Raw genomic sequence first — 72,089 nt, 5'->3', positions numbered from 1 at the left:
GCCTTGTAATAGGCTAGTTGGCATACTTTGATCTGCTGCCATCGTGCACTGATATATGACTTTGTTTGATCCGCCATGATATTTGTGGCGATGGCTTATATATCTTCATAATATTATGCAATCCTTGTGTTTGCATAAAAAAAGAATTGTCCGGGCGGTTTACCGCCGGACGGGTCATAATGCCCAATACACAACCTGGTAGGCAACCAAGGTTGTAAAAATAGCAAAAATAGATCATACCTGTGATATGAAAGTATGCTGTTGGTTTACCAACTTGATTGTAGTAAGGGTGAACACCCAACTATTTTAATGTTCATAACTTCCACCATGTAGTGCTGGTATGTATTAAGTCACACCGGGTTGTGTTGAACACCGGATGATCATACTGGCGACATGTTGTCAAAGCCAGACCGGATTGAAGGATGTCGGTTCGACATTGATTATATACTTAACAGATGATAACTGTAAGCCACACCGGGTTAAGAAACACCGGGTTGAGATGAAGACATATAGTCTGGCCGGGTCGAAAGACGCCGGCTTAAAAAGTTGATCAATAAATATAAAACTTCCAAAAACGAAAGCGAATAAAAACTTGTAGTCGAGGCTTTTCGAGGGCTGCCAGGCCCAAATTCGAGGCTTTTCGTGGGCTGCCAAGCCGCTGAGTTAAAACATTTGACAAAGCCTTTTAAGATGGGCCTCCAACTAACCAATCGTCGTTTTAACTTTGATAAGTTCAGGGTCTCAAATGAGAGTAACTTGTCAAACGTCCGGCGGGTCGTGCCAGGATTACCTGGATAGGAGTGGCTTACTTGATGAAGGCAGGTTAACCCGGGGTTTTAGGTGAATACACCAGGCTTCCAAGCCGTGGGTCGATACCCAATTACAAGGGTCCTTTCAAACTCTTTGTTAATTTACACAAAGAGCCCCCAAGTAACTTTGTGAGCTGTGCTCAATGGGTGCATATGTTTGAGTCGTGCTTTTAGCAACAGAACTCTCTTTGGCCCCTTGGGTGTGAAGCTCCCAAGCTGTATGATGGCATGATAGCCGGTAAAACGGGTCATCACTTTGGAAGCAGAAGCCCCCTTGAAACCAAGAAATATTGGAAGAACGGCAGAGGCCCTGCTTGTAGAAAGGATGCCGGTTTATTATATTGAGCATAATATATACATTGTCGAAATATGTACATAAGAAGGGCCTATAGCTCAGATGTAGTAAGGCCGAAGGATAGCTATGTTCCACGGCCGTGGGGTCTCCTCCTTAGAACTGCGTGAGTCTTCTCGAACGTCAATGAGGTAGTATGATCCATTGTGCAGATTCTTTCTGACCACAAAGGGCCCTTCGCAAGGTGGGGATACCTTGTGCATATCGGTGTGATCCTGGATGAGCCGGAGCACTAAATCGCCTTCTTGAAAGGTTCTTGTTTTAAACCGGCGGCTGTGATAACGCCGCAGGTCTTGCTGATAAACCGCCGAACGAGCCAAAGCCATGTCCCGCTTCTCATCTAACAGGTCTAGAGCCTCCTGGCGAGCTTGCTCATTGTCCGCTTCAACATAATTGGCAACCCGGGGCGAATCATGACGAATATCACTTGGGAGGACTGCCTCTGCCCCATAAACCATGAAAAAAGGTGTATAGCCCATAGATCGGTTTGGGGTGGTATTTATGCTCCATAACACAGATGGTAATTCTTCCACCCAACAACCCGGCGTCCGCTTCAAAGGAACCATGAGCCGGGGCTTTATACCCTTTAAAATTTCCTGATTAGCTCGCTCAGTTTGACCATTAGATTGGGGGTGAGCCACAGACGCTACATCAAGCCGGATGTGCTCTCGTTGACAGAAGTCCTCCATCTCGCCTTTAGAAAGGTTCGTGCCATTATCTCTGATAATGCTATGTGGAAAACCAAAATGGAAGATCACCTTTTTGATGAACTGAACCGTCGTGGCTGCGTCACATTTGCTCACTGGCTCCGCTTCAACCCATTTAGTAAATTTGTCAACCACCACCAAGAGGTGGGTCTTCTTATCCTTGGATCTCTTAAAAGGACCCACCATATCAAGCCCCCCAAGTAGAAAATGGCCAAGTTATTGTAATCATTCATAGCTCTTGAGCCGGAACATGAGCTCGGCGTGAAAACTTCTGACAAGCATCACACCGCTTTACTAGGTCCTTAGCATCGGCATGAGCCATCAACCAGTTAAAACCATGACGAAAAGCTTTAGCCACCAAAGATTTTGAACCGGCGTGATGACTACAGTCTCCTTCGTGGATCTTGCGCCCCTGAAACACTGCAATGATGCAACTCGCCATTGACAATTGTCATGGACTTGGATCGCCGGACTATCTGTCTGGCCAGAACTTCATCTTCTGGTAACTCGCCCCAGTTCATATACGCCAAGTATGGAACCGTCCAATCCGGAATGACATGTAAAGCTGCCACCAACTGTGCTTCCAGATCAGGAATGGCGAGATCTTCCTCTGTAGGTAGCTGAACCGACGGATTATGCAAGACATCCAAAAAGGTATTGGGTGGCACCGATTTACGCTGAGATCCTAGCCGGCTTAAAGCGTTGGCTGCCTCGTTTTTGCGCCGATCAATGTGCTCCACTTGATATCCCTTAAAGTTACCAGCAACAATATCCACCTCTCGTCGGTAAGCCGCCATGAGTGGATCCTTAGAATCCCAAGTACCTGAAACTTGCTGGGCTACCAGATCTGAGTCTCCAAAGCATCGTACGCGGCTTAAGTTCATCTCCTTAGCCACTCGAAGACCATGGAGTAAAGCTTCATACTCAGCTGCATTGTTAGTACAAGGGAACATTAAGTGAAGAACATAATGAATTTTATCACCTCGAGGGGAAGTAAGGACAACTCCAGTCCCCGAGCCCTCCAATTGCCTGGACCCGTCAAAGTGAATAGTCCAGTATGTACTATCCGATTTGTCTTCCGGTATCTGCAACTCTGTCCAATCATTGATGAAATCCACAAGGGCCTGGGATTTGATTGTTGTTCGAGGCATATACTTCAAACCGTGTGGTCCAAGTTCAATAGCCCACTTAGCAACCCGGCCAGTTGCTTCCCTGTTCTGGATTATATCCCCCAAAGGAGCAGAACTGACCACTATGATGGGTTGACCTTGAAAGTACTGTTTAAGCTTCCTACTTGCCATAAAAACCCCATACACCAGCTTCTGCCAATGCGGATATCTTTGCTTTGACTCAATGAGCAATTCGCTGATATAATAAACCGGTGAAAGCACAAGTGCTCCCTAGGTGGCTTTGGTAATTAATGTCAACATATCTCTTGTTGGACTAACACTTTTATCTAGCATGTTTCAGATAAGTTCAACAATTGAGTGGCATGGACTAAAGGATGTGGGAACTCCTTCAGGATGCTAAGGACAAAGGATTGGCTCAAGCTTCAAGCTCAAGACTCTTCATTTTACATTTTAGTGGTCCAAGATCACATTGAGTCTATAGGAAAAGCCAATACTATCAAGGAGGGATGAGGTGTTGCTTAATGAGCCTCTTGCTTCACGTGCTTTGTGATATGCTCCAAAACCCTCAGCTACTTTCCCACTTCCACAAATGACCTAAACCCAAAGCCAAAATCGCTCACACCGATTCTTCCTATCCGGCGCCATCGATTCCAAAAGTCATAGCCACTGCCACAAACCCTAAGCAAATCGGTCCTACCGATAGGGATCTCGGTCTCACCGAGATGGGATTGTAATCTCTCTGTGTATGTCCATTATCAAAATCGGTCTCACCGAGTTTGAGCAATCGGTACTACCGAGATTACAATGCAAACTCTCTGGAAAACTTATTACCAAAATCGGTCTCACCGAGTTTGAGTAATCGGTCCCACCGAGTTTGCCTGACCAACTCTCTGGAAAGCTTATTACCAAATCGGTCTCACCGAGTTTGTGTAATCGGTCTTACCGAGATTACGTTATGCCCTAACCCTAACCAAATCGGTCTCACCGATTTGCCTTTCGGTCCCACCAAAAACCCTAACGGTCACATTATTTGCTAAATCGGTCTGACCGAGTTTAAAGATTCGGTTCCACTGAGTTTGGTAGATTGTGTGTAACGGTTAGATTTTGTGTGGAGGCTATATATACCACTCCACCTCCTCTTCATTCATGGAGAGAGCCATCAGAGTGAACCTACACTTCCAGCATACATTTTCTGAGAGAGAACTACCTACTCATGTGTTGAGGCCAAGATATTCCGTTCCTACCATATGAATCTTGATCTCTAGCCTTCCCCAAGTTGCTTTCCACTCGAATCTTCTTTCCACCAGATCCAAAACCTATGAGAGAGAGTTGAGTGTTGGGGAGACTATCATTTGAAGCACAAGAGCAAGGAGTTCATCATCAATGCACCATTTGTTACTTCTTGGAGAGTGGTGTCTCCTAGATTAGCTAGGTGTCACTTGGGAGCCTCCGACAAGATTGTGGAGTTGACCCAAGGAGTTTGTAAGGGCAAGGAGATCGCCTACTTCGTGAAGATCTACCGCTAGTGAGGCAAGTCCTTCATGGGCGACGGCCATGGTGGGATAGACAAGGTTGCTTCTTCGTGGACCCTTCGTGGGTGGAGCCCTCCGTGGACTCGCGCAATCGTTACCCTTCATGGGTTGAAGTCTCCATCAACGTGTATGTACGATAGCCCCACCTATCGGAACCACGCCAAAAACATCCGTGTCTCCAATTGCGTTTGAATCCTCCAAACCCTTCCCTTTACTTTCTTGCAAGTTGCATGCTTTACTTTCCGCTGCTCATATACTTTTTGCATGCTTTCTTGACATGTATTGTGAATGTTAAACTTGTGCCTAAACTCCACTTAAACTTAAAGAATCTTAAAAACTGCAACTTTGGTACTTAGTGTCTAATCACCCCCCCCCCCTCTAGACACCTCTTCTCAAGGTCCTACAAGTGGTATCAGAGCATTGGTCTCCATTGCTTTGGTTCAATCACCATTGGAGGAAGATGGATGAGTCTACTATTGGGAGTCTTAGACATAGAGTGCCTATTCTTGATGGAGAGTATTTTCACGAGTGGAAAAATGAGATGCTTGCTATTTTCAATCAATATCATTTTAACAAGTACATTGCTAGCCCTTGTGCACCTTATGTTGATCCTATGCATCCTACACATGATGAGTCAATTGACATGATTAGGAATCTTAGAACTACCGAACTTATCATTAGAGGATTGCCTAGAAACTTGCTTGGATGTTTGCCTACTTTCAAGTGTGCCTACACTATATGGAAATTTCTTGAGGAACGATTTCCAGATTATTCCTTGAAAAATCTTGATGAAATTCTCCATAAGTCTATTGCTTTGAGTAAGATGAATACTAGTGATCCTATGTTTGGTGATCGTCTATTTTAGCTTACAAACCTTATGCGTGCCAAAGGAAATGTTGGTATCATTAGTGATATTATTTCCGAAGCTATAAAAATTCGTAAGCAAGATTATTGTCAAACTCATTCTAATGAATCACCCTCTCTAGGACTTGATCCACCACATGACGATGTTGAACATGGATACTATGATGAGGATGATGATAGTGACTTCGATCTTGATGATGCAATGAGACATTTTGGTCTTATGGCAAATCTTCGGGGATATATGTCAGGAGGAAAGGAATGGGTTCTTGATAGTGGATGTACCGATCACATGACCGGAGATAAAGACATGTTCCGTGAGCTTGCTGATAATGATAGTCCTCAAAAGTATGTCACTTTCGGTGACAACTCAAAGGGTAAGGTGGTTGGCCTCGGTAAGGTGGCCATATCACATGATAGCTCCATACAAAATGTCATGCTCGTTGAATCTCTTGGTTACAACTTACTTTCAGTATCTAGACTTGCTGATTTCGGTTTCAATGTTCTATTTACTGAAGTAGATTGCCAAGTGTTTCATCGAGATAATCATAAAATGGTCTTTACTGGTGTGCGTAGAGGTGATCTATACATTGTTGATTTCACTAAAAAGGCTCAACCTAAAACTTGCTTCATTGCTAAATCCTCAAAAGGTTGGTTATGGCATAGACGACTAGGTCATGTTGGTATGCGAAACCTTGACAAGCTTATTAAAGGAAATCATATCCTTGGAGTTAACGATGTCATATTTGATAAGGATAGACTTTGCAGCGCTTGTCAGACAGGTAAACAGGTTGGAGGAAGGCATCCCGTGAAGAACATCATGACTACAAGGAGGCCACTCGAGCTACTTCACATGGGTCTCTTTGGTCCCAACTCTTACAAGAGTCTCGGTGGAAATTCTTTTGGTCTAGTTATAGTTGATTATTTTTCAAGATTTACGTGGGTGTTCTTTCTCGACGATAAATCGCAGGTCCAAAAGATCTTCAAAAACTTCGCTAGGAAGGCCCAAAATCAATTTGAAGTGAAGATCAAGAAGGTTCGCAACGACAACGGAACGGAGTTCAAGAACGCAAATGTGGACACCTTTCTTGACAAAGAAGGGATTTCACACGAGTTCTCGGCTATGTACACACCTCAACAAAACGGAGTTGTTGAGAGGAAGAACCGGACACTCATCGAAATGGCGAGAATGATGCTTGATGAGTACAAGACGTCGAAGCACTTTTGGGCAGAAGCGGTTGAGACAGCTTGTCATGCAACAAATCGCTTGTATCTTCACAAGCTACTCGGCAAGACGGCATACGAGCTCCTCACCGGTAACAAACCCCAAGTTGGATACTTTCGAGTATTCGGCTCAAAGTGCTACATTCTTGATAAGCATCGTCGCTCTAAATTTGCTCCTAAGTCTCATGAAGGTTTCCTACTAGGTTATGGCTCAAACTCTCACACTTACCGTGTCTACAACAATTTCACCCGGAAGGTTGAAGAGACGGTAGATGTGAAGTTTGATTAATCTAACGGCTCGCAAGTAGAGAAATTGCCAATTGATGTAGGTGACAAAGATCCTTCGGAAGCAATTCAAGACTTGGCTATTGGCAAGGTTCGTCCAACGGAGGTGAAGGAGAGTACCTCGTCCGTCCAAGTGGAAGCTTCAACTTCACAACAAGGTGAACCAAGAGTTGATATGGAAGCATCCACAAGCGGGACACACCAAGATGAAGAAAATGAGGAAGTGCATCAAGATGAACGTCAACAACCTCCTTCTCCACCACGACAAGAGAACGACAACGCCAACAATGAAGAAGAAGAAGAAGAAGAAGAACAAGATGAAGAAGATGTTCAACGGAGACCCAAGCAAAAGCTTTCACAAGTTCGAGCAAGAATTGCTAAACATCATCCCGTCGAGCAAATCTACAATGACATTCAAACCGGGAGAATCACTCGCTCTAAAACTCGTTTATCTAACTTTTGTGAAAACTATTCTTTCATCTCTAGCATTGAACCTATGAAGGTTGAAGAAGCATTGGAAGATCCGGATTGGATAAATGCTATGCATGAAGAGCTACATAACTTTGAGAGGAATCAACATTGGACATTGGTTGAGAAGCCCGACAACAACCACAACGTCATCGGTACCAAATGGGTGTTTTGCAACAAGCAAGATGAAGATGGGCAAGTAGTTCGCAACAAAACACGTCTCGTCGCCCAAGGCTACACACAAGTCGAAGGTATGGACTATGGTGAGACTTACGCCCCCGTTGCTAGACTTGAGTCCATTCGCATCTTACTTGCCTATGTTAATCATCATGATATCACCTTGTACCAAATGGACATTAAAAGTGCTTTTCTAAATGGTGAAATAGAGGAGGAAGTTTATGTTAAGCAACCTCCCCGCTTTGTCAATCCTAAGAAGCCCAATCATGTTTACAAACTTCACAAAGCTCTTTATGGTCTTAAACAAGCTCCTAGAGCTTGGTATAAATGCTTGACCAAGTTCCTTATTGAAAAAGGCTTTGAAATTGGGAAAATTGATTCTACTCTTTTTACTAAAAGGGTTAATGGAGAACTATTTGTGTGCCAAATCTATGTTGATGATATTATATTTGGTTCGACTAACCCTCATTTTAGTGAAAAGTTCGGGAAGCTAATGTCGGAGAAGTTTGAGATGTCTATGATGAGTGAACTCAAATTCTTTCTTGGGTTGCAAATCAAGTAAACTAAGGAAGGTACCTTTGTTTCTCAAAAAAAGTACACCAAGGACTTATTCAAGAAGTTCAATATGCAAGAATGCAAAGGTATGTCTACACCCATGCCTACTAGTGGACATAATGACTTGACCAAAGATGGTGAACCGGTTGATCAAAAGGTTTATCGCTCTATGATTGGTTCATTGTTATATCTATGTGCTTCACGTCCCGATATCATGTTAAGTATGTGCATGTGTGCACGATATCAAGCTGCTCCTAAAGAATGGCATCTTAAGGCCATGAAAAGGATAGTGAGATACTTAATCCATACACCAAACTTTGGCATTTGGTATCCTAAGAGGGCTTCTTTTGATCTTGTTGGCTATTCTGACTCGGACTATGCCGGAGACAAGGTTGATAGAAAGTCCACCTCGGGTACTTGTCAATTTCTTGGTAGATCTCTTGTGTCTTGGTCCTCCAAGAAACAAAACTCGGTATCCTTATCCACTGCCGAAGCTGAATATATTGCCGCTGGTTCATGTTGTGCTCAATTACTTTGGATGGCCCAAACTCTTAAAGATTATGGGATATCTGTGAGACATGTTCCATTGCTTTGTGACAATGAAAGTGCTATCAAAATTGGTCATAATCATGTGCAACATTCTCGAACTAAGCATATTGAAGTTCGTCATCATGTTGCTAAGGGTGACATTGATCTTAAGCATGTTCGCACCAAAAAGCAATTAGCGGATATATTCACTAAACCTCTTGATGAGAAAGTGTTTTGCAGGTTAAGAGGAGAATTGAACATAATTGATGCTTCGAACTTGGAGTAGAAACTCCATCGGATACATGCATGACATGAGCTTATGACTAATCCTTGATACTTCTCTTATGATGAAAATCTTATGTCATGGATATATGTGTATCTTGCATGTTATCTAACCCATGTAGGTACTTGGTGGAATCAAATTCCATGAGATTGTAATCTACTCACATCTTGAACAATCTCTACATCACCAACTCTCTACACTATGGTGGTTGAAGACAAGGAAGTATGAAACCACTCAAACATATCCTTTGACAAATTCTATGTTGAGCTTCATGATTGTCATTTTTGGATACACAAGTGCTCTTCCTTGCAAGGACTAACCCATGTAGGTAGATGGACTCAAATTCCAAGTGGTGCTCCAAATTCTTGATGAGCTACATCAACCTTGAGCAACCCACACAAGTTCAACTACATGGACAACACCACCAATCAAGGTATGTCATTCCATCTTAGAGAAGCTTTACTCCAAGTCATGAGGTAAAGCAACTCGACAAGATGTGAATACATCAAGATGCTTAAACGAAAAATGGCAACCCCATTTTGAGCTTAAACGATGAGTATGACCTATGATCAGCTGATCTCACTTGACTCCTAAGTCAATATACTCTAACACAGGTGACTTTGTCACCGACCATCTCTAGATGAAGTTCTCTTGTGTTCTTTTCTGTGTTTTTGCATTTGTCTCATGCATATTTGTTTCCCCTTTCAAAAAAAACTTCATCCAGATTTCTTTCTTTCTGTTTGTTCTGCATTTTCTGCATTCCAATTCATTGCACATCTTTCAGTTAATTCCTTGAAAATTTTTGTGAGATCTTACTAGTCTAGTGAGCTGAGGTGACAAGTGTTTTCTCTGCGATGAACTCGGTTTCACCGATTTGTTATTTTCGGCCCAACTGAATCCTTTCGGTCCAACCGAAGCAACTCACTCGGTGCCACCGATTTCATAACAGGAAAAACAATTTGCCACATAATTCTGTGTTTCTTCTGATCCAGCTCCACTCAATGAATCTTGTCTTCTACAAGCATCACATTTTTATCATTGCTTTGTTCTGTGTCTCAAGGACCAAACCCATTCGACAGATTCCAGAAGACCCTTCTTGGAAATTGATGTCAAAGGGGGAGAGAGAGAACATCAAAGCTTATCATTTGGAGAGAGAGAGCATCAAAGCGTATCACCTGTTGGGTTTCGTAGTAATTTCAAAAAATTTCCTACGCACACACAAGATCATGTGATGCATAGCAACGAGGGGAAGAGTATTGTCTACGTACCCTACGCAGACCGACTGCGGAAGCGATGACACGACGTAGATGAAGTAGTCGTACGTCTTCACGATCCAACCGATCAAGCACCGAAACTACGGCACCTCCGAGTTCGAGCACACGTTCAGCTCGATGACGATCCCCGGACTCCGATCCAGCAAAGTGTCGGGGAAGAGTTCCGTCAGCACGACGGCGTGGTGACGATCTTGATGAACTACAGCAGCAGGGCTTCGCCTAAACTCCGCTACAGTATTATCGAGGAATATGGTGGCAGGGGGCACCGCACACGGCTAAGGAATCGATCACGTGGATCAACTTGTGTCAACTTGTGTGTCTAGGGTGCCCCCCCGCCCCCGTATATAAAGGAGGGAGGGAGGAGGAGGCCGGCCTAGGGAGGAGGCGCGCCATAGGGGAGTCCTACTCCCACCGGGAGTAGGATTCCCCCTTTCCTAGTCCAACTAGGAATCCTTCCATGTAGTAGGAGTAGGAGACTAGGAAGGGGAAGAGAGAAGGGAAGGAAGGAGGGGGTGCGGCCCCTCCCCCTAGTCCAATTCGGACTAGGCCTTGGGGGGGGCGCGCGGCCTGCCCTAGGCAGCCCCTCTCTCTTTCCCGCAGGGCCCAATAAGGCCCAATACTTCTCCCCGGCGAATTCCCGTAACTCTCCGGTACTCCGATAAATACCCGAATGACTCGGAACCTTTCCGAACTCCGAATATAGTCGTCCAATATATCGATCTTTACGTCTCGACCATTTTGAGACTCCTCGTCATGTCCCCGATCTCATCTGGGACACCGAACTCCTTCGGTACATCAAAACTCATAAACTCATAATATAACTGTCATCGAAACCTTAAGCGTGCGGACCCTACGGGTTCGAGAACAATGTAGACATGACCGAGACACGTCTCCGGTCAATAACCAATAGCGGGACCTGGATGCCCATATTGGCTCCTACATATTCTACGAAGATCTTTATCGGTCAGACCGCATAACAACATACGTTGTTCCCTTTGTCATCGGTATGTTACTTGCCCGAGATTCGATCGTCGGTATCCAATACCTAGTTCAATCTCGTTACCGGCAAGTCTCTTTACTCGTTCCGTAATACATCATCTCACAACTAACATATTAGTTGTAATGCTTGCAAGGCTTATGTGATGTGTATTACCGAGAGGGCCCAGAGATACCTCTCCGACAATCGGAGTGACAAATCCTAATCTCGAAATACGCCAACCCAACATCGACCATTGGAGACACCTGTAGTACTCCTTTATAATCACCCAGTTACGTTGTGACGTTTGGTAGTACCCAAAGTGTTCCTCCGGTAAACGGGAGTTGCATAATCTCATAGTCATAGGAACATGTATAAGTCATGAAGAAAGCAATAGCAACATACTAAACGATCGGGTGCTAAGCTAATGGAATGGGTCATGTCAATCAGATCATTCTACTAATGATGTGACCTCGTTAATCAAATAACAACTCATTGTTCATGGTTAGGAAACATAACCATCTTTGATTAACGAGCTAGTCAAGTAGAGGCATACTAGTGACACTTTGTTTGTCTATGTATTCACACATGTATTATGTTTCCGGTAAATACAATTCTAGCATGAATAATAAACATTTATCATGATTATGAGGAAATAAATAATAACTTTATTATTGCCTCTAGGGCATATTTCCTTCAGTCTCCCACTTGCACTAGAGTCAATAATCTAGTTCACATCGCCATGTGATTTAACAGCAATAGTTCACATCATCATGTGATTAACACCCATAGTTCACATCGATATGTGATCAACACCCAAAGGGTTTACTAGAGTCAATAATCTAGTTCACATCATTTATGTGATTAACACCCAAAGAGTACTAAGGTGTGATCATGTTTTGCTTGTGAGATAATTTAGTCAACGGGTCTGTCACATTCAGATCCGTAAGTATTTTGCGAATTTCTATGTCAACAATGCTCTGCATGGAGCTACTCTAGCTTATTGCTCCCACTTTCAATATGTATCTAGATCGAGACTTAGAGTCATCCAGATCTGTGTCAAAACTTGCATCGACGTAACTTTTTACGACGAACCTTTTGTCACCTCCATAATCGAGAAATATTTCCTTATTTCACTAAGGATAATTTTGACCAATGTCCAGTGATCTACTCTTAGATCACTATTGTACTCCCTTGCCAAATACAGAGCAAGGTATACAATAGGTCTGGTACAAAGCATAGCATACTTTATAGAACCTATGACTGAGGCATAGGGAATGACTTTTCATTCTTTTTCTATTTTCTGCTGTGGTCGGGATTTGAGTTTTACTCAATTTCATACCTTTGCAACACAGGCAAGAACTCTTTCTTTACCTGTTCCATTTTGAACTATTTCAAAATCTTGACAAGGTATGTACTCATTGAAAATCTTATCAAGCGTCTTGATCTATCTCAATAGATCTTGATGCTCAATATATAAGTAGCTTTTTACTGAGGTCTTTTCTTTTTAAAGAACTCCTTTAAAACACTCCTTTATGCTTTGCAGAAAAAATTCTACATCATTTCTGATCAACAATATGTCACTCACATATACTAATCAGAAAGGCTGTAGTGCTCCCACTCACTTTATTGTAAATACAGGCTTCACCGCAAGTCTGTATAAAACTCTATGCTTTGATCAACTTATCAAAGCGTATATTCCAACTCCGAGATGCTTGCACCAGTCCATAGATGGATCGCTGGAGTTTGCACATTTTGTTAGCACCTTTAGGATTGACAAAACCTTCTGGTTGCATCATATACAACTCTTCTTTAATAAATCCATTAAGGAATGCAGTTTTGACATCCATTTGCCAGATTTCATAAAATGTGGCAATTGCTAACATGATTCAGATAGACTTAAGCATCGATACGAGCGAGAAAACCTCATCGTATTCAACACCTTGAACTTGTTGAAAAACTTTCGCAACAAGTCGAGCTTGGTAGATAGTAACACTACTATCAGTGTCCGTCTTCCTCTTGAAGATCCATTTATTTAACATGGCTTTTGCTGATCATCGAGCAAGTCAATCAAAGTCCATACTTTGTTGTCATACATGGATCATATCTCAGATTTTATGGCCTCAAGCCATCTCGCGGAATCTGGGCTCATCATTGCTTCCTCATAGTTCGTAGGTTTCATCATGGTCTAGTAACATGACTTCCAGAACATGATTACTACACCACTCTGGTGCAGATCTTACTCTGGAAGACCTACGAGGTTCTGTAGTAACTTGATCTGAAGTTTTATGATCAATATCATTAGCTTCCTCACTAATTGGTGTATTTGTCACAGGAACTGATTTCTGTGATGAACTACTTTCCAATAAGGGAGCAGGTACAGTTACCTCATCAAGTTCTACTTTCCTCCCACTCACTTCTTTCGAGAGAAACTCCTTCTCTAGAAAGGATCCATTTTTAGCAACGAATATCTTGCCTCCGGATCTGTGATAGAAGGTGTACCCAACAATTTCCTTTGGGTATTCTATGAAGACGCACTTCTCCGATTTGGGTTCGAGCTTATCAGGATGAAACTTTTCCACATAAGCATCGCAGCCCCAAACTTTAAGAAAGAACAGGTTAGGTTTACTGCTAAACCATAGTTCATACAGTGTCGTCTCAACGGTTTTAGATGGTGCCCTATTTTAAAACATGAATGCAGCTGTCTCTAATGCATAACCCCAAAACGATAGTGGTAAAGAGATATCATAGATCGCACCATATCAAATAAAGTGCGGTTACGACGTTCGGACACACCATAACGATGTGGTGTTCCAGGTGGCGTGAGCTGTGAAACTATTCCACATTGTTTTAATTGAAGACCAAACTCGTAACTCAAATATTTGTCTCCGCGATCAGATCGCAGAAACTTTATTTTCTTGTTACGATGATTTTTCCACTTCACTCTGAAATTCTTTGAACCTTTCAACTATTTCAGACTTATGTTTCATCAAGTAGATATACCCATATCTGCTCAAATCATCTTGTGAAGGTCAGAAAACAACGATGCTTGCCACGAGCATCAGCACTCATTGGATCGCATACATCGGTATGTATTATTTCCAATAAGTCAGTAGCTCGTTCCATTGTTCCGGAGAACGGAGTTTTAGTCATCTTGCCCAAAAGGCACAGTTCGCAAGCATCAAGTGATTCATAATCAAGTGATTCCAAAATTCCATCAGTATGGAGTTTCTTCATGCGCTTTACACCAATATGACCTAAACGGCAGTGCTACAAACAAGTTGCACTTATCATTATTAACTTTGCATCTTTTGGTTTCAATATTATGATTATGTGTATCACTACGATCGAGATCCAACAAACTATTTTCATTGGGTGTGTAACCATATAAGGTTCTATTCATGTAAACAGAACAACAATTTATTCTCTTACTTAAATGAATAACCGTATTACAATAAACATGATCAAATCATATTCATGCTCAACGCAAACACCAAATAACACTTATTCAGGTTCAACACTAATCCCGAAAGTATAGGGAGTGTGCGACGATGATCATATCAATCTTGGAACCACTTCCAACACACATCGTCACTTCACCCTTAACTAGTCTCTGTTTATTCTGCAACTCCCGTTTCGAGTTACTAATCTTAGCAACTGAACTAGTATCAAATACTGAGGGGTTGCTATAAACACTAGTAAAGTACACATCAATAACATGTATATCAAATATACTTATGTTCACTTTGCCATCCTTCTTATCCGCCAATCACTTGGGGTAGATCCGCTTCCAGTGACCAGTCCCTTTGCAGTAGAAACACTTAGTCTCAGGCTTAGGACCAGACTTGGGCTTCTTCACTTGAGCAGCAACTTGCTTGCTGTTCTTCTTGAAGTTCCCCTTCTTCCCTTTGCCCTTTTCTTGAAACTAGTGGTCTTGTCAACCATCAACACTTGATGTTTTTCTTGATTTCTACCTTCGTCGATTTCCATATCACGAAGAGCTTGGGAATCGTTTTCGTCATCCCTTGCATACTATAGTTCATCACGAAGTTCTACTAACTTGGTGATGGTGACTAGAGAATTCTGTCAATCACTATCTTATCTGGAAGATTAACTCCCACTTGATTCAAGCGATTGTAGTACCCAGACAATCTGAGCACATGCTCACTAGTTGAGCGATTCTCCTCCATCTTTTAGCTATAGAACTTGTTGGAGACTTCATATCTCTCAACTCGGGTATTTGCTTGAAATATTAACTTCAACTCCTGGAACATCTCATATGGTCCATGACGTTCAAAACGTCTTTGAAGTCCCGATTCTAAGCCGTTAAGCATGGTGCACTTAAACTATCAAGTAGTCATCATATTGAGCTAGCCAAACGTTCATAACGTCTGCATTTGCTCCTGCAATAGGTCCGTCACCTAGCGGTGCATTAAGGACATAATTCTTCTGTGCAGCAATGAGGATTAACCTCAGATCACGGATCAAATCCGCAACATTGCTACTAACATTTTTCAACACAATTTTCTCTAGGAACATATCAAAATAAACACAGGGAAGCAACAACGCGAGCTATTGATCTACAACATGATTTGCAAAATACTACCAGGACTAAGTTCATGATAAATTTAAGTTCAATTTAATCATATTACTTAAGAACTCCCACTTAGATAGACATCCCTCTAATCCTCTAAGTGATCACGTGATCCAAATCAACTAAACCATGTCCGATCATCACGTGAGATGGAGTAGTTTCATCGGTGAACATCATTATGTTGATCATATCTACTATATGATTCACGCTCGACCTTTCGGTCTCCGTGTTCCGAGGCCATATCTGCATATGCTAGGCTCGTCAAGTTTAACCTGAGTATTCTGCGTGTGCAAAACTGGCTTGCACCCGTTGTAGATGGACGTAGAGCTTATCACACCCGATCATCACGTGGTGTCTGGGCACGACGAACTTTGGCAACGGTGCATACTCAGGGAGAACACTTCTTGATAATTTAGTGAGAGATCATCTTATAATGCTACCGTCAATCAAAGCAAGATAAGATGCATAAAAAGATAAACATCACATGCAATCAATATAAGTGATATGATATGGCCATCATCATCTTGTGCTTGTGATCTCCATCTCCGAAGCACCGTCATGATCACCATCGTCACCGGCGCGACACCTTGATCTCCATCGTAGCATCGTTGTCGTCTCGCCAATCTTATGCTTCCACGACTATCACTACCGTTTAGTAATAAAGTAAAGCATTACATCGCGATTGCATTGCATACAATAAAGCGACAACCATATGGCTCCTGCCAGTTGCCGATAACTCGGTTACAAAACATGATCATCTCATACAATAAAATTCAGCATCATGCCTTGACCATATCACATCACAACATGCCCTGCAAAAACAAGTTAGACGTCCTCTACTTTGTTGTTGCATGTTTTACGTGGCTGCTACGGGCTTAAGTAAGAACCAATCTCACCTACGCATCAAAACCACAACGATAGTTTGTCAAATAGACTCCGTTTTAACCTTCTCAAGGACCGGGCGTAGCCATACTTGGTTCAACTAAAGTTGGAGAGACAGTCGCCCGCAAGCCATCTATGTGCAAAGCACGTCGAGGGAACCGGTCTCGCGTAAGCGTACGCGTAAGGTTGGTCCGGGTCGTCTCGTCCAACAATACCGCCGAACCAAAGTATGACATGCTGGTAGGCAGTATGACTTGTATCGTCCACAACTCACTTGTGTTCTACTCGTGCATATAACATCAACATAAGTAACCTAGGCTCGGATGCCACTGTTGGGTTTCGTAGTAATTTCAAAAATTTTCCTACGCACACGCAAGATCATGTGATGCATAGCAACGAGGGGAAGAGTATTGTCTACGTACCCTACGCAGACCGACTGCGGAAGCGATGACACGACGTAGAGGAAGTAGTCGTACGTCTTCACGATCCAACCGATCAAGCACCGAAACTACGGCACCTCCGAGTTCGAGCACACGTTCAGCTCGATGACGATCCCCGGACTCCGATCCAGCAAAGTGTCGGGGAAGAGTTCCGTCAGCACGACGGCGTGGTGACGATCTTGATGAACTACAGCAGCAGGGCTTCGCCTAAACTCCGCTACAGTATTATCGAGGAATATGGTGGCAGGGGGCACCGCACACGGCTAAGGAATCGATCACGTGGATCAACTTGTGTCAACTTGTGTGTCTAGGGTGCCCCCCTGCCCCCGTATATAAAGGAGGGAGGGAGGAGGAGGCCGGCCTAGGGAGGAGGCGCGCCATAGGGGAGTCCTACTCCCACCGGGAGTAGGATTCCCCCTTTCCTAGTCCAACTAGGAATCCTTCCATGTAGTAGGAGTAGGAGACTAGGAAGGGGAAGAGAGAAGGGAAGGAAGGAGGGGGTGCGGCCCCTCCCCCTAGTCCAATTCGGACTAGGCCTTGGGGGGGGGCGCGCGGCCTGCCCTAGGCAGCCCCTCTCTCTTTCCCGCAGGGCCCAATAAGGCCCAATACTTCTCCCCGGCGAATTCCCGTAACTCTCCGGTACTCCGATAAATACCCGAATGACTCGGAACCTTTCCGAACTCCGAATATAGTCGTCCAATATATCGATCTTTACGTCTCGACCATTTCGAGACTCCTCGTCATGTCCCCGATCTCATCCGGGACTCCGAACTCCTTCGGTACATCAAAACTCATAAACTCATAATATAACTGTCATCGAAACCTTAAGCGTGCGGACCCTACGGGTTCGAGAACAATGTAGACATGACCGAGACACGTCTCCGGTCAATAACCAATAGCGGGACCTGGATGCCCATATTGGCTCCTACATATTCTACGAAGATCTTTATCGGTCAGACCGCATAACAACATACGTTGTTCCCTTTGTCATCGGTATGTTACTTGCCCGAGATTCGATCGTCGGTATCCAATACCTAGTTCAATCTCGTTACCGGCAAGTCTCTTTACTCGTTCCGTAATACATCATCTCACAACTAACATATTAGTTGTAATGCTTGCAAGGCTTATGTGATGTGTATTACCGAGAGGGCCCAGAGATACCTCTCCGACAATCGGAGTGACAAATCCTAATCTCGAAATACGCCAACCCAACATCGACCATTGGAGACACCTGTAGTACTCCTTTATAATCACCCAGTTACGTTGTGACGTTTGGTAGTACCCAAAGTGTTCCTCCGGTAAACGGGAGTTGCATAATCTCATAGTCATAGGAACATGTATAAGTCATGAAGAAAGCAATAGCAACATACTAAACGATCGGGTGCTAAGCTAATGGAATGGGTCATGTCAATCAGATCATTCTACTAATGATGTGACCTCGTTAATCAAATAACAACTCATTGTTCATGGTTAGGAAACATAACCATCTTTGATTAACGAGCTAGTCAAGTAGAGGCATACTAGTGACACTTTGTTTGTCTATGTATTCACACATGTATTATGTTTCCGGTAAATACAATTCTAGCATGAATAATAAACATTTATCATGATTATGAGGAAATAAATAATAACTTTATTATTGCCTCTAGGGCATATTTCCTTCATCACCTTCTTTAGGGAGAGAGATATCATCTCCTAAAGGGGGAGAGAGACCTTCTAGGGGGAGAGACCCTCAAAGGGAAAAGAGAGATCTCTAGCGGGAGAGAATACTTAAGTAGAAAGTATTTCTCAAGGATCCCAGATGCTTGGTGTTCAAGAGGAGAGATGTCCACATGTCTTCTTGAGGGGAGATACATGTTCATATGTTCTGTTGTGCCTCTTTGCATTAGCATGCATCAGCTCTGATCATCATTCATATCTTTCAGCTCTGTTTTCTTTCAGCTCTGATTTTCTATTTCCTATCTTCTCCCAGTATCCCATGTTAGATTCAGGGGGAGCAAGACATCTAAGGGAAAGAGATCATTTAAATTCGTTGCATATCTTTACTCTTGGGGACATGTCTAATCCAATGTGGTACTTAGTACTCACTCTCTACATGTCATCCCAGTCTTGGTATTCTTGTGGTTTCTTCTGTTTGCTCTGGCTAGTAGATGTACCTGTGTTATCTAACCTTGTTTACACAGGTTCATTTCATCCTAAGACAACTCAAGACTACAAGGTAAGTATATGCATCACAATCATGTGTATGAGGAATTCTTGCTGATGTACATATTGTTTGCAAGAAGGACTCATGAGCACGAAGGTATTTTCTTCAACATTCTTTGCTCTGATGCATATGGCCAAGATACATGTAACACATTGCCTGCTCTATCATGTTTATGCTCTCACATGCTTATACATTCCATATTCACATGATTGCATACATGTAGGGGGAGCCTATGTTTGTTACATGCCTTTCCAAAGCTTTACTTGCTACTCTTTTAATCTTTATCTAAAGCTTTGATGTATGTTGCCATCAATTACCAAAAAGGAGGAGATTGAAAGCACAAGTGCTCCCCAGGTGGTTTTGGTAATTAATGTCAACATATCTCTTGTTGGACTAACACTTTTATCTAGCATGTTTCAGATAAGTTCAACAATCGAGTGGCATGGACTAAAGGATGTGGGAACTCCTTCAAGATGCTAAGGACAAAGGATTGGCTCAAGCTTCAAGCTCAAGACTCTTCATTTTACATTTTAGTGGTCCAAGATCACATTGAGTCTATAGGAAAAGCCAATACTATCAAGGAGGGATGAGGTGTTGCTTAATGAGCCTCTTGCTTCACGTGCTTTGTGATATGCTCCAAAACCCTCAGCTACTTTCCCACTTCCACAAATGACCTAAACCCAAAGCCAATATCGCTCACACCGATTCTTCCTATCCGGCGCCACCGATTCCAAAAGTCATAGCCACTGCCACAAACCCTAAGCAAATCGGTCCTACCGATAGGGATCTCGGTCTCACCGAGATGGGATTGTAATCTCTCTGTGTATGTCCATTATCAAAATCGGTCTCACCGAGTTTGAGCAATCGGTACTACCGAGATTACAATGCAAACTCTCTGGAAAACTTATTACCAAAATCGGTCTCACCGAGTTTGAGTAATCGGTCCCACTGAGTTTGCCTGACCAACTCTCTGGAAATCTTATTACCAAATCAGTCTCACCGAGTTTGTGTAATCGGTCTTACCGAGATTAAGTTATGCCCTAACCCTAACCGAATCGGTCTCACCGAGTTGCCTTTCGGTCCCACCGAAAACCCTAACGGTCACATTATTTGCTAAATCGGTCTGACCGAGTTTAACGATTCTGTTCCGCCGAGTTTGGTAGATTGTGTGTAACGGTTAGATTTTGTGTGGAGGCTATATATACCCCTCCACCTCCTCTTCATTCGTGGAGAGAGCCATCAGAGTGAACCTACACTTCCAGCATACATTTTCTGAGAGAGAACTACCTACTCATGTGTTGAGGCAAAGATATTCCGTTCCTACCATATGAATCTTGATCTCTAGCCTTCCCCAAGTTGCTTTCCACTCAAATCTTCTTTCCACCAGATCCAAAACCTATGAGAGAGAGTTGAGTGTTGGGGAGACTATCATTTGAAGCACAAGAGCAAGGAGTTCATCATCAACGCACCATTTGTTACTTCTTGGAGAGTGGTGTCTCCTAGATTGGCTAGGTGTCACTTGGGAGCCTCCGACAAGATTGTGGAGTTGAACCAAGGAGTTTGTAAGGGCAAGGAGATCGCCTACTTCGTGAAGATCTACCGCTAGTGAGGCAAGTCCTTCGTGGGCGACGGCCATGGTGGGATAGACAAGGTTGCTTCTTCGTGGACCCTTCGTGGGTGGAGCCCTCCGTGGACTCACGCAACCGTTACCCTTCGTGGGTTGAAGTCTCCATCAACGTGGATGTACGATAGCACCACCTATCGGAACCACGCCAAAAACATCCGTGTCTCCAATTGCGTTTGAATCCTCCAAACCCTTCCCTTTACTTTCTTGCAAGTTGCATGCTTTACTTTCCGCTGCTCATATACTCTTTGCATGCTTGCTTGATATGTATTGTGAATGTTAAACTTGTGCCTAAACTCCACTTAAACTTAAAGAATCTTAAAAACTGCAACTTTGGTACTTAGTGTCTAATCACCCCCCCCCCCCTCTAGACACCTCTTCTCAAGGTCCTACAACCGGCCTTTGAACCGGGTATTCCTTCCTAGCCTCCTTGCGCTCTACCACAATAGCAACACTGACTCCCTGGGCGTTAGCAGCCACATATAACAGCAGTGGCTCCTTATCAATTGGAGCGGCAAGAACCGGCGGTTCAGCCAATTGCTTCTTCAAGTCTTCAAACACCGCATCAGCAGCATCGCTCTAGACAAAATTGTCTGTCTTCTTTAACATCTGGTACAGAGGGATCGCCTTTTCGCCCAACCTGCTGATAAACCGGCTCAAAGCCGCAATACGACCCGCCAAGCATTGGACATCATTGATACATGCCGGTTTAGCCAGAGATGTGATAGCTTTGATCTTTTCCGGATTAGCCTCAATGCCCCGATTAGACACCAGAAAACCCAAGAGCTTGCCGGCCGGTACACCAAAGACACACTTAGCCGGATTGAGCATCATTTTATAAACTCTCAGATTATCAAAGGTTTCTTGCAAATCAGATATGAGTGTCTCCACCTTCCTAGACTTAACCACAATATCATCCACATAGGCATGAACATTGCGCCCAATCTGAGTATGAAGACAATTCTGCACACAGCGTTGATAAGTTGCCTGGGCACTCTTGAGCCCAAAAGGCATAGATACATAATAGAAGGCTACAAAGGGAGTAATGAAAGCTGCCTTCTCCTGGTCCTTAACTGCCATCTTGATCTGATGATAACCAGAATAAGCATCCAAGAAACTCAAACCCTCACAACCCGCCGTAGCATCAATGATTTGATCAATACGAGGGAGGGCAAAGGGATCAGCTGGGCAAGCCTTGTACAAATCTGTGTAATCCACACACATACGCCAAGTGCCGTTTTTCTTAAGTACTAGCACCGGATTAGCCAACCACTCTGGGTGAAACACTTCCACGATAAACCGTGCTGCCAGGAGCCGGGCTACCCCTTCTCCAACGGCCTTGCGCCGCTCTTCATTAAAGCGGCGAAGAAACTGTTTGACCAGTTTGAACTTCAGATCAATATTAAGAGTGTGCTCAGCGAGTTCCCTCGGTACACTTGGCATGTCAGAAGGCTTCCATGCAAAGATGTCCCAGTTCTCACGGATGAACTCGATGAGCGCGCTTTCCTATTTGGGATCCAAGTTGACGCTGATGCTGAACTGCTTGGATGAATCGCCAGGAACAAAATCAAAAAGTTTGGTCTCATCAGCTGATCTGAATTTCAAAGCCGGATCATGCTCTGTAGTGGGCTTCTTTAGAGAGGTCATGTCTGCCGGATCAACATTGTCTTTATAAAACTTCAGCTCTTCCGTTGCACAAACCGATTCAGCATACGCTGCATCACCTTCCTCACACTCCAGAGCAATCTTATGGCTACCATGAACCGTGATGGTCCCCTTGTGACCCGGCATCTTGAGCTGCAGATAAACATAACACAGCCTTGCCATGAATTTAGCATAAACCGGCCATCCAAATAAAGCATGGTACGGACTTCTGATCTTGACCACTTCAAAGGTCAGCGTCTCTGACCTAGAATCATGATCATCTCCAAAAACCACCTCCAGAGCTATCTTACCAACTGGGTTAACCGATTTACCAGGCACCACTCCGTGAAAAATGGTGTTTGACGGTCTAAGATTCTTATATGTCAACCTCATACGCCGGAAGGTTTCATAGTACAAGATATTGACACTGCTCCCTCCGTCCATGAGCACCTTAGTGAACTTATAACCTCCCACCTGCGGTGCAACTACCAAAGCTAGGTGACCCGGATTGTCAACCCGGGGCGGATGATCCTCTCTGCTCCAGACAATAGGCTGCTCAGACCAGCGTAGATAAAGGGGCACCGCCGGTTCAACAGAGTTCACTACCCTTTTATGGAGTTTCTGATCGCGCTTGCACAAGCTAGTAGTGAAGACATGATACTGTCCACCGTTTAACTGCTTTGGGTTGCTTTGATAACCCGACTGTTGTTGATTCCCCTAATTACCCTATTGATGGTTACCACCTTGGTTATTCTGATGGCCCTGATTATTCTGAAACCCTGAGTTTGAACCGCCACCACCATAACCTGGCCCATGAAATCCTGGACCGGAACCACCAGATGGACCCTGATCATACCGGAAAAGATCAGATTTTTTGAATTCCCTCATGATGTGGCAATCCTTCCAAAGGTGCGTGGCCGGAACCTCCTTTGTCCCATGCTTTGGGCAAGGCTGGTTTAACAGGCGTTCCAGATTCATTCCTCCACCGCACTGGGGCGGTTTACCCTTACGGCGTTGCATATTACCCTGCATACTGGTGTTAGCCACAAAATCGGAATTGTCCTCTTTACGCTTACCATTATTTCCGTGGCCCTCCTGGTTATGCTGTCCCTTTGAACCGACATTCTTCTTTCCCTTCTCCTGTTTCTCTTCGTTAGAGTCAGGGTCTTTGGTATTATTAGAATCAGCATACTTTACTAGAGCTGCCATAAGCGTTCCCATATCATTGCAGTGGCGCTTGAGCCGTCCCAACTTCATTTTTAGTGACTTAAACCGGCAATTACCCTCCAACGTCACAACCGTTGTATCCGGATTGATGTGGCTTGATGAGTGCAAAATTTCTGAAACCCGGCGCACCCAATGGGTTGTTGATTCATTCTCTCCTTGGACACAAGCCGCCAGATCTACAATGGACATAGGTTGCTTGCATGTATCTTTGAAGTTTGCTATAAACTTGGCCTTCAACTCATCCCATGAATTGATCGAGTTAGCAGGCAGGCTCTTTAGCCAGGTGCGAGCCGTACCTTCTAGCATCATGGTGAAGTATTTTGACATGCCGCTTCATCCACATCTAGCATCTCCATTGCCATCTCATAACTCTCAACCCACGCCTCGGGGGGTTGGTCAGCGGTATAAAGAGCCTGCCCAAGAAAGAGACCCAAGTCCTAATAATCCCGCTAAGTGGTGATTCAACATGGATTCTACATCTTGGAACCAGGCCAATTTGGGAGCGGCTTTGTGATAATGGAACCAACCAGCAAAAAGCATTAACGCTGCAAAAATCAATGCACCAATTGCAGTACAATAGAGTTGTAATTCACTAGTTATTCCAGATGCTTGCCAAAGCTGAAAAAAACTAGAGGTTATTTGGATTCCTCGGAAACCCCCTCTAAGAGGGCACCTTGCGTGGCCCTTTGAAATCCTTGGGCAACCGCACATTACGGAGAGCCTGGATGAGACACAGCACTCCCCAAGAGCCGAAGGCAAGCCATGTCCCTCGCTCTACTGACGCCGCTGGCTGAACCTGGGCGGGTTGATGACGACCCGCGTGTTGTGCTGCTAATGCGGCCTCCCTTCGCGCTCTGCCATTATCCACCACATCCTGAGCATTCAAACTGCCGTTCACCGGATTAGGCCCTCAAGGGGCATCACGACGCCGCACACTGCTTGACACGGCCGGTTCGTCTATGTGCCTGCTATAACTCTTGCTCGGACGAGGGGTTGAATGTATTCTGTCTCGGCTGGAGGAATAAGCATGTTGATGTACAACAGCGGTTTGAAGAAGATCCCTGGCTCGTCGTGTCTCAACCGCCGCGAATGAGTCGCCCTCCATCGGAATAGCTGCCAAACACGATGCTGCCGCAATCATGTTATCCAAAGGACTGGAAAAGTGACCCGGTGGTGTTGCTACATATTGCGATGGGTTGTCCGTCCGTCGAGGCGGGTCCATCGTCTGTGGCTGATCCGGCTCTGCCCCAGGTGCCTCGGTCCGGTTTACTCCTGCCGGATTGCTAGGCCTAGCTCCTGTTGTACCGAAGAGATTCAGACCCTCGTAAATTTGCGGCAGTCGAGACCGCTACTTCCTTGTCATAACTTCGTTTGACACGTTCTGATCCAACATAAGCCGGTAATTTTGCGCCTGGATCAGTTGTGATTGGGCATCCAAAGCGGCCCGCTCTTCATCCATCCTGGCCTCCTCAGCTGCCAAGTCTGCTTTGGCCTGAGTTATCTGATCCCTTAGCTTTGTGACATCTGCATTATGCTGAACTTGAGTCTCTAGAGTCACCACTATGGTCAACAATGCCGTCAAATCGTCTAGTAAACCAGCAAGAACTTGAGTCGGCCGGCGCGCCGGGCCTCCTGCCGCGGCTGCCGATCCGGAGACCATTGCTGCTGTAGATGAAGATTACACGGTGGGTTGTGTACCGGCCATGAAGATCGCAACTCGGTTTGGCGGTTCAAGGGGACCCGGAATACTGTCGCCATCAGAGTATCCCTCAAAACCGGCCATCTTGCAGTTGGTATAGCGACTTGGTTTCGCTAGTGAACGATTCACCATCTGAGTAGATGGCTGTCTCACTGTGGGACACCGGTTCATATTCCCCACCATGGATGAATCCCACGAACGCATGCTTCATGGTAGGCTGAACCCGGGAAGGACTTGCATGCTGAGCCGTCTCGACGAGGTCGGTGGAGATGTCCGGCTCAGGGCCCGGTTCGCCGATCTTGCCAATGAAAACGTGAATTCCACCAAAGGGGACCCGGTACCCGTACTCGATTGAGACGGCCTCGGGGCACCATCCTGCATCGTTGATGTAGAGCTTGTCGCGACGACTCTTGGTCATCTGGCCAACCACGTACCCCTTGAGTCCTTCAAAGCTGCCCTTCAAGAACTCGAAACCATCGTGCGATAGCCCCACGGTGGGTGCCAACTGTCATGGAAATATCACGTCAGATGTCCTAGCAGAAGGACTTAGTCATGGAGCCATCGCAACGAGATTAGCCTGAAGGGGTTAAACGGACAAGGGACACGAGAGTTTTATACTAGTTCGGCCCCTTACGAAGGTAAAAGCCTATGTATAGTTGTGATGGGATTATTGGGGTTTCGATGACCAGGGAGCAAATACGCTTTGCCTGGGTCTCGAGTTGTTATGTGTTGTTTCTGAACTGCCGCTAGGTCGTCCCTTTATATACACAGGTTGACGCCCGGCCGGTTTACAGAGTCCCGAGGCCGACTCATACAAGTGTTCGGCTCGGTCTCTCCCTTTCCCTAACTTACAATACAAGTTATACAATTATGGCGGTTTACCACTATGGGCCCTAATCCGCCTTTGGGCTCTGGGCCTCTAAGCTTTATCAGTAAAGCGCCATCTTCTTGTCTTCATGGGCTTCAGTATAGTTGAGCGTGAATCGGCCCCTCCTGGGCGGTTTACACTCAGTAGTTATATCCTCAACACATGAGGAAAACCAGAAGATGGACAACGGTGGTGTGGGCACAAATACTTGGTGTTCGGTTCGTGGTATGTAATTTTCGTAGTAATGGTAGAACTCAAGCTGTTGGAGTTTTTCAAATTCATGGGATGTCAGCCAGTCGTCCATCGTGCATGGTATGGACAGCAGGTAGCATCTTGGGATGCAGAGGCATTGAACGGAGCCCTGGTGGGAGGACAAAATGGCTCTGAGGAGTTCAAAATCATGAATGATAGATAGCTGACGACAGTCGAGACTAAGGGGCATGGCGCGCCATAGAGGGCGCCACCAAGTTGAGAGGACTTGGGTGCGGAAGCAATCCTTGGTGGGGAGAAGCGAGATGATCTCCCAAGGATGGCATCCGGGAGACCACTGATGCGGTCCACCCGAGATTCTATGGGTTCCTCAGATCCGGGGGGGGGGGCTCGCCACTTCTCCCTGCGCTGCAGGGTGCGGGATATACAACCAGCGTCGCCGCTGGCGGGAGCCTCATCTTCTTGGCGCTGGGGCCAGCCGACTCCATTTTATTTGCAGGCATCGTGCCGAGCTCATGGGTTTGAGAAGAGTAGAGAGAGATGAGCCTAGTGGCATTACGAGTGGGGAAGAAGGAGGGCTGGGGCTTTCCATAGGTGAGAGGAACAAGAGAAGCATGCGTTTCTGTACGAGTGAGGAAGAAGGTGAGCGGGGGTTTTCTATACGAGTGGGGAAGATGGGGAGCGGGGAGAATTGGGGGGCAACAGAAGCGGGAGAGTCCAGCGAGCTGCAGTAAGTGGAGGCGAGGAGGAAGGAGGGTTTTTCTAGGATCACCCCTCTTCAAGAAATATGGCTTTTCCTCACAAAAAAGAAAAACAAATGGGCTTTATGATGGATTGGATTTTGTGTCGGCCTAGTCGGTTGCCCGTGTTTCGTACTGGATGGCTTAACACTAGAGGCAGCCGATTAGAGACACTCTCCAAGTCTCCAGCTTATTGCCCATTCGAAAAAAAGACTCCCTCTAGCTTATGGCTCCTTATCGGTAACACCACCTTTTAAAAAAGTTAAAGCTCCTTCTCGGGCCCGCTTGGCATCCACCAAATTAGAGGATGCGGTACTGCATGCAGACACTCACACTGGTCGTAGCGCGGCAAAATGAGGGGTCAAATAATAGGCCCATAATCTAGATTGTGACGGTTGACACGCTAGTCAACATTCACACTAAACTAAGCTTCACAAGATACGGTATGCATACTAGCTAACATTCACAAGCACTTAAGTTCAGCATGTTTACGCATCTAAATGATTCACAAGACTATAACCAAGACAAAGCAGTGAGAAGGTGTAGAAATAAAGAAAAAACGATCGATGCTTCTCTAAGCAAAGGGCCTCCCTACGCACGCATTAATTTCCTGGGCATGGATTAATTTCCTGGGCATGCTTATTTCTTCTCAATGTTGCGTGCACTTTGAGCATGTTGGCAACTCCACAGCTAGCTTGATGGCTCATCTTGCAATTTACGCTCACACATTGCAGCAAACAGAGGAGGCAATAGAGATCACTCAACATCAAGCCGTTTTTTGCAGTTCCATTGAAATCATGTTCATTGTATTGAATGTGAAAAGATAAGAAAGAAATAGTTGTGCTTAAACGGTGTTGCAAAACAATAGCACATATCAATAGCTCGGCATGACAAAACATGATCATCTCAACGAAGGGGATTCTGGCCTGCGTGCGGAAGATTATGCATAATTTTATAGGCGGTTAGTTGATTTCCACCTTGGGATCTCCTATGATGGAATGTAGGAAATTCTATGCAATCGATGAGTGCAATTCCTTCCGTGTGGTTGTGAAAATTTTGCCCACTAACCCCAATATCTTTTTTGTGCAGTTCCACTAAAAATTGATTGCTTGTATCTGCGTTGGTATTTCCCCAAAGAGGAGGGGATGATGCAACACTGCAAAGATAAGTATTCCCCTCAGTTAGGAAACAAGGGTTATGAATCCAGTAGGAGAAGCAAGCAACACTATGTAAACAACACCTCCACACAAATAACAAAAACTTGCAACCCAACGCGTAAGAGGGGTTGTCAATCCCTCAACAGTATTTATTAAATTGTATGAGATTTGATAAATAGATCTAACTAAAACATGAAATAAAATAAAGAAATAATAAGTGCAGCAAGGTATTTCTTAGATTTAATATGATAGAAAATAGACCCAGTGGCCGTAGTTTTCACTAGAGGCTTCTCTCAAGAAAATAGCATATGGTGTGTTAACAAATTACTGTTGGGCAATTGATAGAAAATCGAAATAATCATGACGATATCAAAGGAAATGATCATGTATATAGGCATCACGTCCAAGATTAGTAGCCCGACTCCTGCCTACATCTACTACTATTACTCCACACATCGACCGCTATCCAACAATGCATCTAGCGTATTAAATTCATGGGAAAACGGAGTAATGCAATAAGAATGATAACATGATGTAGAAAAGATAAACTCACATATGAATAAACCCCATCTTGTTACCCTTAATAGCAACGATACTTGCATGTCATGTCTCTTTCTGTCACTGAGATTGAGCACCGCAAGATCGAACCCATCGCAAAGAACCTCTTCCCATGGCAAGAAAAATCAATTTGGTTGGCCAAACCAAACCAAAATTTTGGAGAACAAATACGAGGCTATAACAATCATGTATATAAGAGTTCAACAAAGACTAAAATAATATTCATGGATAGAACTGATTGTAAACCCACAATTCAACGGATCCCAACAAACACACCGCAAAAAGAGTTACATCAAATAGATCTCCAAGAACATCAAGGAGAACATTGTATTGAGGATCAAAATTACGAAAGAAGCCATCTAGCCACTAGCTACGGACCCGTAGGTCTGTGGTAAACTACTCACGCATCATCGGAGGGGCAACCAGGATGATGATTAACCCCTCCATGATTGTTTCCCCCTCCGGCAGAGTGCCAGAAAAGGCCTCTAGATTGGATCTCGTGGTTCTGGAACTTACGCTGGCGGAAACTGTATTTCCTCGACTCCCCTAGGGTTTCTTGGATTTTAGAGTATTTATAGAGGTGGAAGTCGGTGGAGAAGGTCTCCATGGGCTCCACTACCCACCAGGGTGCGCTTGGGCCCCTAGCACGCCCTGGTGCCTAGTGGGCCCCATGGGACTCCTCCCGTGTGCTCCTTTGGCTCCCTAGTTGTCTTCTGGGTAGAAAAATCTCCAAAAAGTTTCATGGCATTTGGACTTCGGTTGGTATTGATTTTCTGCGAAGTAAAAAAACAAGCAAAAGACAAGAACTGGCACTGGGCACTATGTCAATAGTTTGGTCCCAAAAAATGATATGAAGTTCCTATAAATGAATATAAAAGATCCAAGATTAATACTATAACAGCATGGACCAATCAAAAATTATATATATGTTGGAGACGTATCAGCATCCCCAAGCTCAATACTTGCTCGTCCTCGAGTAGGTAAACGATAAAAACATATGGAATGCTGCCTAACATGTTCATCACATATTCTATTCTTTTCTAGCATGGACATTTGGACTTTAGATGATTGAAAGCAATAGTCTATAATTGACATGAGGACATCAATACTCAAGCATATCAACAAGCAACCATGTCTTTCAAAATATCACCGCTAAAGAAAGCTATCCCTAGCCCATTATGCTCATTCATTGATCCATTCATGAAACACACTCATATTAGCTATATCCAAATGCACAAGTATGACAATAGTGTTCCCTGGTTGGTGATTTGTAAGAGAAGATGGAGACTCAATGAAAATGAAAATTGCATAAAGGTAAATAGATAGGCCCTTCATAGAGGGAATAGATTTGTAGAGGTGCCAGAGCTCATAGCTTAAATTGAGTGATAAAATTATTTTGAGAGGCATGCTTTTCCCTTCAATGGAAACGACCGAGAATTCCCAATATCTTCCATGCTAGATGAATCATCGGCGGTTCCCAAACATAAAATTTAGTTTATTTACTTTTCCACCATTCTTTCACAATCCATGGCTAGCCATATCCACGGGTGCCTTCCATACCAACACTTTCCAAGGAATTTATTATCATAGTATTTTTTTTGCATTTCGGGACTGGGCATCCCTATTACTTGCCACACTCTCGTGCAATGAAAAGTTAATAAACACTCATCTTGAGAATAACCTATCTAGCATGGAAAATGAGCGATATAGGGACATAAAAAGGAAATTCATTTTGAAAATTAGAGTTGGCACATACAAATTTACTCGGAGTGGCATGAAATACCACATAGACTCATTTGGCACAACTTTGTTTAGGATTTTGGATGCACAAGTAGTATTCCCTCTTAGTACAAGGAAAGGCTAGCAAACAGATTGAGAAGTGACCAACCAAAAAACAAAAACAAGCATAAACAAGCATTGAACTTACACCGAATAATGCACCACAAGTAGGATATATTTCATTTCCTAACTACTGACTTTCGTGCTTGCATAGGGAATCACAAACCTTAACACCAATATTCTTACTAATCATAATTACTCACCAACACAACTCCCATATTACTATATCCATATCTCAAAACTATTACAAGGAACCAAGTTTTAATATCCAATGATCTTTATGAAAGTCTTTATTATATCCTTCTTGAATATCTATCACTTTGGGACTAATTTTATATATTACCATTGCTACTAACAAGATCTCAAACAAATTTAAGTCAAGAACAAGAGCATAAATATTTTCATCTCTCAAAATAATATTAGCGAAGCATGAGAGGATATTTCTTTAAAATTTAAACCACCATCGTGCTCAAAAAGGTATAAATGAAGTACTACATCAATTCCATAGCTCAAAAAATTGAAGTGAAGCACATAGAGCAATTCTAACAAACCATAGCTTCATTATGGCTCTCTCAAATAGGTGTGTCCAGCTAGGGTGATTGTGGCTAACTAAAAATAAAAACAAGCGAAGACTCGTATAATACAAGATGCTCTAAGAAAAACTCATGATATGTGACGAATAAAAATATAGCTCCAAGTAAAATTATTGATGGTCGTTAGAAGAAAGAGGGGATGCCTTCCGGGGCATCCCCAAGCTTAGTTGCTTGGTACTCCTTGAATATTACCTTGGGGTGCCATGGGAATCCCCAAGCTTATGCTTTTTTCACTCATTATTCCTTCATCCATCCTGATCTCACCCAAAACTTGAAAACTTCAATCGCACAAAACTTAACAAAAACCTTCGTGAGATCCGTTAGTATAAGAAAACCAATCCTTACTTTAAGTGTTGTTGCAAACCCATTCATATTTTGCTATTGCATTATGCCTACTGTATTCTAACTTTACCATGGCTTATACCCCCTATACAATCCGTAGATTCATAAAAATAAGCACACAATGCAACAAAAATAGAATCTGTCAAAAACAGGACAGTCTGTGAAGACTCGAATTTTGCTCATATTTATGTAACTCTAAAAATTCTGACATATTAGGACCACGTGGAAAATTTGTATATCAATCCCGTGTAAAAATAACAGATCAAAAACACATTTATGTGAATTTACAAAATTCTAGTACTGGACGCAAAAATTTCTGTTTTTCAACAGGATCAATCAACTTCATCCAACATAATCCTAAAGGCTTTACTTGGCACAAACACTAATTAAAACATGAAAATCACAATCATCATAGTAGCCTAATTGCGTATTTATTAAATAATTGAAAGGAAAAAAATAAAGGATAACTATTCGGTTGTCTCCCAACAAGCTCTTTCTTGATAGCCAAAAGATAGGCTTGACATTTTATTGATGCTCACAAGAAACATAATAATTGAAGCACAAAGAGAGCATCATGTAGCATGTGAAAAACACATTTAAGTCTAACATACTTCCTATGCATAGGAATTTTATAGGAGAACAAATTATCAAGACAAGAAATATCTAGCATATGCAAATAAGTAAAATAAAACATTGACAATCTCAACATAACGAGAGGTAATTCAGTAACATGATAATTTCTACAACCAAATTTTCCTCAATCATAATAATTACATGTAGGATCATTATCAAATTCAATAATATAGCTATCATATAAAATTCTCTTCATGATCCTCATGCATAAAATTTTTATAACCTTCGAAGATAGTGGGATTAACATCTTCTAAAGTCATGACCTCTTCATACCCACTTTTGTCAATAATTTGATAAGATTGAACAATCTCCAAATTGTGGCATTATTTTTACCTAGAGTTGACACTCTTCCAAACCCACTTTCAATATTATTGCAAACATATTCATCATGAGGCTTAAATAAATTTTCAAGATCATAAGAATCATTATCACCCCAATCATGATCATTGCAATAAGTAGTAGACATAAAAATATTAGCAAAAAAAGCTTGGGCTCTTGCATATCATTAACACATTTGACATTAATAGAATTTATAATAACATCATTGGAATCATGCTTTTCATTGAAGGAGCTATCATGAATCACTTTATAAATTTCTTCTTTCAACACTTCATCACAGTTTTCTGATTCATGGTTTTCAAGCAAAACTTCATAGAGATAATAAAGTGCACTAAACTCACTAGAAATTGGTTCATCATAATTGGATCTTTTGAAAAGATTAGCAAGCACATGAGGATCCATATCAATAGATTTTTAGCAAGCGAAGATGCAAGCAAATAGAAGGCTCATGGCACACAAGCAAAGATAGCAAACTAACAAAAAGGCAAACGGAAAATATTTTTGTGATTTTTGTAAAACCTTTTTAAGAAGTGGAGTAGATGAAAATGAGAGGCAAATGAAAAATAAAGTAATTGCAAGGAGATGAGATTTGTGATTGGGTACTTGATAGATGTTGATGGTGTCTCCCCGGCAACAACGCCAGAACTTCTCCCTGATTGCTTGTATTTCTGTTGGTATTTCCCCAAAGAGTAGAGGATGATGCAGCACAACAAAGGTAAGTATTTCCCTCAATTATGAAACCAAGGTTATCAATCCTGTAGGAGAACCAAGCAACACTATGTAAACAACACCTTGATACGTCTCCATCGTATCTACTTTTCCAAACACTTTTGCCCTTGTTTTGGACTCTAACTTGCATGATTTGAATGCAACTAACTCGGACAAACGTTGTTTTCAGCAGAACTGCCATGGTGTTATTTTTGTGCAGAAATAAGAGTTCTCGGAATGACCTGAAAATCCATGAAGCAACTTTTTGGAATTAATAAAAAATACTGGCGAAAAAATACTGCCTCGTGGGCCCCCTGGAGCTCCACGGACCTCAACTCCAACTCTATATATTCACGTTCGCGGAGAAAATAATCAGAGAAAAAGATTCATTGCGTTTTACGATACGGAGCTGCCGTGAAGCCCTAAACTCTCTCAGGAGGGCTGATCTGGAGTCCGTTCGGGGATCCGGAGAGGGGGATTTGTCGCTGTCATCATCATCAACCATCCTCCATCACCAATTTCATGATGCTCACCGCCGTGCGTGAGTAATTCCATCGTATGCTTGCTGGATGGTGATGGGTTGGATGAGATTTACCATGTAATCAAGTTAGTTTTGTTAGGGTTTGATCCCTAGTATCCACTATGTTCTGAGATTGATGTTGCTATAACTTTGCTATGCTTAATGCTTGTCACTAGGGCCCGAGTGCCATGATTTCAGATCTGAACCTATTATGTTTTCATGAATATATGTGAGTTCTTGATCCTATCTTGCAAGTCTATAGTCACCTATTATGTGTTATGATCCATTAACCCCGAAGTGACAATAATCGGGATACTTACCGGTGATGACCGTAGTTTGAGGAGTTCATGTATTCACTAAGTGTTAATGCTTTGGTCCGGTACTCTACTAAAAGGAGGCCTTAATATCCCTTAGTTTCCAGTAGGACCCCGCTGCCACGGGAGGGTAGGACAAAAGATGTCATGCAAGTTCTTTCCCATAAGCACGTATGACTATATTCGGAATACATACCTACATTAAATTGATGAACTGGAGCTAGTTCTTTGTCACCCTATGTTATAACTATTACATGAGGAATCGCATCCGACATAATTATCTATCACTGATCCAATGCCTACGAGCTTTTCACATATTGCTCTTTGCTTATTTACTTTAGCGTTGCCACTGGTACAATTACTACAAAACTGCTACTATTACTTTTGCCACTATTACAGTTACTTCCATACTACTTTGCTGCAGATATTAAGTTATCCAGGTGTGGTTGAATTGACAACTCAACTGCTAATACTTGAGAATATTCTTTGGCTCCCCTTGTGTCGAATCAATAAATTTGGGTTGAATACTCTACCCTCGAAAACTGTTGCAATCCCCTATACTTGTGGGTTATCACACCTGCACACAAATAACAAAAACCTACAACCCAATGCGTAAGAGGGGTTGTCAATCCCTCGACAGTATTGAGATAGATTAAATTGTATGAGATTTGATAGATATATCTAACTAAAACAGAAAATAAACTAAATAAAGAAAAGGTGCAGCAAGGCATTTTTGATTCAATATGATTGGAAATAGACCCGAGGGCCATAGTTTTCACTAGAGGCTCTCTCAAGAAAATAGCATACGGTGGGTAAACAAATTACTGTTGGGCAATTGACAGAAAAGCAAATAATCATGACGGTATCCAAGGTAATGATCATGTATATAGGCATCACGTCCAAGATTAGTAGACCGACTCCTGCTTGGATCTACTACTATTACTCCACACATCGACCATTATCCATCATGCATCTAGTGTATTAAGTTCATGGAAAACGGAGTAATGCAATAAGAACGATGACATGATGTAGACAACATAAACTCACATAATAATAAACCCCATCTTATTACCCTTAATAGCAACGATACATGCGTGTCATGTCTCTCTGTCACTGAGATTGAGCACCACAAGATCGAACCCATCACAAAGCCCCTCTTCCCATGGCAAGAAAAATCAATCTAGTTGGCCAAACCAAACCAAAATTTCGGAGAAGAAATACAAGGCTATAACAATCATGCATATAAGAGTTCAGCAAAGACTCAAATAATATTCATGGATTGAACTGATCATAAACCCACAATTCATCGGATCCCAACAAACACACCCCAAAAAGAGTTACATCAAATAGATCTCCAAGAACATGGACGTGAACCTTGTATTGAAGGTCAAAAAGAGAGAAGAAACCATCTAGCTACTAGCTACGAACCCGTAGGTCTACGGTAAACTACTCACGCATCATCGGAGGGGCGACAAGGATGATGAATAACCCCTCCTTGATTGTTGCCCCCTTCGGCAGAGTGCCGGAAAAGGCCTCTAGATTAGATCTCGTGGTTCTGGAACTTGCGGCAGCGGATACAGTATTTCCTTGACTCCCCTAGGGTTTTTGGGTTTTTAGAGTATTTATAGAGGTGGAAGTCGGTTGAGAAGGTTCCCGTGGGCTGCACTACCCACTAGGGCGCGACTGGGCCCCATGCCGCGCCCTGGTGCCTAGTGGGCCCCACAGTCCTCCTCCTGTGTGCTCCTTTGGCTCCCCGGGTGTCTTCTGGGCAAAAAAAATCTCCAAAAAGTTTCGTGGTATTTGGACTTTGCTTGGTATTGCTTTTCTATGAAGTTAAAAAACAAGCGAAAAACAGCAACTGGCACTAGGCACTATGTTAGTAGGTTAGTCCCAAAAGTGATATGAAGTTGCTAGTAAATCAATATAAAACATCTGTCATGGAATTGTCACGGCATATGTCCTAGTGTGAGGACTTAATCGTGAGGCCAACGCTGTCGGCGTTCTGGGAACGGGCGTCCCCAGACTTGCCTGCGTGTGGCGTGGCTCAAGCAGTGGCCCAGTACGGCCCGTCTACATCAACCCAAACTCAAGACCCTCGCGAGGGGCCAAGCCTCGTGGGGCAGACGATGCAAGGCTTCCTCAGGGGCGGCCTCACCAGGCAGGCTCGCGAGGAGGCGGAGAGATCAAGGCAAGGAGTACCTCGCGATGTGCTTGTGACGCAAGCCATGACGATCAAGACCAGGCAGGCGCCAGCCTGCGCAGTCTCCTTGTTTCCTCTTTGGTGCAAAGGGGGCAAGCACAGGCGCGGAGTACCGAGGCATCAAGCAAAGGTTACCATATCAGTGCAACGAGACCAAGACCAGCAGAGCGGCAGGACGGAGGTCACGGTGGAGCCCAAGACGGCGTCATCGCCAGTGCCTTTGGCGGTCGAAGACCAACTTTAGTCAGGATAGCTTGTACTAGTTGTTCCCCTTCAAATTGGCCGTTGTGGCTCCCTTCCCGCTCAATATTTGGGAAGAGGACCAGGGCCTCTATATATAGAGCTAGCCACCACAGTAGAAGGCATCTCATCTAGAGACAATCAGATCCATCCCAAGTAGAACACCGCACCAGCTCAAGAACACCCCTCGCGAGGCTGTTCTTCCTCTGTACTGTTCATCATCAGCCCTAGAGGCAATCCACCACACCACACACTAGAGTAGGGTATTACACCACAATGGTGGCCCGAACTAGTATAAATCTTGTGTCGCTCGTGTTATTCATCGTGTAGCTTAGATTCACGGCGAGGCGTTGGGACGTGGATCGGTAGGGGGAAGATCTTTGTGCGCACCCCACAGTTCGAACCTTAAGGGTTTTTCCAGAACCCGATATCTGACATTTGGCATGCCAGGTAGGGGTGGGCCAGAATCTTTCTACCGTTGTTCCGCGTTCCATTGTTCATAGCATCCATGGTGGACGCTCGTCGAGCTCGCGCCGAGCGTCGGGCTGCTCTCGCCGCCCGCGTCGCCCAAACGGCTCCCGTCGGTGGGTCTCCTCGTCATTCCCCGTCGCTTGCCACCAACGCCACCACCGGCCCGACGAGGAATGAGTAGCAAGCCTCGTCGCTGCATCCCTCGGTGCGGCGGGAAGGCCGCACCGCCACTCCGTCGCTAACTCTAGCCGGTTCATCGTCTCACGCTCTTCGCGCTCCCATGGACGCGCATGCCACGTTGCTCCTGGCATGTGAGCTCCTGCACTATCGCCCCGTCGATGTCCTCTACGAGGAGTGGCTCGCTCGCATCACCGAGCTCGTCAGCGCCGTAGGGGGCTCTCCTGCGCTGTCCCTCTTGCAGCCTCGCCCTCTGTCGTGCGTGGGTGATGCAGCTCAGGAGGTGCCTCTTCCACCTCCTCCCCAAGAAGGTGCCCTGAATCCAAGGCGCGCGGCCCCTGGACGAGACACACCACGCCCAGCGCCCGCGCGACAAGAAAGGAGCTGCCAAGAGATCCCTCGGCCTCAAGAAGGCGCTCGCGTGCTCCCTGCTCCAGCACGTCAAGACCGCATCCCTGCGCCAGCACGTCAAGACCCCGCGCTGCCCCTGGCGGCGGTGCACGGGAATCACCAAGATCAAGCCCCGCGTCTACAAAGGGCTCTAGTGGCCACTGCAGGCTGCCGCGCCTTCACCACCGAGCTATGCAGTATCGCCTGGCCGAGCAAGTTCAAGCCAGATCTGCCTCCTCGCTACGACGGCACCGCCGACCCCGCGGTGTTCTTGCAGCTCTACGAGCTGGGCATCGAGGCGGCCAACGGAGACGAAAAGGTCATGGCAAACTAGTTTCCCATGGCACTCAAGGACGGTGCCCGCACCTGGCTCCTGAACCTGCCTCCCGGCTCAATCTCCTCTTGGGACGAGATGGGCACCTGCTTCATCGCCAACTTCCAGGGCACTCGCGACCGTCCTCCAGTAGTGGGTGACCTGTGCCACATCAAGCAGCAACCTGGAGAGACCTTTCAGAAGTACATCCAACGCTTCAACAACGCTCGCCTCAAGATTCCCAAGGTGACCGAGGAGGCCAGCATCTCAGCGTTCTCTGACGGCGTCCGCAACGCCAAGACGAAGGAGGAGTTGGCTATCCATGAGGATCTGTGCACATCTCTGGAGCTGTTCAACCTGGCGACCAAGTGCGCAAGGGCTGAGGAGGGGTGCCTCTCCCTTCTCGAGCTTCCAGCTGCTGACCCAGAAGAGAAGAAAGCCAAGGCCAAGGACGTGAAGCGCAAAGGAGCAGTTGTGCTCGTAGCAGAACCAGACACGAAGCGTGGTAGGGACTAGCCGGAGTCGTCCAAGGGCAACCGATTCTGCGCCTACCACAACCTCTACACCCACAACACCAACGAATGCCAGGAGCTCAGAGCCGTTCGAGAAGGACGCATCGGTCAACGCCCCAAGCGCAACAATCGGGGCTACGACCGAGGCGGAGGAAGAGGTGGAGGACGATGGGACGACCGAGGCCCTCGCTAGGAGTGGCATGACCGACTTCGCGAGGACCGCTGGCAGGACCAGCCTCGCGAGGGGGCTTGGAGGGATCAGCCTCGCGAGGACCGCCCATAGGGAAACGCATGCCTTCCTCCTCTGCCACCACCGCCAAGGAGGAATGACGACCACCACCAGGACGAAGGGGCTGGGGGCTTCCAGGAGCCACGTGCTATCACTTGCATCTTGGGCGGAGCCCAGGTCCCAGCCTCTGAGCGCATCTTCAAGCAGTTTGCTCGCGAGGTGAACGCGGTCCTCCCCAAGCTCGAGGCCATGTGCCCTCTCAGGTGGTCCACGTGCACCATCATGTTCAGCTCAGCAGATCAGCTCAAGTGCGTGGCTATGTCTGGCGTCCTCCCAATGCTTTGTTCCCCAGTCATCAGCAATGTGCAAGTTACCAGGACCCTCATTGGTGGCGGCGCAGGACTCAACGTTCTGTCTGTCGAGACGTTCAACAATCTCCAAGTGCCATATGATCGACTTCAGCCAACCAAGCCTTTCTCAGGAGTCACTGACGGTTCCACCACTCCGATAGGGCTGGTTCGCCTCCCTGTCACTTTCGGACAGCGTAAGAACTACCGTACCGAGCTCATCAACTTCGACATTGCCCACATTTGCCTGCCATACAATGCCATCCTCGGGTATCCAGACCTAGCCAAGTTCATGGCGGTGAATCACCATGGTTACAATGTCCTCAAGATGCCGGGAAGCGGCGGAATCATCACAGTCCCCTGCGAGGAGAAGGATGCGGTGTGCTCTCTCGAGCGTGCCTTCCAAGCTGCATCAGTCGAGGACCCGGACAGCAAGAGTGAGAACCCTCCCGAGGCGGTTCCTAAGAAGAAGAAGACATCACCCAGCTCAAGGCCTCAGGAGGTTGGCATCCCCGGAGCCGCCGCGTCAGGATCTGCTCCCGTGCAAGGGGCGCCTCCCTCCATCGCATAGGAAGGCACGTCGGGCGCCCTCCTCGGGCAAGGCTCGGGGGCTCTCTCCTGGAGGCCTCAAACTTTGCCAAGATCACGTGGGAGGCGTGTCGGTGTCAAAACCTGCGGATCTCGGGTAGGGAATCCTGATCTGTGCGTCGTAGGCTGATAGTAACAGGAAGCAAGGGACACAATGTTTACCTAGGTTCGGGCCCTCTCGATGGAGGTAAAACCCTACTTCCTGCTTGATTAATATTGATGATATGAGTAGTACAAGAGTAGATCTACCACGAGATCGTAGAGGCTAAACCCTAAGAGCTAGCCTATGATGATTATGATTGTAATTGTGATCGGCCTTCTAAGGACCAACCTCTCCGGTTTATATAGACACCGGAGAGGGCTAGGGTTTACACGGAGTCGGTTACAAGGAAGGAAATACAATATCCGGATCGCCAAGCTTGTCTTCCACGCAAAGGAGAGTCCCATCCGGACATGGGACGGAGTCTTGAGTCTTGTATCTTCACGCTTCAATAGTTTGGATGATGTATATAGTCCGGCTGTCCGGATACCCCCTAATCCAGGACTCCCTCAGTAGCCCCTGAACCAGGCTTCAATGACGATGAGTCCGGCGTGCAGTCTTGTCTTCGGCATTGCAAGGCGGGGTCCTTCTCCGAATACTCCAAAGTAATTATCGAATACTTAAACCGTGTCTGGATCTGCTAAATGATCTTCACATACCATCGTAGAGAGAATGATATTTTAGCTGACTACTTTTTAGACGACGTGACATGCCATTACGGTCGGATCATTATTCGAACCGTTTTCCCACAACCAGCCACATCGCATATTGCGAGGCGGTTTCCTTGACACGTCTTGTCAAAGCAGAGATCGTGTCCCCTTATCACGGGATTCTCATCAATATGGGTATGGGTAATCCCACCATGCCATCAATCGTGGCGCTTGGGAAGTAAGCAATTCTCAACGGGCAAGTGGGGAGGCGCACCACTTTCGTCGCCTCTATAAAGGGATAATAGTTCCCCATTTTTACCCACGCCTTCTTCCTCCTTTACCCACTCTTGCCCCCTCGAGCTCCAATGCCCAAGCCCAAGTCTTCTCCGCACAGCTAAACATGTCCGGAGCAGGAGGCAAGTGGGTGGCTTCCACAGTGAAAGAGAAGCATATCACGAATCTTCGGGCGGCCGGATACTTGGCCGCAGACATCGCGCACTGGCTATTGAACAAAGGGCAGGCCATCCCAACCCCGGAACCCCACGAGAGGGTCGTGTTTATCGCCCACTTCGTCCGTGGACTGGGATTTCCACTTCATCCCTTCGTCCGCGGGCTCATTTTCTACTATGGGCTAGATTTCCATGATCTAGCACCAAATTTCGTCCTCAACATCTCGGCGTTTATCGTCGTGTGCGAGGCCTTCCTCCACATCAGGCCTCACTTCGGCCTGTGGCTGCAAATCTTCTGCGTGAAGCTGAAGATCATGAGCGGCCAGCAAGCGGAGTGTGGAGGGGCCATGGTGGGCAAGATGGCTAACGTCACCTGGCTTGACCGCTCCTCTGCGGAGACCGTGAAAGGGTGGCAGTCGGGGTGGTTCTACATCACCGAGTCGTGCGGTGCCAACTGGGCGGCAGCCCTCGAGTTTCGATTCGGAACCCCCATGCGGCTCATTTCCTGGGAAAGGAAGGGCCTGGCCTGGGCGAACCTACAGAGCTGGCCGGACTCCAAAACTGCATTAAGAGCATGAAGGAGAAGAACATCAAGCTTGTCAACATAATCGAGGTCATGCTCGTTCGCCGGATTCTTCCGTGCCAAAGGCGGGCATTCAATCTGTGGGAGTTCATCCCGGCCGAGTACCAGACGCTTCGAAAGCTCTATGACATGACGCACAAAGGCGCATGGAAGGTGCTGTTCAAGGCCTCCGAAGTACCTCCCCCCACATCCGAGGACCACGGACTTCATGCCGCGCGGCTCCCTAGTCCGGTGAGTTTTCTGACTACCACCGGATTCGGTTCTTCCCAATATATTCATGGGGGGGTCTTAAGTAATTGTGCATATTTGATCAGGATTATGTGGAGATAGCGGAGCAGATTGACTGTCCAGCTCCGCTGCCAGAAGGCCCTGCTGATGCTCTCCTGATGGAGATGCTAGTCCCGGCGCCCTACAAGGCACCGTAGAAGAAGGCCGAAAAGAAGGCCCCGGGGACCAGAAAGGGTCTCCGGCGTAAGGTTGTACCGGAAGCGTCGTATGAAAACGATGAGGAAAACTCCTCCCCTGAAGGGGAGGAAGAAGAAGAAGAAGGGGCCGCCCCATCCGGAGAGGATGGGGGGCCTGAGAAGGCATACCAGGGGGCCGGGAAAGGCCCTCGGCGCAAGGCCGTCATACCCACATCGTCCGATGATGACGAGGCAGATTCCTCCCGCGGAGGCGGGGGGAAGCAAGAAGAAACTCTACCTCCCCGCACTGGGGAGGATAAGAAGAGGAAAGCCACCCCGGAGGAGGAGGCTGGGACGTCCAAGAAGGGAAAGGTGTCCCTTCCGGACTACTCCGCCACGGCAGACCATAGCGAGGAGTGGTGGATGCCCAGGGGGAAGCCCCTAGCGCGATCGTAAGTATCCGCACTCTATCGTGATTTCACTTCATAGTCTTTTTATAACGCCGAACATATATGAAGTCCGGCCAGGGTTCATCCCAAGGTATCTTCATTAGATGGGTCCCTGAGCGATTCAGCGATCAACTCGCTCCCGACGGCCACCACTCCTTAGCCCGCGGATGACACAGAGGTGTTGTCCCGAAGGCTCCCAGAGCGTGGGGAGGTGACTCTGGAAACGCCCCAAGGAGGAATTCCAGATGTCGGACACGCGGGGTTCAAGATCCCTGTGGATCGTGCCGATGAGAGCCGTAGCAAGCCGGACTCTCATCCGGATACTGCGCCGGAGCCTTTGATGGCTCCGGATGCGGGCAGGCGGCCCCTTGCTAGGAAGGGCGAGCCGTCCGTGCCGATGACTTCCATCGCACAAGAGGCGTCGGATAGTCTGCTGGAAGCGCTTCGAGGCGATTCCGTGGATGACAAGCACCATACTCTTATGAGTGCGGTGATTCAAAAGGTTCTGTCCGCTAAAAGCAGACTAACCGAAGTCTGCACAAGCCTCCTGACGGGCTTCAAGGTAAGTAATAAAAATGTGTGAAATTACCACCCCATAGGTAGTAGCCCCTGATACTCTGTTTGGTGTTCGGAAAGAAAAGCCAAACAGAGGGTCAATTATAATCTGCAGGAGTCTAATAGTAACTGTGTATGTCAACAAGCAGGCTGTGCTGCTTGCCACTGCTGTCCGCACAACCGAGGTCGCCGGACTAAAGCGGGACCTGGAGCAGGCGCAGGGAGAGCTCGACCTCACGAAGAGGCAGCTCGAAGAGAACAAAGGTGAGTGATTCCCCGCTCTCATGTAATTAAGGATAGATAAAATTGGTTATTCTAACAATGAAGCGTCATGACTTTGTAACAGGGGCCACCACCGAAGTGGCGTCTCTAAAGAAAGCGCTATCCGAGGCCGAAGACAAGGCGGCCTTGGAATGCAAGGAGCGCGAAAAGCAAGTTGCTAGAGTGGGCGAGGTACAGCAAGAGCTCTAGGATCTTGGCAAGAAGTTTGAGTCTGTGGAGCAAGATCTTAAGATGTAGGAGGCCGAGCTTGCGAAGGCCCTTGAAAGTATGAAAGACGCCAAGGCCGAAGCCGAGAAGGCACAGCAGGAAATCCAGGTGGCCAAGAATATAGCGGCGGGTAAGACATTCTTTATGCAAAGCAAACATGTGGAGGAGGCGTTTCTTTTACTTACCCGGATTCGGAGCTCTCCAGGGGCATTCGCAGATCTGCCATGCAGCGTCTCAGACGCCGTGGAGTTCTACTGTGCCGAGGAGGGGAGCTCCACGGAGAAGTTGTTCTGGTCCCAGTATGCTGGGGCCGGACACCCAATGCCTCTGAGTGCCAAATGAAGCAGTTAGTCGAACTCCACAGGGCGGCCGAGGTGGCTATGAAAGATTTCATAGTCTGGATGTGGCCTGGTGAGCCCCTGCCCACTAGCTACTTCGGCCTGATCAAGCGGATGGTGAATGCCTGTCCGCAGCTTGAAGTTATCAAGTGATCCGTTTGCATTGAGGGTGCCCACCGGGCCTTTGCCCGCGCGAAGGTTCATTGGGGCAAGCTGGATGCGGAGAAGCTGGTGAAGGACGGGCCGCCGGAGGGCAAGGCGCATCGCTATCCCGAGAAGTATTACGATGGCGTTATGAAGGGTGCTCGTCTCATGGCCGATGAATGTACCAAGGACAAGATCTTTGAATAAATGTACCTCTATCGCTGTTGTAATTTAAAGACGAAGTTACTTGTGCTATGTAGCACTGTTTGATTTAAAATATTACCTTTTGTGCGGCTGTTTATAAAATTTTGAAAGTAGGCCAGTCGTCGGCTTCCGCCCCCACGTAACTAGTACCGTGGTGTTCCTGGAAAACCCGGATACTCTTTATCCAAATTTTTGGTCCCTTAAGGAGGTATCCGGCGCAGCGAACAAGGCAATCGGACTATGCGGCTTTATAACTTTCACTTAGCCATAGAAGTCGATAATTTTAAATTTCGGCAAAGCCCCTAGAATTTGGAGGGCCGAATTGGGGCACTATATATGCCTAAATCGGACGAGGCCGATTCATCGCCTAAAGTGGAAAAAATCTTTAAGGATTTTGATACCTCTCGAACAGCGACCAACTCTCGCCACATCATGCCGGCCAGTTTTCGGCTTTCTCTAATGAGGTGCTTGTCCGGAAGAACCGGGACACAATCGCAGTAGTTCTCCATGCGCTACCTTAGCCGATATAACGGAACGTAAGGTACCAAAACAAGGGAGCCGGGCAAACCCAACTATTGACCCAAGACGTGATTCGGAGCTGATGCATATAGTGCTATAAGTTCGGGGTGCCGCACTGATGAAAGTGTTCGGACTTGCTTTGCCGTATTATGAGGCGCCATGTGAAGCCCCTAGCAAACTAATGGTACCAAGGTGTACGGATGCAATATTAAATAAATATTTGTAAGAAAATGCGCAAATAGGAATAATAAGCTGACGCTATATGTTGTCTCCCATTGATGAATAATATGTTTAAGTGTATGTTTATAATGGTAGCATTTAAGCAGAAGTAAATAGGACTATTTAGCATATCCTATCCAAGGGCAGGTTGCATGTAGGTATGTAAAACAGGTATAACGATCGTTAACAGATTCCACCTGGGTATTTCCTTCTATGCGCAAAGCCTGTTTCCTCCTTGGTTTTCGCTCCTATGTAAGTCCGACAATCCGGCTCTTCTGAAGAGGTTGCTTCTAGAGCAATGTCCTGAAAAATAAGAAGGGAGTTTTATGAAGGTATGTGCCGATTATACCGCACTGTTGACTGAGTCACTGCTGCGCCTCCGCCTACGCCCATGGTATTTTGAGTGCATAATTGTGTACGCGTGGCACGAATGCTGCTTTGATGGGGCTTAAGCGGGGGCCGGACTGCTAGTCGCGCTCTTGGCGTGCCTGATGATCCTATTGCGGGGTGCTCCGGACTCGCTTGACGGTGCTCGAAGTTGTTGTCGCCGGATTGGTTTGTCGGAGGAGGCCGCATTGTACTTCCGCCACAAGGGCTGCAGTATGCTCTTCTGTTCGGAGAGAGCGGTCCATGTTTCCGTTGACTGTTATGACCCCACGCGGTCCTGGCATCTTAAGCTTGAGGTATGCGTAATGTGGTACCGCATTGAATCTAGCGAATGCGGTTCGTCCCAGCGGTGCATGGTAACCACTGTGAAAGGGGACGATATCAAAGATTAACTGTTCGCTTTGGAAATTACCCGGAGATCAGAAGACCACTTCCAATGTTATAGAGCCCGTGCAACGGGCCTCTACTCCAGGAATCACACCTTTAAAGGTGGTTTTGGTGGGCTTGATCCTTGAAAGGTCAATGCCCAATTTGCGCATTGTGTCCTGATAAAGCAGGTTCAGGCTGCTGCCGCCATCCATAAGGACTCGCGTGAGGTGGAATCCGTCGATGATTGGGTCTAGGACCAATGTGGCTGAGCCGCCGTGATGGATGCTGGTAGGGTGATCCCTACGATCAAAGGTGATCGGACAAGCTGACCATGGGTTGAATTTGGGGGTGACTGGCTCCATCGCATAGACGTCCCGTAGTGCTCGCTTCCGTTCCCGCTTGGGAATGTGGGTGGCGTAGATCATGTTGACCGTTTTCACCTGGGGAGGAAATTTCTTCTGTCCCCCCATGTTCGGACGCCGGGGCTCCTCGTCATCGTCGTTGTGCAGCCCCTTGTCCTTGTGTTCGGCGTTTATTTTGCCGGCCTGTTTGAACACCCAGCAGTCTCTATTGGTGTGGTTGGATGGCTTGTCCGGGGTGCCATGAATTTGGCACAAGCGTTCCAGTATACGGTCCAGACTGGACGGTCCCTGATTGTTTCTTTTGAATGGCTTCTTCCACTGACCTGGCTTGGATCCGCTGAATCTGGCGTTGACTGTCGTGTCTTCAGTGTTGTCGCCGTTGTTCCATCGCTTATGTTTGTTGCGCCATGGCTTGCCGTTGTTTCGCGGACACCCGAAGTGCCAGAGTGTGGCGTAGTGCTACTGCGAGCCAACCAGCTATCCTCGCCTGTGCAAAAGCGGGTCATTAGTGTTGTGAGAGCTTCCAAGGACTTGGGTTTTTCCTGGCCGAGGTGTCGGGCGAGCCACTCGTCACAGATATTATGCTTAAAGGCCGCCAGGGCTTCGGCATCCGGACAGTCGACTATTTGGTTCTTTTTAGTTAGGAACCAAGTCCAGAATTTCCTGGCTGACTCTCGAGGCTGTTGAGTAATGTCGCTCAAGTCATCGGCATCCGGTGGTCGCACATATGTGCCCTGGAAGTTGTCGAGGAATGCGTCTTCCAGGTTTTCCCAACTGCCAATGGAATTTGCTGGCAGGCTGTTTAGCCAGTGCCGGGCGGGTCCTTTGAGCTTAAGGGGAAGATACTTGATGGCGTGTAGATCATCTCCACGGGCCATGTGAATGTGGAGAAGGAAATCTTCAATCCATACTGCGGGGTCTGTTGTGCCATCGTATGATTCGATGTTTACGGGTTTGAACCCTTCTGGGAATTCATGATCCATCACTTCGTCGGTGAAGCGGAGGGGGTGCACGGCGCCTCTGTGCCGGGCTATGTGGCTACGCGGTTCGAATTGCTCTGGGTGGCTGTGTTCGTCCCGGCCGGACTTGTTGATAGTGTATCCGGTGTGACGGTTGTCATCGCGTGTTTGGGCGCGCCCCCGTGATCCATAGATCGATCTTGGATGTCCTTCTTTGTTTTCCAGTGTATCTTGTAGGTCCTGCCTATTGCCCCGGGCCGTAGTGTATTGGCGTGGGGGTATGGGCTGGTATTCAGGCTGATACGTCGTTTTATCCCGGCCACGAGGTGGCCGGTCAGCCGTATGGCGCTCGAGTCCATATTCCTCGTCTGACAGGACTTCAGTCCATCTATCTGTGAGCAGGTCTTGATCAGCTTGAAGTTGTTGCTGCTTCTTTTTCAGGCTCCTCGCAGTGGCTATAAGCCGACGCTTGAAGCGCTCCTACTCTACGGGATCCTCAGGCACGCCGAACTCGTCGTCGCCGAGGCTAATCTCATCTTCGGAGGGGGGGCATGTAGTTGTCCTCCTCCGGATATCCGTCCGTCGCCTGTTCGTCTGGGCTGACCTGCTCATCTTCCTGCTCGGCTTGCTCGAAGGCGGGCTGATCAGGGTTGTATTCCTCTTCGGCACCATCCGGATTGTTTTCATCTCCTGGGCCGGTATTGCTGTGGCGGGGATTGGAGCGGTGCCGGCGACGCCCATGCTTTGCTTTTCTCCCTGAGGGATTATCCTCTGTTGCCTCATCGCCATTGGTTTCCTTTGGAGTGTCCACCATATATATATCATAGGAAGAGGTGGTTGTCCACCGCCCAGTGAGCGGTGGTTCATGTTCTTCTCCTGCATCGTCGTCCATACCGTCGATGTCTTCGGAGTCGAAGTCTAGCATGTCAGTTAAATCATCAACCGTGGCAATGAAGTGGGTGGTGGGTGGGCAGCGAATTCCTTCATCGCCTGCTTCCCACTCAAGCCGGACATAGTTTGGCCAAGAGCCTCCTGACAAAGAGAGAGACTTTAATGAGTTCAGCATGTCGCCAAAGGGCGAGTGCTGGAAGATATCCGCAGCGGTAAACTCCACTACCGGAGCCCGACCAGGTTTGGTGGGCTCAGGAGCGCGCGGATTGGAACCTACAAACCGGATTCAAGTTCGGGGGTCCGGAGTCACAGGCTTCCTCAGACGTGAGGCCTGTGTTCGGCTCCACCGCCGATGAGTGTGCGGCCTGCGGGGTGGGGTCCATCCCTCCGTCCTTAGGCAACGCAGCCTGCTCCGGACTTAGGTCCAAAGCTACTGCAGGGGTGATATCCCGAGCATTGTCCGGCGGCAGGTCTAAGCCATGCCCGTCGTGACTGTCCGGTGCCCCAGGCATAGGCCTGAATCCGTCGATGATCAAGTCTCCGCGAATGTCCGTCGTGTAGTTCTGGTTTCCGAACCTGATCTGGTGGCCAGGGGCGTAGCTGTCGATCTGCTCCAGACGGCCAAGCGAATTGGCCCACAATGCGAAGCCGCCGAACACGAAGGTCTGTCAGGGGAGAAAAGTCCCGCCCTGGACTGTGTTGTCAACGATTGAAGGCGCCATCAAGCCTTGCAGCGACGACACAGAAGAACTCTCAATGAAAGCACCAACGTCGGTGTCAAAATCGGCGGATCTCGGGTAGGGGGTCCCGATCTGTGCGTCTTAGGATGATGGTAACAGGAAGCAAGGGACACAATGTTTACCCAGGTTTGGGCCCTCTCGATGGAGGTAAAACCCTACTTCCTGCTTGATTAATATTGATGATATGAGTAGTACAAGAGTAGATCTACCACGAGATCATAGAGGCTAAACCCTAAGAGCTAGCCTATGATGATTATGATTGTAATTGTGATCGGCCTTCTAAGGACCAACCTCTCCGGTTTATATAGACACCGGAGAGGGCTAGGGTTTACAAGGAGTCAGTTACAAGGAAGGAAATACAATATCTGAATCGCCAAGCTTGTCTTCCACGCAAAGGAGAGTCCCATCCGGACATGGGACGGAGTCTTGAGTCTTGTATCTTCACGCTTCAATAGTCCGGACGATGTATATAGTCCGTCTGTCCGGATACCCCCTAATCCAGGACTCCCTCAAGGCGCTCGGGCACCACTTGGAGGCGTGCTTCGCGACACGTTTCCCTCAGGAAGACATGGGGCAAGGAGGGACAGACCCTCAGGATTTCATCACCAAGGTCACTCAGGAGCTTCAAGAATCAAGAGTCATACGTGGCGATCGCCGCCTACCCAGCATAGCTCCCCATCCAGGCGAGGATGGCGGGCTGTGCGTCTGCATTGACTACCCAGGGCTCGGTCGAGTCGCGTCTCAGGATTGTTTCTAGCCTTCGCGCGTGGGACGCTGCGAGGGTCCGCCACACAGCTATGTTCGCATGCCTTTAGGCCTACCAAATGCGGCTGTTGCTCACCAACGTCTTCTGCGGAGCATTCTGGCAGCTCAGGAGGCCAGGCACCACGCGGTCCTGGCAGAGATGGAGATGGTCGTCGAGGAACCGCCCGAACCCCTAGAGCCTCCAGAGGCTCAGGGATCAGGTGGCTCGTGAGGATCGACCCCTTCACCGTGCATCGTCAGCTACTTCAACACCCGCTCAACAATGGTATCAGGTGACATCTTTCGAGTTTCATTTCAGCTGGGAGCGCCCTCAGGGCTGCATTATTCCCGGGTCGCGTGGGTCTGTCCCTGCGGCATGTATCTCTTTTGCTTATGTCTTTAGTTCACCTCACTGGGGGCGCCCCTCGGGCTGCATCATCCCCAAGCCACTCGGGCCTGACCCAGTGGCATGTATCCTTCCTGCATCTGTCTAAGCTGATTTGCCTTTCATGCTTAACCCGCTTATGATAATCGCATGCTCGATTGACACCTACCTTTGGTGCCGCTCGCACTGGCACGACGCTTGTGCACGGGCCCGTCCCTACAACGTCAACAAATCTGAGTGGTCGAGCTCTGGCCCGTGGTAGCCCCGCAAGCGTCACCTCACCAGGCCCTCAGTGCCCACACCACACTCTTGGAGCAACCAATGGCCGGCCGGCAATCGTAATGGCAACCCTTGCTTCTCTCGTGTTGGTTTACAGGGACTACCTGACAAATAATGTGGGGGCGTCGCGACCTCTCTCTATCCCTCACCCGTACGGTCCACTCGCGAGTTAAAAGGGGGGCTCCTAAGCATCGTGACTCAGGAGCTCTTACTGGCTCTCCAGCCCTCACCCCCTGGCCTTTTCCATGGCATCGCGACCTGGCATACCAGCGGCAGCTGAGCTCACTCGAGGGCCAGGACCTGAGGACATAGAGCACGAAGGAGAGTGAGGGGAAGGGAGGAGAAGCTCGCAAAGGTCTAACCCAGCTACATCACAGCTGCCGACACGCAAGTCCGGCACCTCATGAAGGAACGGCTCCATGCTTTCAAGATAAATCTCACTCCTAGAATAGCTAATCGATGCGACACCAAATCCCCCATTTGATGCAGCTCTGTGACGGTGGTGGTGCTTCCTTTCTCACCTTTCGGCGGCTGCTTGAGCGCTAAAGGGGACCTCCTGAGCATCGCGCCTCAGGGGCTCTTACTGGATCTCGGGCCGCTCACCTCCTACCCTTGACCACGGCATAGCGACCTAGCATACCAGCGACGGCTGAAGCCTGCCTAAGGACTAGGACCTGTCGGCGTAGAGCACCAAGTCATCGCGAGGTTAGAAAGGGGGAACCGAGCCGAAACAGGACAGGCATTCGCACCACTTCATAATAAGGATAATATCAACAAAGGCATTGCAGACACTTTACATGCCCCCATGGGGTATTTCCTCGATTCCTCAAAGGGAACAAAAGACGCGAACCCTAAGGAGTCCTAACTACACGTGCCCTCATGGCCGACGCCATCATCAACAGTGGGCCACCAGGGGCTGGCGCCAACCCCATCCAGATCAGCCGCACCGGTGGCCTGATGCGGCTGCCATGCTCCAAGCACGACGCGAGCTCGGGGGCACGTAGCTGTTGTCGCTCGTCACCGGAGTGGCGAAGAGCTCGGGAGAGTCGCTGGATTCCCAAGCATCGCCGCTGCTGCCGGAGGAGCCGTTAGGGAAGTGGGTGGCAGGCGTAGCCCTTGCTGCATCCACGTCTTGGCTGCCTCCTCCGGGGCAGCACTTCAGCCGGCGGCCTTCTGCATCGAAGACCTTGAAAAGCATCAAGGAGGCGCCATCCTATTCGAAATGAATCACGAGGGCGCCCCCTGTTCGGCAGACCCGGGCAATCTCGCCCCAGCCTCGGGTCATGTAGACCTTGCCCGGAGCGATGACTTTAACCTCCGCTCCGGTCGCCGGGGTACCGCAGTTGGCATGCTGCAACCAAAGCTTGAGAGGCCCCCTCGGCGGCACCTCGAAGGCGAAGAAGGGAGGAAAGTGGATCCAGGAGCTTGGAGGCATGGCGGCGTGGAGCACGAGCTCGCGAGAGGAGTCCGCGGCATGGACTCCATGAGCAATGGCGCGCACCGCCATGACTTGTCGGCGTCACCGGCGGCGCGGGCGGCGCCACTCGGCGTCTTCTTCTCCATGGCCCTTAGCCCCGGCGTACATAGGTAGCGGAAACCCAGGAGGTGGCCGCTTGTACCAAGGCCTCGATGTCTCCAGCCTTGCAACCTCGTTGCGGCGGCCGGGGACCGGCCACTTCTTCCGCGGGAGCAGGTCGGGCCCCTCCTAGGGGGCCTTTCCTTTCTCCTCAGCTGCGAACCGGCGGATCGGTTCCATTGGCGACAAGATGGAGGAGGAGCAAGGAAGAAGAAGCGGGCGGAGCGAAAAGAGATGGATTGCGGGGGCTCGCGCCTCTCCATACTTATAGTCCAGAGGAGGCAAACCGTCGGCCACCACGATCGCAGGTAATCATGACCCCTTTTGCATGCAGCAGGGACTCCTCAAATCGGGCAGTTGACGAGGCAGCGTGGGGAAGCGGAGACGCCCACGTCCAATCAACCGCCATGCGGCGACCAAGGCCACATGTTGTTGGGGCCCACGGCGCTCCGCACTGGCCCTTTGGCTTCGCTGCTAAGCCAAGTCCGAGCGCGTCTTGGGCCCGGGGGCTACTATCGGCGTTCTGGGAACGGGGGTCCCCAGACTTGCCTACCTGCGGCCTGCGGCGTGGCTCAAGCAGTGGCCCAGTATGACCCGTCTACATCAACCCAAGCTCAAGACCCTCGCGAAGGGCCAAGCCTCGCGGGGTGGATGATGCAAGGCTTCCTCAGGGGCAGCCTCACCAGGCAGGCTTGCGAGGAGGCGGAGAGATCAAGGCAAGGAGTACCTCGCGAGGTGCTCGTGATGCAAGCCATGACGATCAAGACCAGGCGGGCGCCAGCCTGTGCAGTGTCCTCGTTTCCTCTTTGGTGCAAAGGGGGAAAGCGCAGGCGCGGAGTACCGAGGCATCAAGCAAAGGTTACCATATCAGTGCAATGATACCAAGACTAGTAGAGCGGCAGGACGGAGGTCATGGTGGAGCCCAAGACGGCGTCATCGCCAGTGCCTTTGGCGGTCGAAGACCAACTTTAGTCAGGATAGCTTGTACTAGTTGTTCCCCTTCAAACTGGCCGTTGTTGGCTCCCTTCCCGCTCAATATTTGGGAAGAGGACCAGGGCCTCTATATATAGAGCTAGCCACCACAGTAGAAGGCTTCTCATCTAGAGACAATCAGATCCGTCCCAAGTAGAACACTGCACCAGCTCAAGAACACCCCTCGCGAGGCTGTTCTTCCTCTGTACTGTTCATCATCAGCACCAGAGGCAATCCACCACACCACACACTAGAGTAGGGTATTACACCACAACAGTGGCCCGAACTAGTATAAATCTTGTGTCCCTTGTGTTGTTCATCGTGTAGCTTAAATTCATGGCGAGGCATTGGGACGTGGATCGGTAGGGGGAAGATCTTCATGCGCACCCCAGAGTTCGAACCTTAAGGGTTTTGCCGGAACCCCATATCCGACAATCGCATCTATGCGGTAGCTTGAGAGGGGTTGATCGGGACGAGAGATGCAACACACAGGACAAGAATTTCGACATCTTCGGGCCCCGGGAAACATCATCCGGTAATAGCCCTACATGCTGTTTGTGGCTAGGTCTCATTATGATCATGAGAAAGTTGCCGGTAAGCCGGCTCTTTGTGTCTAGCCCTAGAGATTGTTTCTTATTACTTGTCCCTCTTTGGGGAGCCCTGCCCCTCCTTATATAAGTTGAAGGGGTGGGTTACCTGACTAGTCCTAGTAGGATTAGGATTACTCTATTACAAGTGGAGTCCTAGTCTTGCTTCCTTTGTAGGAGAATATTCCTTATGCCTTTTCTCTTAGGCCAGCCCACCATAGCATGAGCCGGCCTTCTGGGCCTTGGGCTTGTCTTTTATCTGACCCGCCGTCAGGGCCATCCGTGAGTCGCCAGGCTCATGAGTCGTCAGACCAGTGAGCCGCCAGACTCGTGAGTCTCCAGTCCTCCGGCGAGTTACCAATGAAAATGCCAAACCTGGCTGGGTCATACCGCGGGGTGTATCCCCGACATTAGCCCCCAGTTTAATTTGAATTTATCCATGTTAAACTGATCCTGTAAAATAAACACAAGAACAAACTTGATAGGTTGTGCTCCGGGTTACATATTTTCCTGAACCGGCACCTGATCATCTTTAAGTCCTTGTCATTTCCTCCTGGATGCATACTTAAGATCTCATAGCAAATCTCCTTTAATAGATATGTCCAAACCTTGCCCATGCAAAAAATCTAGGCACTTATTCTAAAAAATCCGGGTCAATAGGCCAGCTTCATAACCAATTTGCTGACATTGGCTCTTGCAGAGAAATATTATAAGAAATAATCCATTTGAGTCGGCCTTCAATGCTCTGACTTGACAAAAATATTGGTCTTGAAATATTCAACTGATATCCAGCCGGCTTAAATATGTAGATCTTGCTGATTTATCAAAATTGCCGGGTTATAAATAAATGATGTTGGGTCATGATTGTTGTAGACACCGGGTTAATCTGGTCTGCTCCAAACTGAGAATTTGAAGATTTTTTCCCCTTATATGCATATCACCTGTAGCCCCCAAGTGCCCGCTTGGCATGCTTGCAGCAACCTGGAACTTGTAATTGCCTTATGCTCATGAAAACTTCAACCAGTGTAGCCCCCAAGGGCCGGGTCATTATGCAATAATGAGCAGGGACTTTGTAGCTATAACCATGTAAACTTGAACAGCAACATGTAGCCCCCAAGGGCCGGCTCAGTAAGATAATACTGAGGGGGGACTTTGTATATAATTTATTGATAATAACATCATATAATATAATCTCCACCATGGGGCTTGAACCCACGTCCACAAGGTTAAGAGCTTTGTACTCTACCAACTGAGTAGTGGACCATTCAATATATTGGATTAATGCTTGTGTACCTTGAATTTTTGATAGGAGCATCTGGTAGCCCCAGAGGGCCGGCTCATTACTATGGGATGAGTCGGGCCTTCAATAAGTTGATCAAAAATGACTTTACATTAGCCCCCAAGTACCATGGTGCATGCTGGCAGTGACATGGGACTTGCATATTTGATATAATCTCACTGTATAATGTAGCCCCCAAGTGCCGGGTCGTAAGCCTGCAGCGACTCGGGACTATTCCTTCCATTGTAGAATAAATCATATTGATTGATAAAATAATAGCCATTGCGCCAAAGCGACTTTGAATACCTTATCTGTTGACAAGTAAATCCAGAGTTTAAATACCCGACAGCTCTTGGTCGATGGCGATTTAATATGCCTCCATTGTAAGCCAGAATTTTTTATAACCCGGTGGCTTATAGCCTTTGAGAAAATCCAAAACGGATAATCATTTTGATGCATCAATTTTGATGATGATTGGACTTAACCATTTATGTAAGTCATAGCTCTGTAAATCCTGTACAGAGTTTAAGCAACATATGCCCTGGCGACTTAACGTACAAAACCAGGGCGGGTTATCAGCCCAAAATACTCATACCATTATTTAAAGACATACATGTAGATTAATACCATGGTGATGCCTTGATAATTATAATCCGGGGCCAGTATCAACCCAGAGTCATGAAATATCCTCATTTTGATTGCTCAATGCAAAATATCCCGGTGACATAAAATCTGCGATCATGGCTGTTCATCCAACCCAAAGACGCTCAAGGATGAGTCATATAATCAAGGCTATATGGCATGTGATATTGAATTACACTCCCGGCTTATGATACCCATGTAGTAAGGGTGATGACCCGAATTATAGAAGCCAAGATTTCCAACTGTTTGATGTTTGTCATATGCTGGCAATTTATCGTTCAAAGTCAAGCCGGTTTAAATAGAAACCACATATATATGCCTCAGATATGAACAAAAAGGTCTCAGGACAAACCCGAAAGATTGTTCAAAAAAACTTAAACCAAAATAGAAAGAAAAATTTGAGGCTTCTGATTCGAATATGATCAATAAACCATTCCAAAGGGGTTAAGCTTGGATTCGAATATGATCATGTAGCCCCCAGTGGCTTTGGCGTTGCGCCGATAAAGAGGGTATCGACAGCTATGTTCTCTTTGGTTCGAATACGACCTACGTTTGAACAGGAAGCCCCCAAATGACCTTAAGAGTTTTTAACGACTCTTATTCGAATATGATCAAAGTCGGACCCAAAAGGGGTTAAGCTATGATTCGAATACGATCAAGAAGCCCCCTAGTGGGTTTGGCATTGCGCCGATCAAGAGGGTACCGACAGCTATGTTCTCTTTGGTTCGAATACGACCTATGTTTGAACAGGAAGCCCCCAAGTGACCGTAATAAGATAAGCTGTAAGGCAGGATACCCATGTTTGAACCATGCATCATGGCAGCAAGCTCTTTTGGGCACCCTTTAATCTTTCTGAGAACTCAAACTTGCAAGAGAATAATTCTTTTTGAACCAGAACTTTAAACCGGATTTGAAAGCTTCAAAACTTTGTGAGAGATAAATTTACCTTGAGCCGGTTTTTGAACCGGATGTGAGAGCTTCAAAGCTTTGTGGTAAATAAATTTCCCTTGAACCGGTTTTTAAATCGGATATTAAGAGCTTCAGTGCTTTGTGGGAGAGAGATGTCTCTTGAGCCGGATTTTAACCAGAACCTTCATTTTGAGCCGGCAATTTTCTGACGGCCTTTAAATTTTCACCAATATGGCGGTAGCCACCGGAACTGGGTTATCTTCCCTCCAATGATCCGGGGTCTTGAATCTCACAATGTTTTACTAAGTCATGTCATCATAGCCCTCGAGTCTTAAGACTACTCGAGGAGTTGGCTTGAGACTCTCCATGCTTGATCATGATATGACCGGTGGATTGCTGGAATATGTTGAACTTCGGTGGGTTATAATTAACCCTGTCCATTGACCCGTCCGGTGTAGGCAAGGGCCATAGCTTGATGGCCTCTTTTGTTATGGAGAATTGTTTGATTTGTCTGGACGAAAACAGAGCCGTATATAGATCACCTCTAGTCACATCAACTATGATTTATCCACTCTCTCATGGCCGCGGTGGAGGTGGCGGTTTTAAAACGCGGAACCGGGCAGCTCAAGTTTTATTCTCCATATTGACCATAACATAAGGTGTATATCATTGGCGTTGATAGCGCGATGTTAATTCTTAGAAGGTTGAGGTGACTGCGGCGGGTTATAAATGATCCTGCATGAGCCGTGTCAGCAACTCGGCCAATGGTCCCTTCCAACTGGTTGTTTGAAGTTAACTAAACTGTAGTGGCGGCGACTTGTGCGCCTGCCCATTGATCCATCCAGTGCAGACGACGACTGATAATATATAATAATTTGTTTCCAAATTGTTAGAAGAAAAAACCGGGCTACCCAAGCAGTGACTCGCTCATACTTCAATAAATAGCTCATGTAGATAGGCGCGTCCCAGTGCATTGATGTAGACCAGGCCGCGAGAGACGGACGGTAAAGACAACCACAGCATCAGAGGTAGTACAGACAGATGAGTCGGCCGCGGCGTGGTAAACCGGTGCGGACGAGCGAGTTAATTGCGGGTGCAGTAAGCTATCCGGATGAACAAGTTAGCCGCATCATGTTGATGTAAATTGGGCCACAGGGGCGGTGGCTGACACATATATTCGTCAAGCATCTTGGTACGACCATCGCTCTTGTAATGAACAACTGTCCTACATAAACAATATTGCAGACCAAGGCAAAGGTAAACTGCTCTTTGACAAAAATAATATGTGTTAATAAAACAAACTTGGATGAATATCACCTGATTTGCCCAGACAATAGATGATCCGCAGATGATTAGCACCGCGTAAAATGTGCATGTTGTCGGACTTGTCCGAGTTATAATGCTCCATCCTTTCTGCTGGCTCAGTAGCAAAGGTCACCAGGCGGTCGCGGCAGCTCAACAGTAGCAGAGGCCGGGTCGAAGTGGCCAGGAAGCGGCTCTAAGGCGGCAGGGCCGGCGTGCGGCCACAACGGCAGAGCCGTCCGGCGGCTCAACGCGAGCCCATGGCCACAGCGGCAAAGGTGGTCAGCAGCTCAAGGTGATTCATGGCTGTGGCGAGGTCATGCGCACATCCGCTGTCTGAATCGCGCGTTGTGGCGGCTCGAAGATTGTTGGAAGCGACGCAATAAAAACGCTAGCAAAAACTCTTGAGCTGAATAGATCTGCGAGCATAAAATAGCACGAGCAGAAAACGTATGTTTTGTATAATACTAATTTAGTACGAGGGCAATTTAACAGAGATGAGTGCACCTGATTACGTCCGTAGGCAGCGACTTTGAATACTCTAATTGCTTCTTCATGATTTTATTTTCTTTTTCCTCGGGAGATGAGATGTGTGCCTTGATTGAGGTAGGTAGTAGTAGCAACAGACACGCACATGCGATCCTAGTGCTACTGGCTTCTGGCTGATTCACCGGTGACTGCTGACCTCGCGCACCAAGGATACATGTACTGATGCGGGCCGCCTCTAACTCTTGAAGGGCCGGGTCAACATCAGCGGATGCAAGCTAGGGCTGGGGACTGAGCAAGGGCGAGGCCATCCATGGAGGCGGGTGACTCAAGGCCGCGGCACACACGGTAGAGGTGGAGGTGAGACCGGTGCGGTGGCTAGCAAGGCGAACCCGATTCGAAACCGAGTCTGTGTCCCACGTCCCGCTCCAGGTCGTGGATTTCCTTCCCTCAATTTTCTTTCACGTGCCAGACTGCACTTTTGTGAAAAATTAGTACTACTAGATCAATCTTGACTTGACGCCGGGTGATACACTTTTTGCCATAGCGTGTCAGATTAGTCTTCAGAGTTGCTTGCAACAAGTAAAAAATCAATCCAGTATTTGCTCTATCAAAGGATGCCTTGACGTATTTGCTGCTTCACATTGTCGTGACTTGCTGACTGATTCTTCGGTGAACTAGTACTCCCTCTAGTCTGATTAAGCAATTTCTGCGTTCTCATGTACTAATACATCAATGACAAAACATCTTCTGGTTCTGCCTGCTATCGCCGCTATGAATTTTCTCGGGACTCGCGTCTATACACAGCTGAATGAGTCCAATTGAGGATTACGCATGCGCATTTTTACTCTCGGTGACCCAGCGATTCGATAAACAACACACGCCCATGTAAGATGACGCAATCATGGAGATTGACTTTCTTTTGGTCTTAGCAGATGACGTCCGCAGAGAAAACAACTGAGATACGCAGGATCACGAAATTGCGGCGGTGGACAGATTGCATCCTTTCACCCATCCTTCTTTCTTTTTCTTATCTTGATTGATGAACTCGAAGACAATGTGAATCTTTCTGCTCCGTCTCTTCTTTATCCAGTCAAACTGCGAGCTTCTTGATCCCTGGTTGAGATCCCTCCAAGAACTGAACACCACCGTGCGCAGGCCCCATAGTGGGTGCCAACTGTCGTGGAATTGTCACGGCAGATGTGCTAGTGTGAGGACTTAATCATGAGGCCAACGCATCTATGTGGTAGCTTGAGAGGGGTTGATCGGGACGAGATACGCAACACGCAAGACAAGAATTTAGATAGCTTCGGGCCCCGGGAAACATCATCCGGTAATAGCCCTACATGTTGTTTGTGGCTAGGTCTCATTATGATCATGAGAAAGTCGCCAGTAAGCCGGCTCTTGGTGTCTAGACCTAGAGATTGTTTCTTATTACTTGTCCCTCTTTGGGGAGCCCTACCCCTCCTTATATAAGTTGAAGGGGCGGGTTACATGACTAGTCCTAGTAGGATCAGGATTACTCTATTACAAGTGGAGTCCTAGTCTTGCTTCCTTTGTAGAAGAATATTCCTTATGCCTTTTCTCTTAGGCCGACCCACCATAGCATGAGCCGGCCTTTTGGGCCTTGGGCCTTGTCTTCTATCTGACCCGCCATCAGGGCCATCTGTGAGTCGTCAGGCTCGTTAGTCGTCAGACCAGTGAGACGCCAGACTCGTGAGTCGCCAGTCCTCCGGCGAGTTACCAATGAAAATGCCAAGCCCAACCGGGTCATACCGCGGAGTATATCCCCGACAACATCCAAGATTGATATTATAACAGCATGGAGCAATCAAAAATTATAAATACGTTGGAGACGTATCAATAATGCACCACTGTTTTCATGACCCCTACTCGCCGGTCAGGTCGTCAATGACTCGGTCTCTTTTATCTTGTATTGACATTATGGCTTCAGTGCTTGTTTGCTCCTCCACACATGTCAGGCTCGTTCCACACTGCAATCAGCCAGTCAACGTGCGAATAAGCTTATTTCATCTTGCGTTGGTCATTCTACCTAGTTACAAATGTAGGAATACCTGGAGCACCATGAGGTCAGTAGACAGCATGTTCCTCTGAGGTTTGTGCTTCCGTTTGCACAAATAGACACCATATGGAGATAGACATAACTTGTTTGCACAAATATGTAACAGGGTTATTTAAGTAGTGTCATTTTTTTGTAGTGGCATATGATTAACACTAGCATCTCATGTGTTATAATGGCATTACATTGTCAGTATGAAAAAGTGTCATTAACTTAGAAGTGTCATCACATCAAATCAACACTGGCACTAGATTAACAGGGCCTTACATTAACATGCATAACAATTGCATTATTACTCTGTGATGACAGATTGAGAGTAGCACTTGATCAGTAGGTACGTGCACGGTTAACAGGAATGATCGTTCTAACAAAGGATGATAAGGAAAGGAGAAACTATCGTCGTGTCAACCATTGTGCAGTTCCACGGAGATGCAGCTATGTTGCCAGTGTCAGATTTTAGTGTAACGACCCAAAACACTCTTTGTGAGAAATAAAGCAAGACAAAAGCATTTCATAAATTAGTGGTGCCATTGGTTCAGTTTATTAATGGCAATAGATTGACAATAACATTACTTAACAGTGACATCACATTAACGGTGGCATTGTTTCATTTTACCTATGAAGTTAGATTAATAGCAGCAGTAAGGGCATATGGACATGGGAGGCACAAGCACGGTTTACATCCACCGAGGCATAAAGTGTTGAGGCAGAGGTGTTGCCGAGAGCGGCAAACATGCAAAGCATATTTGGATTTGTGCCTTTTTGGTTCTCGCCAGTGACGTTTCCTATGTGACCACAAGAAATCTAGACGTGCTCATTCTCGATTGCATTGTCGACCCAATACCCTCCCCCCCCCACTTTCTGTCCTTTTTCGACCAAGAGACCGTTCAAGCTAGCATCTTACTAGTACTTTGCCCCAACCCCACTTTATTTCCCTTTCCAGCCAAGAGATTGGTTTGTTAGCCAGTATCTGCAGTACCTTTTCCCCTCTAATAGTAAAAATGTAGGTGGTGTTCAAGTGTTCGACAAGCCAACCGAGCTAGCTACATGGGAAGCTTTGTAATACTAGAATAATATCACATGCAGGATGCAGCGACGTGGGGAGCAATCCTAACTTGATGGAAAAAAGGATGCAGCAACGTGGGAGCTGGGCCATTAGAACAAGCCGGTTCTAAAAGAAGTTATACCTCCGGTCGACGGGATGTGGCAAGGCAGGCAGCAGGATCTACCAACATGACGGCGGGAGCAAGGGTGCAGAGGACCTCCCACGCCGGCGCCGGGTCAGAGAAGATGGTGTGCGTCGGCTTCCTCCTTGGCCATAGGCGACCACCAGCGGAAGGGATCCGTTTGGATCTGTGACAACTGGTGAGAGGAGAGAGAGAGAGAGAGAGGGGGGGGAGGGAGAGGGAGATAAAGGACACCGCCGTCTTGTTTAGATCTGGAGAGGGTGAGAGAGTGAGAAGAAGAGAGCAACCCTAGCAAGCAAGTCCTGAAGTGGAGTAGTAATTGTTTTTCTCTCATTAGTGATCATTTTAAATTGAATACGCACATAGCCATCTTTTCATTTAACGTACCAGTAAAAAGAAACTTGATCAATAACCGCACCACCGTGTTCAGATCACACTTGGTATGGCTGACATTTGGTCCCAGGCCCCACATTAAGTGGACAACTAGATGTGTCAAGTTGTCATGTTAACTACCTTTTCATGTGCAAATGCACTCCACCATGAGTGTACCAGAGTGTGTGCATGAGGGGAGAGTGAAGTGTGATTTATAAACCTTGGGGTTGTAGAGCTAGTCAGAAACAAATCCTCACCTTTAAATCCCTGAAGTTTGTATCCTGTCCTCTGTAATCCCGGTCATTTTTAACCTTAAGGGTCTGTGCGGTTCAAGGGGTTTTAACAGGAATTAATAGGGATTGTGGGGGATTAAATCATGTACAAGCCAAATTCCCCATCAATCCTCTCCAAACCCCTTGGGAGGAAGTTGAACCGAACAAGGCCTAAGACTAACCACATTGGAGTAACTTCAAGAGTAAGATCGGGTCAAACTCAACAAATTCGCCTATGTGGAAATTAGTTAATGAGGAGAGAGGTAAATTAAGTAACTTAGCTAGTTACTCATTCTATGAGTAACATCACACATACCAAGACAAAATGAGTCTATAACCTAATAAATGAAGCTTTGCATGACACTACACGTGTGATGACCACTGGAGCAATTGATAACCCACAAGTATAGGGGATCGTTTGTAGCCTTCTTCAATAAATAAGACTGTCAAACCCAACGAGGAGCTAAAGGTAGAACAAATATTCCCTCAAGTTCTATCGACCACCGATACAACTCTATGCACACTTGACGTTTGCTTTACCTAGAACAAGTATGAAACTAGAAGTACTTTGTAGGTGTAGTAGGAAAGGTTTGCAAGATAATAAAGAACGGGAAAATAAAAGTTAGGTGTTGTTTAAATAAAAGTGCAAAAGGTAAATAAAGCGAGTGTGGAAAAGTGGTGATAGGATTGCAGAATTGTCCCTAGGCAATCGATAACAAGTAGCGGTAATCATTCTTGTAATTTTATATGAGGCAGAGGCATGAGCTAACATACTTTCTCTCCTTGGATCATGTGCACTTATGATTGGAACTCTAGCAAGCATCTGCAACTACTAAAGATCATTAAGGTTGTGAAACCCAACTTAGCATTAAGTATCAAGTCCTCTTTACTCCCATACGCCATACCCCACTTATCCGTGTTTAGGATGCTGTCACCCCCGCAACAGTGACAATAAGCAAAGCATGAACATATTGCAACACCCTACAGTGGGGGCCCCTCACGTTTGCGCGAGAATGGAGGGCACCGTAGGACAGCACCAAAATAAAATATACAATCATACCACCAAGATCACGATTAACCCAAAGGACAACAAAAATCTACTCAAGCATCATAGGATGGCAACACATCATTGGATAATAATATGAAGCACAAAGCACCATGTTCAAGTAGAGGGTAGAGCGGGTTGCGGGAGAGTGGACCACTAAATATAGATGGGGGAAGGTGATGGAGGTGTTGATGGTAGCAAGATTGTTGATGTAGATCGTCGTCCCGATTGTTGCCCCGGCGGCACTCCGGCACCACCGGAAGAGAGGGGGAGAGAGCCCCCTCATTCTTATTCTTCCTTGGCCTCCCCCTTAGATGGGAAGAGGGTTCCCCCTCTGGTCCATGGTTTCCATGGCGGCGAAGGGGTAGGAGCCCCTCCGAGATTGGATCTCCCTCTCTGTTCTCTTCTGTTTCGCGCTCCCAACATCTGGGCGAAAACCGTTTCTTGTATTCCCGAAGATCCGTAACTCCGATTGCGCTGACCTTTTTACACGATTTTTTTCCTGATATAAGCTTCCTTGCACCGGAAGTACAGATCCAACCGACGAACGAGGTGAGCACAACTCACCACCACGCGCCAGGGGCCTGGGGCGCGCCCTGGTGTATGGTGGTCCATGTAGGCCTCTGTTTGCGGTGATTCTGACTCCCAAAAAACACAAATATTCCAAAATAATTCTTCGTGGAGTTGCATCACATTTGGACTTCGTTTGATACGGATTTTATGTGATACAAAAACAGGCAACAAACAGGAACTGACACTGGGCACTAGATAAGTAAGTTAGTCCAAATAAATCATATAAAAAGTTGCCAAAAGTATGTAAAAGTTGGATACTATTGGCATGAAACAATCAAAAATTATAGATACGACGGAGACGTATCAGCATCCCCAAGCTTAATTCCTGCTCGTCCTTGTGTAGGTAAATGATAAAAAGGATAATTTTTTATGTGGAATGCTACCTAGCATAAACTTGATCATATATCTAGTCATGGCATGAATATTAAGACATAAGTGATTCAAAGCAATAGTCCATAATTTGACATAAAGACATCAATACTCAGGCATCCCAACAAACAATCATGTATTTCAGAATATCAACGCTAAAGAAAGCTATCCCTAGAAAATCATATAGTCTTGTCATCCTCTGTCTTCTTAACACAAAGTATAAATCATGTACAACCCCGTTGACAAGCTGAGCAATTGGTTCATACTTTTTAACGCGCTTCAGCTTTTACAACCCTCATGTAATACATGAGCGCAAGTCATGGATATAGCAGTACGGGTGGAATAGAGTATGATGATAGGGGTAAATATAAAGAAGACAAAAAGGTAAGAAAGTCTCACATCGACGCGGCTAACCAACGGGCTATCGAGATGCCCACCAATTGATATCAATGTGAGGAGTAGGGATTGCCATGCAACGAATGCACTAAGAGCTATAAGTGTATGAAAGCTCAATATGAAAACTAAGTGGGTGTGCATCTAATCCTATAATTAAATATTCCCACTAGTATATGAAAGTGACAACATAGGAGACTCTCCATATGAAAAACATGGTGCTTCTTTGAAGCACAAGTGTGGTAAAGGATACTAACAATGCCCCTTCTCTTTTTATTTTATTTTCTTTTTTTCTTTCTTCTTTTTTCTTTTTCATTCTCTTTTTTTCTTTTTTTCTTTTTCTTCTTCTCTCATTGTCTGGAGTCTCATCCCGACTTGTGGGGGAATCATAGTCTCCATCATCCTTTCCTCATTGGGGCACTGCTCTAAAAATGATGATTATCACACTTCTATTTACTTATAAATCAAAAGGAATAAAAATTACAACTCGATACCTATAACAAAATATGACTCTATATGAATGCCTCTGGCATGTACCGGGATGTGTAATGATATAGCATAACATGTATGAAAAATGATGAACGGTGGCTGAGCCACAACTACTATGTCAGCTATATGATTATGCAAAGAAATATGACAATGAATGCTCAAGTCATCAAACGGAAGCGGTGGAAGTTGCATGGCAATATATCTCGGAATGGCCATGGAAAATCCATAATAGGTAGGTAGTGTGGCTGCTTTGAGGAAGATATAATAAGGCTTATGTGTGATAGAGCGTATCATATCACGGGGGTTGGATGCACCTGTGAAGTTTGCACCACGTCTCGATGTGAGAAAGGGCAATGCACGGTACCGTAGAGGCTAGCAAATTGCGGAAAGATAAGAGTGTGTATAATCCATGGACTCACATTAGTCATAAAGAACTCATATACTTATTGCAAAAGTTTATTGGTCCTCAAAGCTAAGTACTAATACGCATGCCCCTGGGGGGATAGAATGGTAGGAAAAGACCATCTCTCGTCCCCGACCACCACTCATAAGGAAGACAATCAAGGATAAATTGTGCTCCAACTTTCATAGCATAACGAGAGACTATATGTGCATGCTTCAGGAATCACAAATTTTAACACCAATATTCTTACTAACCACAACCGTTTACTAGTACCTCCCACATATTCCATCTCTATATCGCAAAACTATTGCAAGGAATCAAACATATCATATTCAGTGATCCATAAGTTTTATGTAGGATATTATGACTAACCATGCAATTGACCAATTCCTGTTAACTCTCTAAATAGATATAAGTGAAGCATGAGAGTTTAATTCTTTCTACAAAAGAACATGCTCTAACAAATATAAGTGAAGCAAAAGAACATTCTATGAACATCGGTTTTCTATGTGAAGAGAAACAGGCAACCCACACTTCAAATGATATAAGTGAAGCACATGAAGCATTCTATAAAGTGAAAGTGCAACTATCCCTAGGTGGTTTTGGTAATTAATAACAACATATAGCTCATTGAGCTAATGCTATTCCAAGACTATTATTTCAGGAAAGCTCAATGAATGGCATGGCATGGATGATGAAAGTGGATCCCTCAAAATACTAAGGACAAAGGATTGGCTCAAGCTCAAAAGCTCAAGACTCTTCATTTTACATTTTAGTGATCCAAGATCACATTGAGTCTATAGGAAAAGCCAATACTATCAAGGAGGGATGAGGTGTTTCTTAATGAGCCTCTTGCTTCATGTCCTTAGTGATATGCTCCAAAATCCTCAACTACTTTCCCACATCCACAAATGACCTAAACTCAAAGCCAAAATCGGTCACACCGAAACTTCCTATCTGGCGCCACTAATTCCAAAAGTCATAGCCACTACCACAAACCCTAAGCAAATCGATCTTACCGATAGGGATCTCGGTCTCACCGAGATGGGTTGCAATCTCTCTATTTCCCTTCGTAATGTTTCGGTCTAACCGAAGTGAGCGATCGGTCCCACCGAGATTGCAATGTAAACTCTCTGTTTCCTTTTTGTAACATTTCGGTCTCACCGAAAAGAGCAAATCGGTCCCACCGAGTTTACCTGACCAACTCTCTGGAAAGCTTATTACCAAATCGGTCTCACCGAGTTTGTGTAATCGGTCTTACCGAGATTACGTTATGCCCTAACCCTAACCGAATCGGTCTCACCGAGATGCATGTCGGTCCCACCGAAAATCACTAACGGTCATTAGGTTTACTAAATCGGTCCGACCGAGTTTAACAATTCGGTCCCACCGAGTTTGGTAAATTGTGTGTAACGGTTAGATTTTGTGTGGAGGCTATATATACCCCTCCACCTCCTCTTCATTCGTGGAGAGAGCCATCAGAACGAACCTACACTTCCAACTTACCATTTCTGAGAGAGAACCACCTACTCATGTGTTGAGGCCAAGATATTCCATTCCTACCATATGAATCTTGATCTCTAGCCTTCCCCAAGTTGCTTTCCACTCAAATCTTCTTTCCACCAGATCCAAACCCATTGAGAGAGAGTTGAGTGTTGGGGAGACTATCATTTGAAGCACAAGAGCAAGGAGTTCATCATCAACGCACCATTTGTTACTTCTTGGAGAGTGGTGTCTCCTAGATTGGCTAGGTGTCACATGGGAGCCTCCGACAAGATTGTGGAGTTGAACCAAGGAGTTTGTAAGGGCAAGGAGATCGCCTACTTCGTGAAGATCTACCGCTAGTGAGGCAAGTCCTTCGTGGGCGACGGCCATGGTGGGATAGACAAGGTTGCTTCTTCGTGGACCCTTTGTGGGTGGAGCCCTTCGTGGACTCGCGCAGCCGGTACCCTTCGTGGGTTGAAGTCTCCATCAACGTGGATGTACGATAGCACCACCTATCGGAACCACGCCAAAAACATCCATGTCTCCAATTGCGTTTGAATCCTCCAAACCCTTCCCTTTACTTTCTTGCAAGTTGCATGCTTTAATTTCCGCTGCCTATATACTCTTTGCATGCTTGCTTGAATTGTGTGATGATTGCTTGACTTGTCCTAAAGTAGCTAAAATCCGCCAAACTCTAAAATTGGGAAAAGGTTAAGTTTTTATTGGTCAAGTAGTCTAATCACCCCCCTCTAGACATACTTCAAGGTCCTACAAGTGGTATCAGAGCTTTGGTCTCCATTTGCTTTGATTTCCATAGATTTTGGTGGTCATAGCCTTGGTTTCACAATCTAGGAGAGTATGGCGTCTAGCGAGGGAAATTATCACCGTAGAGGTCCTTACTTTGATGGTACTAATTTTGCTAGTTGGAAGCATAAGATGAAAATGCATATTCTTCGACATAACCCCGTTTTTGGGCAATTATTTGTATTGGCTTGCAAGGTGAATTTTTCGATGGGAGAGAACCGAACCGTGAAGCTAATGCGGAAGAATTGAAGATGCTGCAATACAACGCTCAAGCTTGTGATATCATCTTCAACGGACTGTGCCCCGAAGAATTCAACAAAATCAGCCGTCTTGAGAATGCAAAGGAAATTTGGGATACTTTGATTGATATGCATGAAGGTACCGAGTCCGTCAAGGAATCCAAGTTGCATGTGCTCGAAAGTCAGCTTGACAAGTTCAAAATGAAGGATGGTGAAGGTGTCGCTGAAATGTACTCTAGGCTTTCTCTTATCACAAATGAGATTGCCGGCTTAGGGAGTGAAGAGATGACCGACAAATTCATCATCAAGAAGATTCTAAGAGCATTGGATGGAAAGTATGATACCGTGTGCACATTGATTCAAATGATGCCAAACTACAAAGATCTCAAGCCAACGGAAGTCATTGGAAGGATTGTTGCTCATGAGATGTCACTCAAGGATAAGGAGGAACTTCACAACAAGTCAAGTGGTGCCTACAAAGCCTCAAGTGAAGCCCCAACATCATCAAGTGAGAAACCAACCTTCAATGAAGAATTGAGCTTAATGGTGAAGAACTTCAACAAATTCTGCAAGAGTAGAAGTAAAGAAAGAAGCTCCAAATCAAGGTCTTACAATGACAAGAGATCTTCTAGTCGAGAGCGCAATTGCTACAATTGCGGGAGACCCGGACACTACTCCAATGAGTGTATGGCACCCTACAAAAGAAGAGAAGATTCTCCAAGAAGAAGGAGCAAAAGAGAAGAATCACCACCAAGAGAGAGGAGAAGTAGAGATGATCGTTATAAACGAAGACCCTCACGGAGAAGCAAGGATTCGGAAAGGAAGGACAAGTCATCAAGGAGCTACACAAAACGAAGACATCAAGCTCATGTTGGTGAATGGGTATCCGGCTCCGACTCCGACAATCACTCCGAGAGAAGCTATCACTCCGACTCCGAATATACTCAAGATGAAGATGTTGCCGGTCTAGCACTTGTGTCAACCAACTCCTACGACATATTTGACTCACCAAATGAAGGTGTTGGAAGATGCTTCATGGCAAAAGGTCCAAAGGTAACACATTCCGAGTATGTTGATTTCAATAGTGATGAAGATGACTTGCTTGTGGATGATGATTTACTTGTTGACAACTCTAGTGATGAATACTATGATGAAACGTCAATTAATCATGCTAAAGAAGATAAAACGAATGACAATGATAAGGAGAAGATTGAGCTTCTAACTAAAGAATTAAACTCTCTTAAGTTAGCTCATGAAACTATCTACGAAGATCATCGAGAACTTTTAAGGCCTCATGAGAAGTTACGCTTTGAAAAGCTCAATCTTGAGCAAGAGCATGAGTTCTTAAAAGCAATCAATGATGATCTTCGCAAGAAAAGTTCTTCTTACATTGCCAAGCGTTTACTCTTATCTACTTACATGCCTCAAGTCAAGTCTAGTAACAAGTACAAGAAAGATACTTCCTCTAGTAGTAACAATAATAATGTCAAATCCAATATTGTTGCTTCTAGTAGTTCTCTTGATTCCACTAATGATTCTCTTAGCCAAGTTACACTTGAGCAAGAAAATAGCTTATTGAAGGGAATTATAGAGAAAGGTATTTACAAGAGCCTTGTCGGGAGTAAGCAATTCGAGGAAATTGTACGCAAGCAAGGAAGGCACCGAAAGAATCAAGGTGTCGGTTTTGAACGAAAGTTCAATGCCAATGGAGTTGAGTGGGAAGAAGATCAATACCCCAAGATGAAGTTTGTTCCTCAACAAGAGAAGTATGATCCTACTTCCTTCAAGGGAACACAAGCTCAAGATGATCTTCCACCACAAGACCATAAGAACAAAGGCAAGGACAAGCTTCAAGAAGAGATTGATGCATTTGAAGAAGCACCTAAAGCCTCGTTAAAGTGGGTCCCCAAGACTACGTCAAGTTCTACTTCATCAAGTACAACTACAACTCCAAGGATTCCCATCAAGATGATGTGGATCCCTAAGCAGAAGAACTGGAGAGTTCTTGAGGGTGACTCCGCCAACATTCTTCACTCATATCATTTTGGCAAGAACAAGTGAAATCAACTTCCACATCTTGCACTAGTTCAAGGAGTCACAAATCCTCATGTTGGTAAGACAAGGGACAAGGTAACCTAATGATTTCATGGACATCATCTTGTGTGTGCATCACTCTATGTCTATGGATATTCTTGTTTGTTCCTTGTGGGACTAACCCATGTAGGTAAGTTGAAAGTGCAACTCACTCTAAAGGATTGCTCCGAATGATCTACATCAACATTGAGCATCTACATCTTCAACACCTACATGAAGTCATCATCGACAAAACCCAAGGTTAGTTCATCCCTCTAAGGGGGGATCTCACATCTAGGGGGGCTTAACTCTAAGGATTGAGTCAAAGCAACTCTAATGGTGTGAACACATTAATGCATTATGTAAAAGTGGTAACCCCACTTGAGCATAAACGATGAGTATGACCTATGATCAAATGTTCTCATTTGAATTCTAAGTCAATATACTCATATATAGATGACCTAGTCATCGCCAATTGTTTGATAGATGCTAGAATTGGTTGTGCATGCTTTGTCACATATTTCATTTGCTATCTTATTGTGTGAGCATGTTGGTGCATATTTTACTCATTCAAGGACATCCACTTGTTGTTTTGATTGTTTGGTTTCTTTTCTTTGTGCCAAGTGGATGGACAAGAATGCCTAAGAACCTTCTTTAGTTATCTATGCTTTTCTCATCTCAAACTCTATTCGTGCTACATCACAAAATTTGATCAAGTCAGATTTGAACCACTCTGTGTGAGGAGCACTCGGAGTCCCCGATTCGTCATAGACTTAAACTTCCAAAACCTCTTTGTGATTCTTGGTCTGACCGATTCTTCCATTTCGGTCCCACCGAGATCACCAAGTTGACCTGAGTTTTCAATCTCGGTGCAACCGATTTGAACTTTTCGGTCTCACCGATTTGCTGCAACTGAACACAGTTATGCATCTCGGTGCCACCGAGTTGTTCCACTCGGTCACACCGACAGGGTCGGGCTATATATAGCCACGGGCAAAAGTTTGGAAATTTATCCGAAACCCTTCGCCCGCGCAACAGCTCGCTCTGCCATTGTGGTCTCCGGATCGTCTCCTCGCCGCCAGGAGCCTCCTGTCGCTGGTCTTCGCCGCCGTCAACGAAATTCGTCCCCGCCGTTGCCGCCCTAGCAAGTCCACCACCAAGTTAGGGTATGGACTTGATCTTTGTGCTATCCACGTCTGATTCCTGGCACATTGTTTTCATATTGATTCTTGCCACGATTGAGATTCTTCTATCCAGTCAAAATAGTCCGTAGAATAGATGCGATTCAAATGTTTAGGGTTAGGTTTCCGCCGAAACCATCTCGGACCCACCGAGTTGAAAAACTCGGTCTCACCGATTTGGCTTATGCCATTGCACTAGTAACTCTCGGTCCGACCGAGAATTACTAATCGGTGCGACTGATTTGAGGATTCTGTGAAACCCTAGCAGTCTCGGTGCCACCGAACTGAAACTCGGTCCAACCGAGATCATCAGTTTAGGTTCCAAAACTGCTTAGGTATCACCGAGTTTGAAAATCGGTTGATCCGAAATGCTTTCTGTGGAAAAATAAAACTGAACTTTTGAATCATTCTTTTGGAAAAATCTCTGAATTTTGTGATGCTCATCTATTCTATCTCATCTATAACTCTTCACAGGGTCAGCAGTCAGCTTTTGCGGTATGTCTGATCAGAGTGACAGCCAGAACAGGTTAGAAGAGCACATGGACTTGAGTGAGGGCACTAGTCCCTTAACTTCAGATGATGGGAGCAGAAGCACTCCTAGCAACTTGCCTAAGGCTGCAACTAGGCAAAGGAGGAAGAGAACCTCAGACTCAGAGGATGAGGATTACAAAGTTGAGGAGGATGAGGCCACTTCCAAGAAAGTGGTGCTCAAGAAAGAGTATGGCCCTGCTCAAAGCACAAAGCCGGGTCTGAATAGGAAAGTTCCTGCCAAGAGAACTCCAATGCCAAAGGCCAGGAAGTCCACTCAAGTGCCAGCTCAAGCTCAACCCAAAGAGGCACCTGCAAGGAAAGAAGCACCATCAAAACCTCAGAAAGTCCCCACTGGTGCAACCATGAAGTTCACAATCGAATCAGAGGATGATGGTGATCAGGAAAAGAAAAAGAAGAGAGCTAGAACCACAACTGCCAAGGTCCTTGGAAAGCCCTCAATGAGAAGGGATTCTGATGAAGAGGAACAGGATGCTGCACCAGCTCCTAAGGAAGCTAAGCTTATGGGAGATGCAATTAGGTCAGGGGCTGCAACATCCAAGCCCAAAGATGCACCCAAATCCGCCTCCAAGGCCAAGCAAGCTCCTAAGGCAGCTAAGCTTATGAGTATTCCAGCTGCTGAAAAGAACAAGGCCCCAGTGCCCAATGTTGCAGATGATGAAGATGAAGAAGGACAAGTCCTTAGAAAGCTCAAGCCCAAGATACCAGACCACAATGATGCCCATCCTGTGGCTGAGGACATGAGAATCAGGAAGGATTCAGGGCTGAGGCTGTGGAGGATGGAAGACCCATATGCTTCAAGAAGAAGAACTACTGTTGACTACAGGTTCCACACAAAGGAACAACAGGACTTTTATGAGACCATTCTGTTGGACAAGAAGCCCATAGTCTATGACAT

This window comes from Triticum aestivum, chromosome 5B (genome assembly GCF_018294505.1).
Source record: "Triticum aestivum cultivar Chinese Spring chromosome 5B, IWGSC CS RefSeq v2.1, whole genome shotgun sequence".
In the NCBI taxonomy this organism is placed as follows: Eukaryota; Viridiplantae; Streptophyta; class Magnoliopsida; order Poales; family Poaceae; genus Triticum; species Triticum aestivum.
The sequence above is the reverse complement of the archived record's forward strand: the minus strand, read 5'-3'. Positions refer to the sequence as shown.